The sequence below is a fragment of the Mustela erminea genome, chromosome 3, assembly GCF_009829155.1.
Source record: "Mustela erminea isolate mMusErm1 chromosome 3, mMusErm1.Pri, whole genome shotgun sequence".
Classification (NCBI taxonomy): Eukaryota; Metazoa; Chordata; class Mammalia; order Carnivora; family Mustelidae; genus Mustela; species Mustela erminea.
The window spans coordinates 83,772,100-83,844,188 of NC_045616.1; the positions used below are offsets into that span (position 1 = coordinate 83,772,100).

Below are 72,089 nucleotides of genomic sequence, written 5' to 3' on the forward strand. Positions count from 1 at the left end.
GTTTTAACGCAAGTTAACTCTGACAGTCAAAATGCACCCTAAGGATATGAGAAAGTGCTCAGCCTGTTGATTTCTGAATAGCATTGAGTGGATCAGCATTAAAAACTCGCTTATTCACTTTAACACAAATCCCACAGTATATGTACTATACTGTACTAGACATAACAATGCAAATATAAATTTCAATAACATGATTTAGGTGTTATTACTAACAAATATAATATTTAAATACAAATCTACAAAATAAAAATAAAATTCAGTACAACTACAAAGATAGCATACAGCTATCTCATGTATAGCACACTGCCTGTTCTAAGGGGAGGCGTGTGAGCATCTTAGTGCATAGAAAAAGTGGGATATAACTATATAGTTCTCAGTGCATCCTGATGAAGGCATTTTTTGCTTAGCTTTTAAAAAATTTAAGTTAGATGCTAATCAGAAAATATTTTGTATTTTTTTTAATTTCTTTTGTACATGGTAAAGGCTTATTATTTCCCCTAATAGTGGTTTAAACATCATACAAGGTTAAATTTCAATAAATGAAAGTGTAGCATCACAATCATAAACAGCTGAAGCTAGAGTATCTACATTCAAAATTAGCAAGAAATCTGATGCACGGTTATTTCAAGTCAGTTTAGGTCGCAGGAGACCAACGTGATGAAACAAGGCTTCAAGTAACAATGTTAATGCCATTTACAAAGGAGAAAACAGATACAAAAACCTTCAAAGCCTGAACATCCCTTGGCATGTGAGAGAAAAAAAATCAAATCAGCTGGAAGGCTCATAACTACAAAGTCTTATTACCCTACACAAACTCAGGTGTTAGCCTTGAACATAACTTCAAAATACTTTCAGATATATCCAACTCCGATCCCTTTTGTTGATTTGCTGCAGTCCAACTATGTCAAAGTCTTTTGTCCTTAAGACAAAACAACTCTTCAAGCAGTACTACAAGTATATTGCTAAACACCATGAGCTATATCTGAAGGGATTTCTTTAGGAAGAAGAGAGGTTCCCCCCCCCACCCCAGTTTGTAGTATGATTCTTAAGGAGTGCCTGTGGGATCAATACCTATGGAAGGGAAGAGCTAGAAGCAGGTGCACAGCGGGAGAATTACAACAGCTATGGGGTCTAGTGACAGCCTCAGCCAAGCCTGCAGGAAGCTTGATCACTTCCAGGAGCCTTCAGAGTTGTGCCAAGGTGGCTCATCCGCATATACCTGCATCAGCCAGTCAGTGGATGTGGGCTGGCCCAGGAAGGGGCATGCCCTTGACTGAGGTAATTCTCTGCAGCTGAGACAAACTCAAAGACATTCTCTTTCCTTCTCCAGCCTCTCCATCCCCAACTGCTTTCTGAGTTAGAGGGGAGCAATCACTAAAGCTGGTAGAGCTAGTTTTAGAATTTCTTAGCCTGCCCAGAGAAGGGCTTTAATTATAGCTTTGTTAATTTCTAATTTTCATTTCCTGATTTGGGGCCCTCAGCTAAAAACTGATGCCCTCAGTTTCATTTTACCATCCTGCTTCACTCAATAACTTGTTACACTATATAGATTGAAATATCTAGGTGGTAAATGTCATGATTTATGTTCCTGTAACACCCCCCTGGCTTAACAGTTATGACAACCCAGATGTCAAATGGTTTTTTTCCTGTGATTATATGATATGCCCTAATTTGGGGGTTGAGAAATACCGTCACTGTATGCAAAGAACTTAACATAAGGCTGGGCACCTAGGTGGTACCCCACACCTTTGGTGCTGGTTTTTTGTCTTAGAAGCTATAACTGAGCTAATCAGTCAGTTTGACTTAATGGCTGCTCTCAGTGCCCGTGGCTTCCTAAATGCTTCTGGATGGAGCCTCATCAAGGGTAACTTCAGGTCTCTCTGCTTGCAATGATCATTTATCCTAATCTGTAGGGAAGCCTGTTACCACTTTTCCTGTGTTCTCAGGAAAATTAAATCAAGTTAAACAGTTCACTTTAGTTCTTTCCGTTGACTTCCCCAGGTGAATTCCTATACAACACTGGGGTCATAAAAAGCCATCTTTCAGAATTAGGTTTACCTTGCAATTCTACTATTACCAAGCCAAAAGGAAAAGAAAAGCAAAAGAAAGCAAGAGTAAATAAAAGAAATATACTAGAAAATAGACTGCTGGCCTTTATCAATATCTAGAATTGAAGTCGGGAAGTTTTTGTTTCAGGTTCAGGCTCTGAAATGACCTTAGATAGAGTACTTCTTTCCTTTGGCTGCCTTGGGTCCCTTATCAATAAAAATTATGAGACTGGATGAATTCAGTTCCTATAATTCAAAAGTTCCTGTAATTCTGGAAGGGAGTTTCCTGAGATGTGGTTGCCTAGCCGAGGATGGAACACCAGGGCTGACAGGCAGGCAGAGGAGTAAGGACTGGAACAACGATTGGGTAGGAATGACCAGAAAGGTAGGAGAGAACCCAGGAAAACGTAAGAACCCATGAAAGCAAGAAAAGAGAGGATTTTTAGAAGGAAAGACTGGGGTGCATGGGTGGCTCAATCAGTTGAGTGTCTGATTCTTCATTTCAGCTTTAGACATGATCTCAGGGTCACGAGATTGAACCCCGTGGCGGGCTCTGTGATTAGCAGGGAGTTTGCTTGGGGTTCTGTCTCTCCTTTGCCCTCTGCTCATCCTCATCCCCACTAGCATATGTGTGCTTTCTTTGTCTCTCTCTAAAGAAAAAGATGGGGAAGGTTAGTTAACAGTGTCCAATATTCTTTAGAGGTCAAATAATATAAGGAATGAAAAGAAATGGATATTTAATTTAGTGACCAATAAGCAGGGTGGAGAGTGATTAGATGTGAGGGTAGAGAAAGACACGGAAGGAAACACCCCCACAATAGTATTACCGTTTCTCTTAGGGGAATAGGAGAGAGTTGTAGAGTGTTAATTTTTTTTAAAAACACCCATGTATTATTTGAACCAATATTACTTTTGTAATTTGAAAAAATCAGAACACAAGAAATGAATGAGAAGTGGAAACATGGAGACAGCAGGTATAAGCTGTACTTCCAAAAGGTTGTCTGATACACATAAATGTTTTACATGAGATTTTGTGCCAGATAAAGGAGCCAAAGTGAAAAATAATTTAAAATTTTTTTAATATTTGAGTCAGATTTTACCATTCCACCACCATAGGCTTTCTCCAGGAGTCTTTTCTCCAACAGGAAAAAAGAAGAGCAGGCTGAGAAAATAGGATCTGATAAATGATAAATTTCTCAAGTGACAGAAATCATTCTGGAGGTTGAATGTGTACCAGTAATAGATTTGTCCAGACAGACTTGGAACTTTAAGTAGGGTTTTTGGAACCCTAAGCTAGGTTGGTTTTGCATTATTGTGACAGCCCCCAAATATAATCTCAGCATGCTACACCTCAGAAGAGCATGGTGCAGAGGGAAGTCCACAGCCTCTCCTCAGCCAGTCTTTTTGACTCCCCTGTATAGCTTTGGAAGGCTTTGCAGCTTTCCCTTTGGATGACATGGGATCCCTCACTCAGGCCCAGATGCTGGGCTTAACCCATAAAGCCAGCTGGGGAAAGATGTCAAGATAAGCAGAAAGAAACTACTACCATAAGCCATGATTTTAACAGGGTCTTTTGCATAGACAAAAAAGACTTGGCATTTTCTCAGTCTCCTAGGACAACTTGGAAAAGAACATTTTGCTGTATAAGTGTGTCTGGAGAGGAGAAAAGGAAAAGAAAAAAGAAGCCTTTTGAGATCAGGAGTGAAAGACAGTACTGTAAACTTGGCAGCTGTTGGAGCTTTGGAAAGAATGAGACAAAAAAGCTGGGAGGGGAAGTGGCAGGAGGAAGCCCCTCAGGAGAATTTCCTCATGTTCTTGTAGTGAAATTCTTGAAAATCATTTCTCTAAAACTCTATTCCATGCAATATAAGGTAAAATGTCACTCTGGTCACCACAGTGCCTCACATCATCTGAGATATCTCCTTTCTATAGGAAACATTAATCTCATCACCAACGAGCCCACATACTTTGGGCTGAAATTTATAGTGTTCCAAGTAAGGAAGATGTTTTTTGGACATATTCAAATAATAATCAATACAACAAATGAGAACCAGTATAATGAGGAATAATGAAGAGTGTAGAGTTAGCACAGTGAATGGCTAAAATGAGGCCATCCCTCCTAGCTGCCTACTTCACAGCAACAATAAACGCTGTCAAGGTTGACCACCACCTAAGCTTTCCTGGCTGCTACCTCTCATTTATATAGTACCCAGACTTTGTTCTTCCCGCTCTGTCCCATGGGAGGAAGATGGCCCTGTGGAAAGAGATGTCATCTTTCTACTCAAGGCTAACTCTTCAATCTATCCTTTTCTGCCTTCTTCATGGACGTTGCCCTATCCCTGACTCCTCCACTGTTTTGTATCCTTATTTTTCTCTTTTTCCCTATTCAGTGTCAACATATTCAAGTTACCTCCAATGATTTATATCCAGCCCAACCATGAAATTGTCCAACCATGGTACACCTCCAAGTTGTCTCCCTATCCTTCTTTTTCAGAACCAGACTCTCTTCCTTCCCTTCATTTTTTTTGTCTTTTCTTTTCTTTTCTTTTTGACTTATGTATTTGAGATATAGAGTACAAATGGGGGGGTCATATTATATTACTATGTTTATATTACTATGTTTCTAAACATACTCGGCCATGAAACTCCCTTCAGAGTTTACCTCTTCAAGGATTGTGTTCCACGGAACCCACCCTGGAAAGCATTGGTCAGAGTGTTACCTTCCAGAACTGCTTCTGCAACCTTCTGCCCTCTGCCCCTGGAGTTCCTAGACAACCAGCACCAGCACACACACCAGGCACAAGAGGGTTTTGGTTTTTTTTTTTCAGTCAGCATAGTAATGAATCAAACCAAATGACATTTTTGAAATTTTAATTTTATTTTTAAATTAAATTTAATTAATTTATTTTTAGAGAGATCAAGCACGAGTGCCCATGAGAAAGGAGCAGGCAGAGGGAGTTGGAGAGAATCCCAAGCAGGTTCCATGTCTGGTGTGGGCCTCAGTCTCACGATCCTGTGATCGTGACCCATGCTGAAATCAAGAGTCAAGATGTTTAACCAGCTCAGCCACCCAGGCATCTTGGAAGTTTAATTTTATTAAAAAGCTAGTAATTAGTTCTCTCTGTGTGATGCATGGAGACAGTTTTGGGTACCAGGCATGAATGATCTCTAACATTTAGAGGGATCTAGAAGGATTATTTAATTTTTTATTTTTAAAAAATTATTAATTGTTTAATTTTTTATTAAAAAAAAAAAGACACTATATTTGGAGACCTGAATTAGGTAGGACATTTTTTTGTTTGCGTATTTGTTTTCCATTTTAGGATTTTGATTTTTGGGCCCTGAAATTCACCATTTTATCTGTAACAGCTTTTCCTTTCCCTCTACTAATTTGGAAAACTTATTTTAGGATCATTTCTAGACTTCTGGTTTGTAGTTTTCAAAGTTTGATACATATTAGAATCTTGGATAGGGATAGAGGGGGAAGGTTGGGGAGGGTAATTGGGGAAGGTATTTGACAGTAGTGGTTTAGAAGTTTTGATGCCCAGCCAGACCCCAGAGCAACTACATGAAAACCCAGGAGTTTGGGATTCAATTCTGTCCCTATACACCTAGGTCCTTTTACACTTGATGGTTAATTTTATGTGTGAACTTGTCTAGGCCAGGTAACGTTTTTGTTCCAACACTAGTCTAGATGTTGTAAAGATATTTTTTAGAAGTAATGAACATTTAAATCAGTAGACTTTGAGTTAGATTACCCTTACTAATGCAAGTGGGCCTAATTAGTTGAAGACCTTCAGAGAAAAAACTGAGGTCCTCCAAGGAAGAAGGAACACTGCTGCTGGACTGTCTTCTGAGGTGAGCTGCAAAATCAGTTCTTCCCTGACTCTACAGCCTGCTAGCCTGCCCTGCAAAATTCAGGCTTGCCAGCACCTATAATAGTATGAGCCAGTTCTTTAAAATAAATCCATCTTTCTTTCTCTCTCGCTCCCATTTTCAATCTCTCTCCTTCTCTCTATACACACACACACTCTCTCTCTCTCTCTCTCTCTCTCTCTCTCTCTCCTCCTTTGGTCTTGCTTTTCTGAAGAAACTTGAGTGATGATACAGTCTCATAATCAAGCCTCTTACCTATTTTTACCAGAATGTTGACTTCTCTAACTTTTAGCTGCATCTGTCCTTTCCATTATAAACCATAAATAGGATAACTGTTTTTACAAAGTAACATACTGAATTCACCCAATGGGACCCCTTATATTTGGGCAAGGAGAATAATACATCTTTACTTGACCAAATTAGTTTCTAAATTGGCTTTACTCTTGCAGTTAAATGTATCATGTTGATCTTGAACATTTTTAATAAGTAGATTTATATTAGCGACCAAATGTTAAAATTGTTTAAACTTGAAAGGTCCACTTTGCAATGAAATGAAACGGATTTTGGTGGATGTTAAGGAGTTGCCAATAAGGATTAATTGAAACTCAAATGTTCTTTATTATTTGTTAATTATGTAATTGTTATTCATCCAACCATCTTGATTTTCCATGTTAAATAATCATGCTTGTGTTTCACCCTAGCCTTTCTGTTTAGTTAACTGATTAATTAAGAATGGGGATATTCTGCATTTATTAACATTCTAATGGGCAGATTGATTCCCTGTAGTCCAAACATCTACATATGTTCAGTTTTTGAGCTCAGCTTTATCTCCTTTTAAGTGATTATCATTTTTAATTGCAGATACTAGAAATTAAAAACCATGCTCTTAAACAACTGGTCCAACCAAGCTCATTAAAATGCCCCTTGAAGATCAAGAGTAAATGAGTACAAGCACTAGAAGGAATCACACACGGCCACTGTAGGATATAAATCATCACTAGCTAAGGACTCCTGTGGTCTAGCCATTCTTGTCTTTGAGTTCCCAAGAGCCAGCAACTTTGTAGGAGCATCTACTGGCCTGAGGGTCACACAAATCTAATTCTTTTTTTTTTTTCTTTTTCTAAGGGGTTTGGAATCTAAAACCATCACCATTTATGAAATTGAAGTTCATCAGATACTAAAAATTAGGTCATTGTCTTTGACCCAAACGCGCATCAGCCATATTTTAATGAGTCTCTGGTACATGGGCTATGAGGCTTTCCATTATATTCTATTAACCACTGTAAGTCAAATAGTAGTAAGAAGGTCCATTGTTTCCCTACAGGGAGAAAACCACTTTACTCAGTAGGATAGGTGGGTAGAACAATGGTTAACTGCTGGTGTTGGATTAAAGCCTACTTTCCATTTGAAGAAAGGGCCCAACTGGCAACATAATTTGTGTGGGTCCAGTGCAAAATGAATGCTGAACATTCAAACTGCCCTCATCTCCTTTGCTCAGAAGAACATTCTAGGTTACCTCCGTCTTCAGTCACAAAACACAGATTTGAGATTAAATTGTTAAGAATTTCAAGACAGTGAGAGCAGAGCATTAAACCAAGGGTGGGTCCCTGATGCTGGCCCTGAGCCCAAGACAGAGTAATGTGCACAACTTGTCATGGTAGATTTAGATCTCAAATCTAGATCTTGGATTTGGGCTTTTAATAATTGCTAAGCCAATCCAGTGCTCAGGAGTACTCCCTGCTCCTTTGGTATGACTGGAGGGTATGCATTCACTCCCACCCTCACCCATCACCGAATCCCCTTTCTTCCTTGTCCTTCCTTCCTGTGTAAGTTCAGGGTTGCAGTTTCATACCAGGACACATACCAAAGACTCAGAACAATTAATAAGGTAAGGAAAGAAAAAAGAGAAATAAAACAAAATCAATACTTGAGAATCTTAGTGTATGAGTTAGGAGAAAATTAATAATATGGGATTTTAAAATAAATTTGGGAGTGTGTTAGTTTATTTTAGTAAGTTTATTTGAAGATCATCTACATGTTTAAGTAGGTCAGTAATAAGGATGAAAAGGGAAAGCTGTAAAACTACTGGAGAAAAGAAAATAATTTGATTTCTTTCTTTGGTTTCCAGAGATATAGAACAGGGAGAGAGACCCAGCCCTCAAATCTTGTGTTATTTTTATTTTACACAACATAGCTGCTATGTGAACACAGTTTGCTCCATGATTTAATGCCTTCTGTGCATATGCTAAGCTATTCATTAGATTTAGGATTTCTTTTGGATTTAGGGTATCTTCTCAGAAGACCTTAGACTTATCATTCTAAAAGAAGTGAATTGGGGCACCTGAATGGCTCAGTCAGTTGAGCATCTATCTGCCTTCGGCTCAGGTCATGATCTCAGGGTCTTGGGATCGAGTCCCACTTCAGGCCCTGTTCAGTGGAGAGTCTGCTTCTCCCTCTCCCCTCCTCCCCTGACTCAAGCACACACTCTCTCTCAAATAAATAAAATCATTAAAAAAAATCAAAATAACTAAAAGAAGTAAATCAACATATATAATATTTTTAGCCTGTAACTTTCACTTTTTTTTACTTGATTTTCCCACCATTTATTCATCCTTTCAACTATGCCAGGCTCTATCCTAGGCTCCAGGGATATAAGTCAGGTGGTGAGGTATTTTTTCTTATAGAGTACATTTTCTCCTGCAGGGGGACAAATAGTAATACTCAAATCCCCATGACACAAGAAAACAGTGTCATAAAGAAAACAGAACAAGGCTAGGGCTAGGCGGTGCCTGGTGGTTACTTTCAGCTATGCCAGGGATGCCTGTCTGAGGAAGCAACATTTAAGCAGAGATCTAAAGGATAAGAAAAGGTCAGGGATCTGGGGAAGAGCACTGCCAATAGGGAACAGCATGCACCATGGGCTGAAGGAGGTACACAGATAGTTTCAGAGCTTTTTGTTTTCCTACATACAATTTCTCCCCAGAAACCTCATGATGTCATCAGACCTGGGAGGGCTTCTGAAGTCTTGGTGGCCACGCTTGAGGAAGTATGGATTTACACCTACTCACTTTTTTATTTTATTTTATTTTTATTTTTTTAAGTAGGCTCCATGCCCATTGAGGAGCTCAACACAGGTCTCAAACTCAAAACCCTGAGATTAAGACATGAGCTGAGAGCAGGAGTCAGATGCTTTACCCACTGAGCCACCCAGGTGCCCCTACACCTATTCATAGCTTCCTGTCACTCATTAGGTCTTCAAAGAATCAATGGATTGAAGGTTGAATTATCATAACAGTAAAGAAAGTGTGGTTAACAAATGTTTAAAAGTTATCACAGCACTTCTCTTCCTATTTCTGTAGTTCTCAAGAAAATGTATGTGATTAAAGAAGTTTAGTGTATCTGTAAGGCTTCACTCCCCAAATGTGTATATGAAACCAGCATGTCAGGTGAATGCACACGTGGGTACGTACACATGTATGCAAGATAATAAGGTTTTGATTTGTTCAAACAGAATATAAAGATTGGCTGTTTATCTCTTCTTCCCGCTCACCCCTCATCCCTGTCTCTCTCTCTTGTTCTACTTATCTCTCTTTCTTAGCTCTGTATACATCAGGACTAGGGATGTTGGAAGCTGACGATGATGAGCGAGGATGGCTGAAGAGTAAACAGAAGTGTCATTGGAGAAAAGGGATTAGGTTCAATTATAATGCATTTCATGACTCCTTAACAAGAATGGGGAAGTTGTTATAATTCCATTTGCTTTTTAGATAAAGTCAGTGGAAATATACTCTACAAAGAAAATTTAGGAACCTGGGTACAGAAGGAAAAAAAACCCCATACATATAGAAATTTCATTCACTACAATAACTGACTCACCATTTCCAGTGTCCCTCTGGTCTAGTTCTCTTCAGTCTTACTCAGAAATCCACATGTTTTGGACTTTAGTCACTAGCTGCAGTTGCTGGCGACTTCCCGCAGGAAAGTGTGAATCCTTGAATGAATCGTTGCCGCGATGAACTTCACATAAAGCTGTGAGCAACCAGCCCTAGAATACAGAGCGTATGGGATGGGATGTTTGAGTCTGAAATGTCCTGTAATATCTTTGGACAACACCCTGTTTTACAAGTCCCCCAGAATAACCACTGTCTACTTAGGTAGAATTGAGAACTCGTCAGAGGAGGTCGCACATGGCAGTCAATCAGCACAGTTTCATAAGATGTTTTAAAATCTTCAAGTTCTTCTGCTTCATTGCTTGTACTGATAAACTGAGATATTACTAGGAGTTGAATCACTCTGGTCACCCTAGGAAAACTTTATGACATTATGATATCATCAGAATTCATTTCTCCTCTTTCTTTAAACCATGAGAACAGCCTTACCTATATTCTGGATACTCCCTGCTTGCCCCTCCACACCTGCCCCTCCCCCTTCCCCACACTGCTTTGTGCCCCAGGAAATGGATCCCAGTTCACAGTCATAGCCAGACTTCCCTGCCCTTGCTTTCAGGCCAGATTTGGCTTATATAGTATGTATTAGCTGGAGATAAGAGAGTTGGGAGAGAGAGAAGTGTTGGGATGTTTTCTCCCCTGTTTCCTTTCCTTCCTGCGCCACAACTTCTGGGGAAAGGAACTTCTCTTGTAACTAGCTCGGTCTTTCTCTGTGATGCTATAACTTCTTTATCCTTCCTTGCTGGCAGCAAGTAAGCAAAGCCTTCCCCTGCAAGACTGGGGTACTTGCTATCCCTTGTAGGTTTCCCTCAAACTCTGTCATACATTTAGGAGCAGTCCTTTTGCTAAGTGCTCTTCAATTACCCCCTTCTTTTTCCTATTAGAATTCTGAATGACATGCTATTTTATCTTGGGCTATTAACCTGTATGTTCCTGGCTCATAGTAGGCGTATATTTCAGTGAGGATAGAAACCCTTCTGGGTATTTCAAACTGGAAGGAATTGAACACAATGGAACTGACCACAGTGATTTACAGAATCTTTGGAGAAAGAACTTGGAAAGGAAGGTCAGACAAAAACCTTGTTGGCTTTCCTAAGATCATGAAACTAGACATTTCTCTAATAAATAGCCGTCAAAGCTCCCAGAAGCATCTAAGTGCATGAATCACATTAGAATGCCCCAAACCTCAAATCAGCCAACTTCCTGCATATGTGTCTGCTAATGTTGGAGGAAACAGTAGTTTCAGCTTTTCATCCACCTTCCATGTCTTACACGGTGCCACTCTTTAGCAGGGACTCACCGAAAATCTTCCTTTTGAGGGATTTGGGAGAATATCTTTCGCTGGCTTCTTCTGGGAGAACAGAGAGTACAGACAGGGAAGAGAGTGTCGCTGAGCTGGCAACAAAGATTCTGCACGACAAGCACTCAGTAGATATTGTACTTACCTTGGAAAACTTCCTTAATACCCTGTGCCTCAGTTTCCTCATCTTTTAAGTGATGGAGACTAATAATAACTAATACCCATCTTAAAGTGGTCAAGTACAGATTAAATAAGTAATATAAAATACTTCTAAGTGAGTGAAGAAGAACCTCTTACCTTTTTTCATGCCATGCATCCCTTTTGGCCATCTGGTGAAGCTTATAGATGTCTCTTCTCAGAAGATAATATTTTGTAATTAAAAATAATTAAAAAAGATTCAAAGGAAATCGATCATATTTAAATGCAATAGTCAAAAACATTTTAACTATGATATAGTAACACACACATTAAATAACAAAATCTAGTGGGCAGGTCTTGTAACTACCACAATTTTCAAAGAAGTTTTTGGCATTAATGATATAATACTACAACATCTGACCGGTGGTATGAAAATATCTGAACTCTGTTGGTGACAAAATCATTGGGACTACTTACACCACTCTGATTCATTTCCAACATCTATAATTGTATGGCATACTAAATTTCAGAGAGGCTAGTAAAAACAAAGTGTAATTTTTTCCCATTCATATCCACTAGGTTTCATAATTAGAAAAGTTAATGCTCCCAGTGGAAATTGTGGAACCCCCTTAGAGAGCCGGGAACATGGAATGATCCCCCTTGAAGCTCACCCTTTCCTTTGGGTGCACAAGCCTCTTTGTCCTCCCAAAGACCTGGAGTGGAAATCAGCACCCCCCTTCCTACTTCCACAGGTTTTCTTATCCCACAGGGCACACTTCCCACAGAGGAGAGAACTTCTTGAAAAAACTAATCACCCAACAAACCAGCTGACAAAATTTTGAGCGGCATCAGCAATCATAGGAGAGCATTCGGAGACAAATGGGAACACTGTGATACGATGCTAAACTCTGAAGCCAAACACTGAAACATGCAGAGCAGAAAAAGGATGCAGAAATCCCCACACATAGCTCTAAGATAATGGTGACAATAGGAGCTCACGGGAATAACCCAGCTTGAGTGTTGGACACATTTGGATTGCAACCCTGGCTCTGTAACTGAGGAACTCTGCCTTGGGGCAGATGACTTCATGTCTCCAACCTCAGTCCCCACCTGCAAAATGGAGACAATAGTACTAACCACAGAGGGTTACTGTGAGGATTAAATCATGTGAGCTTTGGGAAAGGACTCAGCACAGTGATTGACACTGAGTAAGCATGCAGGGAACGTTAACTTTTAGAAGTAGCTCTGCTATGTAAATTCTTTCCTGCATTATTTCTCGGGTTGGGTGGGCAAAGCGTCCTATATAGCCTGTCACCTGCCAAAATGTGCTGCTCAGTTAGAATCCTGACTCTGCTGAAGAGAATCAAGCAGTAGGCTCACACTAACTGTCTCAAATTCATGATATGAAAGGAGAGTCAGTGGGTGTCCTTCCCTAAAAGCCAAGTGTCTAACAAAAGTAATGGCCTATTGTAGTACTTCAGTCATGGGGCTGAGGGAGTCCATTTTTGCTGTGTGTTGGACCTGTAAAATGCTGTCATAGCTGTCTGCTTTGCAAATAGAGTTCGGTTCACTGCCAAACTCTGAAATAAGATGCTCGGCAACCTCACCGCAGCTGTTCACTTCAGTTAGCGTGTGTCAATGCAAGTGAGGTCTATTATGGTTCGGTGATTTTCCATCTTTTGTCAGGCAACAGAGCCTTCTCCTGGTTCCCTCTCCCTTGTGGCTCTGGACTTCTTAAAGAATTTGTTAACACTTTGCTCTGTTTCTGTTTCCCTAGTGCCTTTCTTCTCTTTTTCCTTTTGAATGTTTTATAAAAAACTGGTAACAAGTCTGAACACTGTCCAGAAGATGAAAGGCACACACACTTAGGAACAGAAAAATGCACATAGTCCTTCCAAAACACAGAGTTTCAAGCCTAAAATTTTAATCCCTGAGAAACTATTGTTTACTTTCCCAGCATGAATTTAGGCAATAAATTTATCAGCTTCCCAGCTAATAATTTGTCGTTCAAGACACGGTCCAAAACAATTTCCCAGATGAGGAAAGAAATTTGCAAAGTAAGGCCTGGGACCCCTCACCTGGGTGGTATTAAGCAATATCTGAGAGCCTTTGTCTTAGGTACACATTGAAACTTGGAGCCCACTTTAAAATGACACCGGTGACCACTAGGGGAGACAAGGGACCACATGGCAGCAACCCAAAGTTGCAAGAAGCTAAAAAAAAATTCAGGACACATAGGAAGAGAATAGCATCTAGAGGCTCTCAAAGAACCATGCATTTGTATAACATAATTATGTAGATTTTGATTAGATACTTGTTTCCTTAATGATTCAAGCACATTGAAATTATTTGAGTCAGTTTAGAGTTGAGAGAACTGAAGCTTGGAGCTTGGAGAGGTTCTGATGTGTCCAGTCGCATGTTAAAAATGGTGGAGCCATGTCAATTTCTTTATTATTGCCCCAAGGAGAAAGTGAAAATCCTATTGGATTTAATTAGTCTGGGTGGTTGCATAATTCAATTAAGCCAGTTTCCCAGAGCTCCTATGTACAGCACTCTGCTTTTGTGCAACAGAAGGCAATCCATCAGAACAGGAAAGCCTTGGAACTCATCATCACCCACACAGCCACTTCCCAAACAGCAGAGCAGACGTTGTGAATTTGGGTTTATTCTTAGAGTACCTTTACCTTAGTCCCCCAGACAGTTATCATCTATCAATTCACATTGGTCCACATGAGCTAAACCTATTTCCTATTTCAAACTAAGCTAGTGCTCTTTCTGCCATATACCATAGATACATCCAAATGTAAAGGGGGAAAAATCTTTAAAACAGGAACTACTTTAGGCTCTGCATAAAATTTTTCTATCATAATTTTTACAATAACAGTGGTATCTAGGGACATCGATAACTGTCTAAATAACCTATCAGCCATGTATTGGAGGCCATCATATTTATAAAATCTTCACTATAAACTAGATGGCCATCTTCTCTCTTTCTCAAATTATCTTAGGCTCTCTGTGTATGACATCATGTCAGAAGACACTGCATGGGAGAAGGGGTGCATATACACTCAATGTAGGAGTACATACATACTCTTATAGGAGTCGGAAATAAAAGAGTGAACAGGATGAGATCTCTGTTCTCATAAAACTTACATTCTGAAGGAGCCCGACAGCCATTAACCAAACAAAAAAATAAATAAATATACATGATAACTTCAGTTGTTGAAAGATTCTACAGAAAAAAATACCACCAGCTGCTTGTTACTTCTCATGGATCACTCTTAGCTGTTAGCAGTAAACGGCTTCACCTTCAGGCTTTTTAACTTGTGGGTGAAGTACCTGTAGTCAGAGCCGGAACCACCTCAGCCCAAAGGTGATGTCCAGGTTGCTCTTCATTGTTCGCTCTTGGCAAGAAATGGCTTTACTTGGCACTTCAGCTTCTGCTGTTATTTGGTGTATGTTTGGTCATTAGCAAATGAAAGTAAGTTGCCCTTGGGCAAAAAGAAAGAAGGGTGGATGCAATAGACTGTGCTTTCAAGACCACTCCAAGGAGATATTTGAACCAAGACCCTCATGATGAGTAGGGCTCCGTATCTGAAGATCTGGGAGCAAAGGGTTCCAGGCGCACAGCATACAGGGAAGGGGAGCCCCAGTCCAGCACTGAGCATGCTTGGCAAGTTCAAGGACAAGGCAGAGGGCCATGGCATCTGGAGCCAAGTGAGTGAGGGGAGAACAGCATGAGCCGAGGCCAAAGGGGTGGCAGGGCCAGATATTGTAATGCTCTATAGGCTGTGGTGAGGACCTTGCATTGATACTGAGTTCATTTTCAAGTCTTTGGAGGGCTTTCAGTGGAAGAGATACTTAGAGTGATTGAAGTGTTTAGGAAGTCAGAATGAGGGCCAGTTGCTTTCCTCTAGGAGTTGATAAACTACAGTACTAATTACGATTCAAGGCAGTAATTGAAGGGTGAGTTGCAAGTGCTGAGACAGATCATCTACAGGCTCCCGCCCCCTCAGGAATATATGTGCCGGGAGAGTGGTGTTCCAGTCTGTACCACAGTTTGAGTCCAAAAGCAGCAGTTTAGTATTAAAGGGTAAAATTATCTGAAGTTTTTAAATTCAAAGGGAGAAATAGTTATTTTTTTTGTTTTTTTTTTTTAATGCAATCGGTAACTTTCAGAGAGTATGATAAAATCTTTCAATTGCTTTAAAAAGGGCTTGTGTGGTACAAGTCCCAACATCCAGTCTTTTATCTCTTTGATTTATGGAAAAGGGGAAGCATAATACCTGAGCATTTTATACTCAAGGCAATCCTCTTCTTTTGTGTTTGCTGATGGTAGCATTAGGAATGTTTGAAATTTTTAAATGTAGTTAATAGAAAGTAATACTCATTTTTTCTTGCTATCTCTCTCTCCCCCCCCAACTCTCCCTCCCTTTCTTTCTTTTTTCCTTCCTTCCTTCCTTCTTTCACTATTGATGCAATGTCCTTGATCCAGGAGTGTGTAATGTCCATAAGGAAAGTTTCTGGGTCAGGATCTCTGAGTTCCTGCTGTTGCTCTGTGACCTTCAGTAAACATTTTCACTTGGGGACTTGGTGTTGGTTACTCATACCCAAATGAGAAAGTTGACTTAGGCCATCCCTAAGTTCCTCAACACTACTTTTTATTCCCAATGATATGCTAACCCCTTTGCATTTGGGTCCACCTTTAAAGTCTACCGTGTTGACAATTGAAAAACAAAATAGAAGGCAACTAAATTTGGGAACTTGAGATATTCTGGGACTTAGAGAAGGAAGTTTACAATACCCTGGTGGGGCTTAGGGACCCTCATAAAGAGGAAGCAGACCTGCTTGTGCAAACTATTTGTGGTCTCCATGAACATTGTCACTAACTTGCTTTGCACATTGGAATGTGAGAGGCTTATAAAAGAATGTAAGAGCTGCTTTGGAAAACTCACGATCCATCTTAGAAGATGTCTTATGTCTTCATAAACAGATGACAGGTGAAATAATATGGTGCAAGGTGAGTAATGTGATAGGCCACAAGGAATTACATAATAAATTTTTAAATGAAGAAGATATGGAGTAAAATAAATGCAGGATAAACTGAGCTTCTGACTTCTGAGAGATGTATTCATTATATATTCAACTTGTTAAATCATTTAGCAAGTAGTTATTGTGTGCTCACTTTGTGCCAAGAGCTCTGCTAGGTGCTGGAGAGGAGGGAGCCAACGTGGGCATGCTAGATCCCCAAATCAGTAATTGCAGTCTTTTGGAGGGACTCAGAGCTGCACGAGTGTCTGATTTCTCCTCTCTTCCATTCACCATCAGCGTAATGCGTACAGTTTAACCTGTGAACTTAGGTTACCAGTATTTCCCTGTGCCTTCTCCCAAGATGTGCAGAATTAGAGAACTACCAAATAATCAGCTACGTAGACCTTTCTCCTGTTCTCTACAGAGATCACGTAACTTCAGTTCGAATGCCTCTGAGGACAAAGATCTCCTAACTTTATGAGGTGTCCATCTCACTAGGGTGATGGCAACTATCCATACTTTCTTCACACTGAATCACTCTTCTCTTTGCCTCCTTCGTACAATCCTGTGCCTGTTTATTAAAAACTGTGGTCTCACATCGCAAAGGCAGCCTTGCAGACTTTCTTCTCCACTGGGACCAAAAAAGCATTTTTTTAATTGAAGTATAGTTGACACACAATGTTACATTAGTTTCAGGTGTACAATAGTGATTCGACAACTTTAGATTATGCTTTGCTCACCTCCATTTATTACCGTACAAGGCAGTTAAAATACCATTGACCCTATTCCCTTTGCTGTACTTTTTTTTTAAAGATTTTATTTATTTATTTGACAGAGAGAGATCACAAATAGGCAGAGAGGCAGTCAGAGAGAGAGGGGGAGAAGTAGGCTCCCTGCCGAGCAGAGAGCCTGATGTGGGGCTCGATCCCAGGACCCTGGGACCATGACCCAAGCTGAAGGCAGAGGCTTTAAACCACTGAGCCACCCAGGTGCCCCCCTATGCTGTACTTTTCATCCCAGTGACTTACCCATTCCATAACTAGAAACCTATATTTCCACTCCCCTTTGACCATTCTGTTCACCCTTCCAGTGCCTCCCTTCTGGCAATCTCAATTTGTTGACTATATTTATGGGTCTTTTTCAACTTTTTTGTCTGTTCAATTGTTTTGTCTGCTTCTTAGATTCCACATATAAGTGAAATTATAGGGTATTTTTTTTTCTCTCTGGTTTCACTTAGCATAATGTCCTCTGTGTCCATATATGTTGTCACAAATGCCAAGATCTCATTTTTTATGGTTCAGTAGTACTCCATGGTATATATACCACATCATTTTTATCCAGCTGTTGGTAGACACTTAGGCTGCTTTTAGATCTTGGCTATTATAAATAATGCTACAATAAACAGGGATGCATATCTTACTGAATTAGTGTTTTTGTTTCAAAAAAGTATTTTAAACAGCACAATATAAAAGTAATAATAGCATTTTAAAGATACAGTTCAATTAATCTATTTTATTATCTCTCAACATACATGATTATATAGTATGTGGGGTATAGGTGAACTGTTTCAAGCTTAAGTTCTTTTTTATTGTTGTTATTTAGCAAAGACTACTACCTCATTCTTTATTTGTCACATAAGGGGATATTTAATTTAATAAATAAAACATATATTTATATTAAAGTCAAATTTCCAGATTTAAAAGGTAACTTTGAATTTCAGAAGCTATTTCCTAGAAGTTTGTCCTAGATCCTGCCTTTCATTAGCTCAAATAGGATGACTTTGGCAGTCATTAAAAGTGATATTTGCACAGTGATTTTCCAGTAAGCCACATTTCCAAGTTCTTAGTGACTGCTGGAGCCTTGAAATATATCTATAAGAAAATCATTTGCATATTTTCAGAAATTTCTCATCTTGATCCACTTACATATACATCTTGTAATGATTTTCATGACAAAGCACTCTTTCCTTTACTAAGTCACTATCTTTTACGCTGTAGCACTCTGCTACACAATTGTGGTGAGCAATCCCCATTTTTACAAGGGACAGACACCCAAAGCAGTGGGCTCAGAGCCTTGATTGGCTCTCATAGCTTATATGTTCAGGCTGTAGGGACAGTTGCTCATCCAGAGGCTCAGGGGCTCACACCATGTCCTCAGGACTTGGTCTCACTCTCTATCTTTTAAGGCATCTTCCTCTGGGATGACTCCATACTCAGGCGGGTTACCTACCCTTCTTGGAAGCAAGGGGATTCCCTAGCATCCCCAGGCCTACGTTGTCCTTTAAGTAGTACCAGAAGAGATCACCACTACCCCCAACAGTACACAAAAATCCTATGGTTTAATCCCATTGGCCTAAATTGGGCCACTTTCCTATTTCTGGACCAGTTCCAGCTTTTCCAGGGGGGTAAACCATGCTGATTGGCCAGGTCTGAGCCAGAAGGTCACCCTGGAGCAGGGTTTTGTGGGGTGAAGTAAGGTCAGCCACTTGAACCTAGCATTCACTTGGACAGAGAGTGAGTAAGAAGTGTTCTTGAAGAAAATTGGGGAGTGGATGTGTGGCAGGCAAAAATAGTAGATGTCTTGTACTGAAACCTTTTGCTGATACAATGTTCATAGTTTTTGAATTACAAGAGAGGATATTTCAGGTAGAGAGGTAAATGAGGACCTTTGTATTTAGCTAGGTCATGGCAGAACCTGGGATGATACCAAGGTCATATGGACTTGTAGTGTAATTGACCCTTCATAAATGTTTCTTTTTAAAAAGCCAGTCATATAATTTGTGGGGTTCAGGAAAAAATGAACATGTGAGGGCACTTTTTCAAAAGATTCAAGACTGTCATAAGCGGAACATTAAGTGGAGGGCACAGAGCACAGTGCCAGGAAGCCAGCTCTGGTTGACCAGCACCATTCTTTGTAGGTGGGGCACAGTGTTTGTCGTCATACAGGCCTGAAAAAAAACTAGAAGACATTACCTTCAGCTTCCCAGAGCTATCTACCTAGTGTGGAGGTGGAAGAGCCTAGATCTGCTACAAGGTGAATACTATCTTGGGCTAAAGAAATGGGGTTATGGATTCCATAAAGAGAGAACAGATAATCCCACCCCATATTGCTCAGGTCCCATTTCAATATTGGGTTTGATTCTAGTTTCTGTATCCCTTAAAGACATTTTGAAGAGATTTGAAACCATGACACAGGTATGTACTACCAGGGTTTTGTTCTATTTTCTGCTTTCTGTTTTCGTGTAAGCACCTATTAGAGATTGCATTGCCCCAAAACTAATGTTTAAACTCTAATCCCCAGTCTAACTGTATTTGGAGATAGGGTTCTTAAGGAAGTAATTAAGGATAAGTGAGGTCATAATTGTGGAGCCCTGATCCAGTAGGGCTGATGTCCTTTAAGGAAGAGGAAAAGACACCAGGAGTGATGAACACATAAAGAGAGGCCATGTGAGGATATAGCAAAAAGATGGTTGTGTGCAAGTCAAGAAGGAAAGCTTCAGGAGAAACCAACCCTGAGAGCACCTTGATCTTGGACTTCCAGCCTCCAGAACTGTAAGAAAATGAATTTTGTTGTTTTACCCAGTCTGTGGTGTTTTGTTATGGTAGCCTGAGCAGACTAATACAGCATCTGAGAAATATTCGTTTAAGGAATAAGACAACTACTTGGAGAAATACTTAGAGAAACTGGGTAACCCAGAGAAGAGATTTAGAAATAATAGAATTATCTGCAAAAGAAGGGGTGTGTTCTGTATATCCCTAAATGGAGGACTGAAGGCCAATAATCAGCAGTTGTAGAAAAATAGGCATTGGCTCAGCAAGGAAGAATTTAGCAGCTAGACTTTATTAGAATTCCTCCTGGAAGAACATTATCATGGGCTTCTAGAGTTTAATAGCAGCTCAAAGAGAGTCCAGTTACAGGGAAAAGCTCAGTGTGAGGGTCTTTCAGAAAGGAAATGGGTCAAAATTGCCTTCTTGGGATGGTTACTGCAAGATTTCTTGAGAGAGGATCCTTCCTGAAATTCAGAGGTGTGTGTGGAGATGGTGGGGGGGGGGGGCTGAGGTTGTATATTTCTTAATGGAGTAGTGGGTAATAAATCAGTTTGCAAAGGAAGTCATCAGAGCTGAGAGTGGTTTAGTTAAAATTGTGACATCATAAACTAATTATAAGGCAAGTTTTTGAAAAGTATACCTCAAGTACTTGGCAGAATTTACCTATTTGCTCTATATATGGTACAGTATTACTAATAGTTAATAAAGGGAAATCACTATACCACATTGATCTGAGTCCATTTCTGCAAACATACACCTGCTATTGAGGTATTTCCTTGAGGTTACTTAGCCATTAATTCTAAAATCCATATCTAAATTGCTGTGCTGTCAGAGGAAGTAGTATCAGTTCATCTGGTGATGGCAAATAGAGCAGAGTACAGTCCAGAGAGGAAATCAGTTCATCTCTTTAGAACCTTAATGATACTGAAACCTGACACTAATCACTACTGGTGAATAAGGGGAAAAAAATGAACTACAAGAACATGAAGCATAGCCAAACTGGTTCAGGTGAGGCCAGAACTTCCCCACAACTCACTTAAATTAATCTCATTGTTGCTTAATCCAGAAAATACAACTAACAAGGCTTATCTTTTTTCTAGCACTGTCAGACCTTCTGGGGCAGTGCTATGCAGTTGACAGAATGTGAGCCATGTATGTAATCTTAATTATTTTCATAGCCACATTAAAAAAAAGCCTAAAAGAAACAGATAAAACCAATTTTGACAATATATTTCACCCAGTGTATCTTAAAATATTATTATTTCAACACATAATTAATATAAAAATTCAAATAAGGTATTTTACTTTTTTTTCCCTGAGCCTTAGAAATCTTGGGTGTATTTTATTTACAGGACAACTTATTTCGGACTAACTTCATTTCAAGTGCTCAGTAGCCACATGTGGTTAGTGGATACTGAACTAGACAGTGCAGAGTGAGAGTAGTGGGTTCCAAACTTGTTTTATGGTATATGCCTTTTAGGAAAAGTATGAATAAATGCATCGTGTCATAAATTTGATACAGACATTTTATTTTTTTTTTTATTTTTTTTTTTTTAATATTTTATTTATTTATTTGACAGAGAGAGATCACAAGTAGGCAGAGAGGCAGGCAGAGAGAGAGGAAGGGAAGCAGGCTCCCTGCTGAGCAGAGAGCCCGATGCGGGACTCGATCCCAGCAACCTGAGATCATGACCCGAGCCGAAGGCAGCGGCTTAACCCACTGAGCCACCCAGGCGCCCGATACAGACATTTTAAAACACAAATCAAATGAGGTACAAATAAAAATACAAGGATGTGCTTTATGGATTTATAGTAAAATCCATGCATATAATTTCTAAAGAAATAAATATGCCTATGTTGGGATACCTGTTCACTTTTTACCTAATAAGCACATCTTTAAAATTTTTATTGAGTGATAATTCCAAAATTCTATCTTACGGACTAGTATTACTAAATATGATGTGATAAAGAAAGTCTCTTTAAATTTGAAAATCTTGATTTGACATTTATATGACTTGTAACTTAGCAATTCAAAGGTCTATTAACTAGTGCATTTTGACACTTGGTTTTAATGGCTGTCGAAGCTGAAAAACATGGTATCTCCCTGAGATAAATAGATCTTAATTGAAGAAGCACATTATTGGTTGCACTTGAGATCATACTCCTTTTTTCAGTCCCATCTGCCAATTATGCAAGTCTTTGCAGTAATTCAACATGTAAATTTCTACTTCCCTGATATCACTTAGTGGTTGGTTGAGTTGCATGCCTATATTTTCAACATGTAGATTCAAAGCCCACTATAACTCTTTATGGAGTGATTAGAAAATTTTGTGTCTCATAGATTCCCAAGGTAACATTTAATGGTTTCACCCCTCCTAAATTTATGTCTTTGTAATAATCCCCCTCCCTTGAGTATGGGCATAATATATGTCTTACTTCCAGCTCATAGAATATTACAAAGGAGGTAGGATGTCAGTCTCATGATTCTCTTTGGTCATATAAGATTCTGTCTTAGAATACTAGTATGAGGGACTCTCCTTGAGGCCTGGAGGAAACAAGTGGCCATGTTAAAGAAGCCCACATAGCAAGAACCCATGGGCAGCTTCTGGGTCTGCAGGCCTTCTCTAGCCAGCAGCCAGAAAAAGCTTGTATCCTCAGTCATACAAGGAAATTAATTCTGCCAACAACCTGAATGAACTTGGAAGCAGATTCTTACCCAGTTGAGCTCCCAGATGAAAGCGCAGTCCAGCTGAGACATTAAATGCAGCCTTGGGAGACCCAAGGCAGTAGACCTGAAACACTGCCCTAGCTCCAGATCCAGGGAAACTGTGAGAAGAAAAACGTGCAGACTTGGTTTTAAACTGCCTTGTGAAATCTGTTACATAGCAATAGAAAATGAATACATTCTGTTTCTAGTTTTTTTTAAGTATGCAGGTATGAGAGTTTTGATAGGTGGCACATGGTTATGTTGAGCTACAGAGTCAGGAAACAGTGGAAACATTTCCAAGTATCTGTTTTCTAAATTCCCTATTCAAAATGTAATTTTTTTTTAATCAAACAGTCTTCTCTGCATACATTATTAAGATCTCAATGTTATGATTAAGAGATAGATCACAAATTTATATTTTGGAAATGTTTGTTTGTAAAGTAAAACTTGTAGCCCCTTGTCATTATGGAAAGGATTAGCAAATTTTGCACTTTTATATTTTTGTAAGAGAAGAATGTCTTTTATCTTTAAGTTCCACCACTTTTGTAGTGAGGTGGTTAAAAAAAGGTTGTCATGGTCTTGCTGTGTCTCATTACAAAATGATGTATAGTATACTATAATTTAAAAGTCCTCATTTAAAAAATTCTGATTTTTAAAGTTATTCACATCAGTGTAGCCATATGTGCTTCTGTGGATTTGACTTCTTGCCTATATTAGCTTACTAAGAATATGTGATGAATGAATTTCAAGTTTGGCATTATATATGTAATTTTTTTTAAAGATTTTATTTATTTATTTGACAGAGCAAGATCACAAGTAGGCAGAGAGGCAGGCAGAGAGAGAGAGGAGGAAGCAGGCTCCCTGCCAAGCAGAGAGCCCAATGCAGGACTTGATCCCAGGACCCAGAGATCATGACCTGAGCTGAAGGCAGAGGCTTAACCTGCTGAGCCACCCAGGCACCCTTATCTATGTAATGTTATCCCAGAAACTGTAAAAAAAAAAATTCTAATCAGAGATGCCAATATTAAAGTATATTGTACTTTAATTAATATGCTTATTTTCTTCATAAACATTTTTTTAATTATGGAAGTTATTTACTGTCAAAAATACATCTTATTCAGCTATCCTTAATTTAGCAACACTCCAGAAAATGGCAGTTCTTCATTTACTATTGAAACCTAATCTAGCAAATAACATCCATCTAGACATGCCAGAAACATTTGTACTTTTATCTTAGCTATAGAACAAAAGCCCTGTCATAAATCATCTGTTCCAGATGTTGTTTCTTATAACCTTCAGCACTCTAGTCTGTGCATATCCAGAAGTGTTTTACTACTGTGGTGTGATAAAAATATACATACTTGGTCTTTGTCCCCAGTTCCAGGCACAGATTTCCTAAAACCAAGGGAATTTTTTTAGTAATAGGAGTGTATTTTGTTATTCATAGTGATTGCTACACTTGAGTTTAAGCTATTGAAGTGAACAAGGGCAGTTCCCCTAGGTAACTTCCTGACAGAGGTGGTTACCAGAAACCCCAAACGTTTAATGAGAGGATTGAAACTTTCAGTTCCGCCCCTCAACCTCTGGAGAGAGAAGAGGGGGCCCGAGGTTCAATCACCGGTGCCCAGTAACTCAACCTATCATGTGTGTGTCATGAAACTTCAGCAAAAATTCTTAGGCGGTGAGGTTCAGGGAGCTTCTGGATTGGTGAGCACCAAAGGCATGGTAGGAGAAAGCATGCTCTGGGAGGTCTTGGAAGTTCTGTCTCTCTCCCACTGTCATCTCCTCAGATTGCCTGATGCTAAGCTATACCCTCTTGCCTCATACTTTGTTCTGTGTATCTCTTCCATGTGGCTGTTTCTGAGTTGTACCATCCATAATAAGGAGGGAAATGTAAATAAAGCATTTTCATGAGTTCTGTGAATAATTTTATTGAACTATCGAACCTGGGGGGGAATTGTAAGAACTCCAATATTTGAGGTCAGCAAGACAGAAGGGCAGATAGCATAGTCACCCTCTCTGTGGCTGATATCTGAAGCAGTCTTGTGAATTGAGCCCATAACCTGTGGGGTTTGTGCTACCTCTTGAGTAGTTAGTATTTGAGCTTGATTGAATTCCAGGACTACAATATACATGTGTAACTCCCTATAAATAGGTGAACAGATTTCTCAGTATCTCTGCCAACCAATACTGAGAGATAGGTTGGCAGACTTGACATTTTTACTTATGTGAGTTTAGGGGAATAGTTAGGCCTGCTTGTCTAGTGATGACAGTATGCTGGGTGTGAGAAATATGAAAAGAAACTGCTGTTCCTATTGATAACACTGTATGAGTTAGGTTCCTGAAAAGCTTCCTCATTCATTTCAGAAATATATTATTAGGTGATCGCTTTATGGTAGATGTTGACCATATAATGATGGACAAGATGAATATGCTCCCTATTATCTGGGGGTTTCTTTCCCTTCATCATTCACATCAAGGAAGCAAATGTGGGGCTGAACAGAGAAAGAGTGAGACTCATTTTAGGAAGAAAGTGGCCTTGAAAGGCTTCTTTGGGAAAATAACATTTTTCAAAATTTTATTTATTTATTTGAGAAAGAGAGAAAGAGGAGGAGCAGAGAAGAGGGACTAGCAGACTCTGCGCTGAGCACAGAACCCTACACAGAGCTTAAGGTCAGGACCCTGAGATCATGACCCCAGCCAAAACCAAGAGTCAAATGCCTAAATGACTGAGCTACCCGGGTGCCCCTAGAAAAGAAGCATTTAAATTGAGACCTAATGATGTACTACATGCTGGCTAATTGAACATAATAATAAAAAATAAAATAAAATAATTATAAAAAATAAATAAACTGAGACCTAAAACAAAACAAATGGCTAAGTGATGCCTAGGTTCAGGGAATAGCACAGACAAAACTATATGGTTGGAATGAGCTTGGCATGTTTGAAATATATCTACCAGTGTGGCTATGGCATACTAGTAACAAGAGCATTTAGTAAGATGAGGGTGAAAGAATCAAGCAGGGAGGGGTGCCTGGATGGCTCAGTGGGTTAAGGCCTCTGCCTTTGACTCAGGTCATGATCCCAGGGTCCTGGCTTCGAGCCCCGCATCAGGCTCTTTGCTCAGTGGGGAGCCTGCTCCCCACCACCAACCTACCTCTCTGTCTACTTGTGATCTCTGTCTGTGAAAAAAATAAAAAAAGTCTTTAGAAAAAAAAAAAAAGAAGAAGCAGGGAGTGCATTATTCAGGGACTTGCAGTTTATTTTATGTTCAAGGCTGATTTCCTTTTTAAGTGGGAGCACTGGGTGTTATACACAACTAGTGAATCATTGAACACTACAACAAAAACTTATAATGTACTATATGCTAGCTAACTGAACATAATTTAAAAAGGGAGGGTCCTCTTTAGGTGTTACATGGTAAATGGCTGGGAGAAGGGCATGAATAGATGAAGTCATCCAAGTAGAAACAGTGGCTTAGGCCAAGGAGGTGCCAGCCAATGGAGATTGTGACAGTAGACAGATTGGAGGATATTTAGAGATGGAATTGACAGGACTTGCTGCTGAGTTGACATGGGAAGTGAAGGAAAAGTAAGGATGAAAGATGACCATTGAGGTTCTTGCTTAAACAACAGTGTAGATGGTGGTATCATCTACTGATGTGGGGATGACAGACCAAGGGTGCAAACAGAGTGGGGGGTGGAAAAATCAAGAGTTCTATCTTATTTATATTAATTGTGAGATGTCTGTGGGACTTACAGGTAGAGAAGAAGAATAACATCAAATGGAATACGTGAATGAGGTTAGAAGAAAGGTTTGGAATGGAGATAGAATTTTGGAAGTTACTAGCATAAACAAGGGATCTAACTCTTTGGAAATTGATAAAATACCTTCTGTCTAATGCAGGAGGCCAGGACCAAGCCCTGAGGACCATAGGGAATAGAGATCTATTCAGTATGCAGGAACTAGCAGTCATACTGAGAATGAGTAGCTTGTGATATAGAAGGCAAGGCAGGGGACAATATTGCCATGAAAGCTGAAAGGGGAGGATACACGTGAAAGAAGAGACTGTTAGGCTGAAGGCTGTTGCCAGCGTCATGAAGATGAGGGCACTGCTTCAGCAAAATGGAAGTCACTAGAGACCTTGACAAGAGCAGTTTCAGTGGAGCAAATGAGGAGAAGCTGGACTGTTAATAAAGAAGACTGAGGTGAAGGTTAGAAAGTGGGGTCAGCATGTGTAAATAACACGTTTGAAAAGTTTAATATAAAAGAGAACAGAGAAATGGGTTTGTGTTCAAGAGAATATGAGGATCCAAGGAAGGGTTTTGGTTTTATTTGTTGATTTTTATGATGGGAGATGCCAGAGTATATTTGTTGGCTAAGGAAAATGAACCAGGACAGAGGAAAAAGAGAGACTCCTGTAGGAAAAGGGATGAATTATACAGCATGAGGGCAGGGAGCTGGCTTTGAGAGGAAGAGGGACTGACCCCTATGGTGACTGGAGGGAAGTAGGAGTGGATTCCAGATTGTAAGGGTAAGTCAGTTTGGTCCTTTGGTTGTTGAAAGACGAGGAAGTTTTTCCTAGTGATTTCTAACCTCTCAAAGCAACAGGAGGGGTGCTCATCACCAGTGGAAGAAAAATATGTGGGAACTGTGCAAAGATGGGAGAAGGCATGAAGTGGTATTCTCAGAAAATGGGAAATCCAATGTACTCAAGAAACTATAGGATTACTGTTGTGCGTTGAGTGCCTTGTGGGGATATATATGAGTTAAAGTGAAAATAGCTCCATTCATGAGGCTATCTGGTAACATTTATCTGCTCAGTTAAAAACCTGGATATGGCAGATGATGTTCATCTGGGCTGATATTTTTCTAGCGGAAGATGGAGAAGGGAATGATTGGACATTGGAGTTAAGTGGATTTGTCGGGGAGTTGTTATAATGATGGATGATGGAATCAAGATTAAATAAGAAGGCAAATGAAGCCAAGAGTACCTTTTTTGGGGGGTGGGGTGGGAATGCGGGTATTCTGTTCTGTCCTATAAATTTACTGCAATATAAAGGGACTGACCTTGATCAGTTGATAAGCCAAAAATTTAAATAACAATTTCTTGTTATTCTTTTCTTGTTATTCTTCTTCATGGCCTGTCCAGTGCCATGAACCTACCTGGTGTTTTTCTTTTCTCTGTAGTGATTGGCTTGAAGATTTATTTATCCTATTTAATCCTACTGGCACTTGTTAAACTAACTGTTTGCCATCAGTTTTCCTCATTTGCTACAGGTGAAGACTTCACTTCTGTTATTTAAATAATGCCTCTGAATTAAGACTCCCTTCTTTCCTTACAAAGAGCATTTAATTCAAGATCATCTCAAAGTCAGTCATTTTCACCTTTTCCACTTTGTATTTAATGTGAAGAACCAACAGAGCCAGGTGGAGGAAGGCATATTAACCACACTGCTCTTAAACAGCCTTGGTATCAGCAAGGCTATCTTACCTCACTAGTCCATTTATAGTCTCTGTCAGCAAGTAAAATGCTTGAGGCATTCCAGTGAAAACACACACCTAAGACTCGCATCTGAATGAAACCCTTCAATGCCATATGGCTTGTTTCTCAGCATAAATCATGTCTAATCCCTCGTATGCTTTGAAGGTCAACAAGTTTAGACTTTGGTTGTTCCCCAAAGGCAGTTGAAAATATAAACAGCTTGGTGACCAATTATTTTTTAAAAACTTCTGTTTTCACATTCTCCAAGACCTGAGCTTTGACCTCATTTTTAAAAAGAGAAGAAAAGTATAAATATCATTATGAGTCTGGTCCAGCTCAATCATGTGCAGTCAGAAGATCCCCTCTCACATAATACTGCCAGTATCACATTAAAGTCATCCACAAATACCCACATTGACCATGACCTTCATTCTGGCCTGACCTAGCATGTGCTTTGTTCCTTATATATCCTTACCTTTCATTTCTATATTTTGCATGACATCTGACATATTTACCTGGCTTCATCTTTTTGCTTTATTCTTCAGCCTGAATCAGACTCTCCCTCTGGCCATGTTATGTTTTGGACATCCTGACTATAAGCATCCTCTTCTGGTTTGAAGGGGCCTCTAGAAGCTTAGATATTGATGTGGAACCTTCAGGAGGAGACAATCTGTGCCTAGTCAATACTTTCAGTCACCTACTGGAACAATGGGTAGCAAGTCTCGTATGTCTGACAAGAGCCAGTCTTCTATGAACAGACCCGTCTGTCTGTTCATAAGAAGCCCCAAGAATAGTATATGCCACACAGAAACCACTCAACGGTAGTTAAATACATGATAATAGATAATATATAAAGACCATTTCCTGGGGTGTGTGGGTTGCTCAGTTGGTTAAGTGTCTGCTTTTGGCTCAGGTCCTGATCTCAGGGTCCTGGGATCAAGTCCCACATTGGGCTCCCTTACTTGTGTGCGCGCGCTCTCTCTCTCTCTCAAATAAATAAATAAATAAATAAAGTCTTAAAAGAAACATTTATTATATCACAATATTTCCTGTATCTAGTGCTGTTGGGTGATTTATATATTTAACATTCAAAATAACCCCATGAGAGAGGTATTATAGTACCTTCCACCTTATGTTGAAACAGTATAAGATAAGGTTTGACTCAGCCTTTGCCTGCACTCCATTTTTGGTGATCGAGGAGACTGACTTTTCAGATGGCTCTGTCTCATGACTCTAACCATAGCGTCTACTATAGAATTCCCATTCCTACCCCTAAAAAGTGGAACAAGTGCTAAACTCTGAAGTCACATCAGGTATCTGGGAACCTGAGACCCACTATAGATAGCTAATATGTATACAGCATTTTCTGTAAGCCAGGCCCTGTGCAGGCACTTTCCATGCACGTTCTCATTAAATCCTCACTGCATTGTCTAGGTATTGTCCTTTGAATTTTTAAATGAGTCACATAGGCTGCTAGAGGTAAGTGACAGGTCCAAAATTTACAAGTTAGTAAGCTGTAGAGTTTGGACTTAAACTCAGGCCAGTCTGGTTCTGAAGCCAGTTCTCTTAACACTGTACTTTCCCAGAGGTGTGAAACTTTATGTTGCAAAGTCATGTATCAAGATGCCTTCATGTTGAACTTTCACAGACGTTCCGTTGATCATATGTTTACCTAGGATACTGCCTTAAAAGTTCTTACTGTTTGGTCAAAGTTGAAGAATTGATTTAGACATTGCCTCGACAGTTAATTCCCTTTCCTCTCCCAAATGTTGTCAATTCTGAGAAAAAGGAATGGAGTCTTTCACACACATAAGGGAATCCTTCCCTGAGGTGGAAATGAGGCCATTGTTTGATGCTACTCATTGATTGGTGTGAACTTTCCTTCCAGTCTTAATGTGAGTTATGGCTGGGAACTGAGATGTCGGAAACATACTCTGAAAATTTATCGGTAAGAGAGAAGCAAACCTTTCTACTAAAGTTCTGAGTGTCAGATATAAGGGCTTCCTCTAGAGGAATGGGCTGCCTGGCCCTCCTATCTCAGTGGATCAGGTTCTTCTGCCTGGTTTTCATGACCATCAAAACTTGCCTCTTGCCAATCTGTCCAATTCTAGTCCAAGTCCAAAAAGTCCAATTTTTTGATGATCCAGCTGGCCAGTCCACTTCTCTGCATCTACTCATGTTGTTTCCTTCTTGTCTCCCTCCCACCCACTTACACAAATCTGCCTATAATTTCTCTAGCTCCAGCCATGATCTCACCTTCCCCATAAACTGTAACCTGATTTGTGTACTGACTAGGGACAATAAACTTTGGGATGCAGATGATCTGAGTTCAAATTTCAGAGACTCCACATACTATGTGCCATTGAGTACACTGCTTAATTTTTGAGCATCATTTTCTTTACCTAAAATACAGTGAATAATTAGACCTACCTAAAGAGTTCTAAGAATGAAACGAAATACTGCATGTAGAACACTTAGCTCAGGGTCTGGCATTTTGCAAGTGATTTTTTAAAAGATTGTATTTATTTGATAGTGCACAAGCAGGGGGGGTGGCAGGGAGAGGAAGAACCAGGCTCCCCACTGGAGCCCGACTTGGAACTTGATCTTAGGCCCCTGTGATCATGTTCTGAGCCAAAGGTAGAGGCTTAACCAACTGAGCCACTCAGGCACCTGAGCAAGCGATTTTTTAAAAATTAACTTACAATGTATTATTTGCCCCAGGGCACAGGTCTGTGAATCATCAGGCTTACACAATTCGCAGTACTCACCATAGCACATACCCTCCCCAGTGTCCAAAACCCAGCCAACCTATCCCTACCCCCTCACTCCCCAGCAACCATGAGTTTGTTTTGCCAAAGATTAAGAGTCTTTTATGGTTTGCCTCCCTCCTGATCCCATCTTGTTTCATTTTTTCCCTCCCTACCCACCACCCTGCCCTACCTCTCAAATTCCTCATATCAGAGATATCATATGATAATTGTCTTTCTCTGATTGACTTATTTCACTCAGCATAATACCCTCTAGTTCCATCCACGTCGTGGCAAATGGCAAAATTTCATTTCTTTTGATAGCTGCATAGTATTCCATTGTGTGTGTGTGTGTGTGTGTGTGTATATATATATATATATATATGAAGATGTGGTATATATATACCACATCTTCTTTTCCATTCATCTTTTGATGGACATGTGGGTTCTTTCCATAGTTTGGCTACTGTGGACTTTGCTAGTAAGCAATTTTTAAATATTACTTTCGTTTATGCTTTCCTCTAGCCTTTATTCTAAGCTGTACTTGAAAGAAAAGTGAAAGATTTGTAATACTCATTTGGGTATGTTCCAATGAGATGGGAATAATTTTAGGAGACAGTCTATTATGATTTGTCTCCAAGAGGGCCATCAGTTAGCCCTTCATTCCTATACTCAACTGCCATTCCACCAGCTAAAGGTGAAATTCATTCCTCCCCCAATTCTTTGAGCTGAGTTCGCTTTAAGAGCATTTGACCAACAAAAGGAAGTAGAAGTGACATTCTGGAACTAACATGGATAGGTTCTTGGAAGTCTTTCAGCTTCTTCCCAGGTCTCTTTGAACACCTGTTTTTGCAACCATTACTCCAGGAAGAGTTGATACCATGTAAGAAGTCCATGTAAAAAATGGTAAGAAAACCATTGTTTTGTATGAGTCCCTAGACAAGAAGCAGCTCAGGACACCAAAAAAACACAATGAGACTCATGAAGAGAGGCAGATACTAAGGAGCAGGGAGACTCTAGTCATATTGACAAAGACACCATTTTGGAAATGGCTTCTCCAGAGCAAGCTACCATAACTGAGACTCTGTAAGACAGGAAACTATAAGACACTAAGAAAAAAAAAAAAAAAAGGAAAAGCTCATTGACACTGGTCTTAGCAATGATATTTTAGATATGTTATCAAAAGTATAGACAATAAAGGCAAAACTAGACAAGTGAGACTACATCAAAGTAAACATTTTCTATACAGAAAAACAGCAACACAATGAAAAGACCACCTATGGAATAGGAGAAATATTTACAAACCCTATATCTGATAAGGGATAATATCCAAAGTATGTAAGGTATTCATACAACTCAGTTGCAGAAGCAACCTAATTTTTTAAAGGGACAAAGGATCTAAATAGATATTTTTCATAAGAAGGTAGACCAGTGACCAACTAGTATATGATAAGGTACTCAGAATCACCAATCTTCAGGAAAGTGCAAATCAAAAATACAATGAAATATCACTTCACACCTCTTGGAATGGCTTTTATCAAAAAAGCAAGTGATAAATGTTGGGGGTCATGTGGAGAAAACCTTGTACACTGTTGGTAGGAACATAAATTGGTATAGTCATGACAGAAAAGAGTATGGAGGTTCCTTAAAAATGGAACTTTCATATGATCCACAATACCATTTCTGAGTATACATCCAGAGGCAACAAAATGAGTATTTTGAGGAGAAATCTGCACTCTTATGTTCATTGTAGCATTATACATAATAGCCAAGATACAGAAACAACCTAAGTGTCCATCAGTAGATGAAGGATAAAGAACCACTCCCCCACAGGAATATTATTCAGCCAAAAAGAGGAAGTACTGCAATTTGTGACATGAATGAAATTGAAAGTCTTCATGCTCAGTAAAATAAGCCATACATAAATAGTATATGATACCACTTATATGTGGTCTCTAAAAAAGTCAGAAGAGGGGCACTTGGATGGCTCAGTCAGTTAAGCATCTGACTCTTGATTTCAGCTCAGGTCATGATCTCAGGGTCGTGGAATCGAGCCTCACCTCAGGGTCCATGCTCAGTAGGGGGTCTGCTTGAGATACTTCCTCTTCCCCTCTCTCTCTCTCTGCCCCTCCTTTCACCCTGTTCACACTCTCTCTCTAAAATAAATAAATCTGTAAAAAATTAATAAGTCAGAAGAAGAGTATAGATTGATTGCTAGGGATTAGGGGAAATAGGGAGAGGTTGGTTAAAGGCTGCAAATTTTTAATTTTAAGATGAATAAATTTAATACATTAAATACCTACTGGTATCTAATATATGGCACAGTGACTCTGGTTAGTAATAGTCTATTGTATATTTGTAAGTGGCTAAGAAAATAGATCTAAAATGGTTTTTACCACACACACAACTATGTGAGGTGATAGATGATGGTAATCATTTTACAGTGTATACATATCAAATCATGTTTTACACTTTAAATATATACAGTTTTTATTTGTCAATTATACCTCATTCAAATGGAAAAAAATGAAGAAAATACAATTTTTTTTTAAATTTTAAAGAAGAAACAAACCCCTCAACCAACCTCTTCCCAAATTCCTGATAACAAATTCCTAATATCAAAGTTATTAGCAAAATAAAATGGTTGCATTATGCCACTGAGGGGGAAGTTTTTATGCAGCAATAGGTATTAGCTTTTTGAGATTGGCACAATGGAGGCAGTGTTGTCAGGACCTCTCCCTTGGTGTCTGGTGTGGGTAACAAAATAGGCGTAGGTACTGACTTGAGACAGTCTAGCTTTTCTCCTGTTCTTAGGACTGGCCTGGGAGCTATCTCTTTGTTATATAAATAGATTTTAATATACTGGGTAGTAGAATGTAAAATAGATAAGAACAAGGCTGTAGTATCCTAAAAATGTAGCTTTACAATTTGTTTTAGCCACTTATTAGCTGTGTGACCTTGAAAAAACTGCCTTCATTTGAGAGCTTCTATTCCCTTGTTTGTAAAATGGGATAATACTCACCTCACAGCACGTAAATGAGTCAGAAAATGTATAAATAAAGAGTAGATCTTCTTCCACCTGTGGGCTAGGCCCTGTGCAGGAGCTCTTCACCTGCAGACAGCAATGACTTAGAAGTCTGGAAATACATCAGTGAGACCTCCTGAAAGTCTATTCAGAATTGTGTCTGAGGCTCCATGAGTGTGCACAGTTTTGCAAAGTGGCTCAAAGTTTCCCTCAGCCTCATAAAGAAAGCCATTATGTCCTGAACATTAACAACCAGTGGAGCAATTAGAGGTTCAGGTGACTCTGGGATCTCTTTTAACTCAGAGCCACTATGAATCCCAGACAGACCCTGTTCATGAAACTGGCTAGCTCTGAATAAAGAGGAAATATTTGAACATTGATTGAAATTCAAATATTGTGTTCTTTATGATCACATATGGATTCTAAACATTTCAGAAAAGCCATGTCAGTCCAATGGAGAATGTATTTGTCTTTCCTCTAAAGCACTACATTTCTTAGCAGCTAAGAAGGGCTGTCACCAGTATTTTACTACTTTTCCCACTGCTTAAAAGGAAACCATTATGGGAAGGAGAAGTGGGGGGGGGCACATGAAAAATAGTGGTAGAATCTAAAATCACGGCATCTATTTCACTTAAGAAAATAACTTATCTTTTTGGTATAAAAACTTTTTAAAAATTATATTTGGAGTTTCTTTTGCTGATAATGTTTACCTCCAATACTGTCATTCTTTGACTAAGAAGGGCTGCTTTGGAGTTGTTCCCACTTTTGTCTAAGAGAGTGGCTGTGAGGGTTATCTGACTGCGACATCTGTCACCCCATTGATCACCACCAGAGTTAATGACTCTGATCTGGTTGGTGAGGCAGGTGTTCCATTCCTCCCTTACTGCTCCCTGTACATCCCTTCCCAAGCTGTGTGCTTATGCTCAGTGGACAAGGATGAGCTCCTGCAACAGAGGAGGCCCATTATTTGCTCAAGGGTTTATGTATATCTTTGCTTCCCTGCTAGAACCTCCAAATAAGCTCTCAGGGTCCATTTGTAGAAGAACATACCGTAATCAAGCTTCTGAGAGTCCAGACACATCGAAATGAGGGATGGCATGTGGCAGTCTGCCTTTCTTAAAAAAGTAGAATAGAATAGAATAGAACAGAACAAGTTAAAATAACGTAGAGTAATTTTGTAAAATTAAGGGATTATGAGATGGCTTCAAAGAGACCAAGTGGCTTTGGAGTTTTAGAATTGAATTATTCTACATAGATGCTAATACAGTACAGTTATATCTAAGAATAGTAGAGGGGGGGTTTGCTATGTTTATATATTACAAGAAAGAATGATGTCATTACAACTGACAGTAGTTTTTCCAGATGCCCAAAGAGAAGCATTCTCATAACTACCTTTTAGTCTGTCCACTGCTATTATTTATGAAGCAGGCTATCAAGATAGAGTTAATATTTATTGAGTGTTTATTATGTGCCAACCCTCTACTAAGACTTTTACACATGTTAGGTCCCTATTTCATCAATGAAGAAAGCCAAGTTTAAAGATGTTTGGTAACCTAGATGGTAAAGGGCAGAGTGGGTATTTGAACTCAGATCTAATTGACTCCAGAGTCATTGCTCTCAGCCTCCATGGGGATATACCAAAGACAGAGGCCCCTCTTTTAAAAAGGCAGAATCATGCAAAGAACAGTATGCAAGCATAAACTCATACAGTGCTCAGTGTACATGAGCACTCAAGAGACAGGAAATGGGTTGATTATTACCAGATGGGGCTCCTAAGAGAAAGTATCATGTGTAATCCTACAAGGGGTGGATGCCAGAGTTTCTGCCTGAATGCACACCCTCACTTCTTACTGCTTTGCCCTGCATTGAGTCTCCTTTGGGAAGCATTTTCCCAAAGCAGTTTTCAGGTAGGGATGAGGTTAGTATTTCTCTTCTGCTTAGGCAAAACAGGAAGTGATGGCTTCCTGTATTGTCTTGAATTTCCTATGATTTCCAGATGGGCCTAACTGACAGATGACCAGTCTTAAGATGAACTGGGAAATACCAGGTTGCAAGAATCCTATTGTGATAACCTATAACAACCTTTCACTTCAGGAGTCTAAAAAGAAAAGCATCTAATGACTGCAGTCATAATGATGACCGCCATTTGTTGACTTGGATGCCAAGCTGTCTTGTGTGCCTTATACGCATCTTCTTGGGAAATCGGCACAGTAATCATAAGAGGTGGGTACTGGTATCCCCATTTGACAGATGAGGACACTGAAGCACAGGAGCTTGAGTGACTACTAACCCCAGGTCACATGCTAGAAAGTGGGCAGAGTGGAGACTGGAAACCAACTCACTTTAATTTGCAGAGCCAGGGGCTTGAGCACAAGCTGCCTTATAATGTCTACGTGGTACATGTTGTGGAACTAGTAATTTCTCTTTCCTGGTGAAATTACAAGGCAGGGTGACCACTTTGGAAAATGGAAGCACTAAATTTCACCAGTTCTTTTTTTAGCATTGCCCCCAATATACAGACAAATAAGTCCCTAAAATATGTGTTGCTTTCTCATAGAGGATGATGTGTGAAGGAATTATTTAGTGGAATTGGGGAAGTCCTAGGTATTAACATGGGCCAGTAGGTCTTGGTTTATATACACATGTATGTATAAATATGTAAATGTATATATATACATATATATGTATATATATACATATTTATAGCATGAAGGGGTGTCATTGACGCTAAAGCAACAGGCTGACACCAGCATTCTATGTCATCCTTCAAAGAAAAAAGGAAGAACAAGAGAAGTGAAGGTCTCCCCAACTTCATCTCTGCTCCCATCCTTTGCATGTCTTCCCAATGGCATTCCTGTAGGACATTTGCAAAAGTAAACTCATGCTAGAATTTTGGTATATTCCATTTATGAGCCACTCACTGAAGAAGTATTTCTGTGGCTTGCACTAGGCTAGGTACTCTGGGGACACATGAAAAAGTATTTACATGTCTTTTTTTAAACTTTGTTTTATTTTTTCAGTGTTCAAGTTTCGTTGTTTATGCAACACATCCAGTGCCCCATGCAATACGTGCCCTCCTTAATACCCACCACTAGGCTTACCCAACCCCCCCCAAAACCCTCAGTTTGTTTATCAGAGTCCACAGTCTCTCACAGTTTGTCTCCCCCTCCAATTTCCCCCAGTTCACTTCTCCTCTCCATCTCCCAATGTCCTCTGTGTTGTTTCGTATGTTCCACAAGTAAGCGAAACCATATGATAATTGACTCTCTCTACTTGACTTCTTTCAGTCAGCATAATCTCCTCCAGTCCCATCCATGTTGATACAAAAGTTGGGTATTCATCCTTTCTGGTGGAAGCATAATACTCCGTTGTATATATGGACCATATCTTCTTTATTCATTCATTTGTTGAAGGGCATCTTGGCTCTTTCCACAGTTTGGCAACTGTGGCCATTGCTGCTATGAACATTGGGTATTTATGGCCCTTCTTTTCACTGCATCTGTATCTTTGGGGTAAATACCCAGTAGTGCAATTGCAGAGTTGTCATAGGGTATCTCTATTTTTAATTTCTTAAGGAATGTCCACACTATTTTCCAATGTGGCTGCACCAACTTGCATTCCCACCAACAGTGTAAGAGGGTTCCCCTTTCTCCACATCCTCTCCAACACCTGTTGTTTACTGTCTTGTTGATTTTGGCCATTCTAACTGGTATAAGGTGGTATCTCAATGTGGTTTTGATTTACATGCTTTTAATGAATTTTCCACTTAATAGAATTCATTCCTCACATCAGCCTTTGGAATAGTTACTATTGTGCAATCCCTTTTACCAACAAGGAAATGAGGTGCACAGAGAAGCTAAATAGTCAGATCAGGGTGACAACCTAGTAAGTGACAGACCTGAGAATAGAAACTGAGTCTGTGTGACTTCATCACTCCTGCCATTTACATCTGTGTCTCAACATTCACATACCTGAATGTATTTAGGTATCACTGCTCCATAAGAATGTGCCTCCAAGATAAGGACAATGAGACTCAGGTCACCCAGCGAGAGTGTCCTCAACTCAGGTGAGTTTCACATAAAAGCCCTTTCATCCCAAATGTTCACTGTCTTGGACACTAGTGGGTATCTCTGAGCTCTGTGCAGATTTTGCCCTTTGCTATCCCCAGTCAAACTAGGGCTTGCTTTCTCCAGAGGATGTGGAGGGTGGTCAGTCTGCAGGGTTTCTCTCTGCCTGAGGAGCGGCTGAAGAGGAGTCATTCACATTATAATTTGACTTTAAATCTGACAATTATAAATATGTTTGTTCATTCCTACTGAAAGTCTGAGAAGTACCAAGCTGGGTCATAGGGGCTTCCCCTCAGTTTTTGACATGGCAAAAATATCAATACTGTTCAAGGCTCCAAGTAAATGACTGAAGGCAAACAAATTTACTTGAGTTTTTGCAATACAGAATCAAAAAAGCATTTGGAAAACTCTAGGGTTGATAGCATATCATCAATCTTAACCTCTTTGAGACAAAACTCATAACATTTAATTAGATGCTACCAGTCAGAAACAGTTCCTGGTTTCCATCATGTACAGGATCCAAGATAGCACTTGTAACCAAACATTATTTATTATCCTCACTCTTTTGTGTTCCTATCAACATCAATATAATTATGTTCATTTTTCAGAGCTAGGCCTCCAACATCAACCAGAGCTGACTACAAGGAGATTTGACAAAACACTATAAAGATACTCTTCAGTAGAGCTCAGTGAAGGCAATTTCTGGGACTTAAGTCCCAGAACCAGAATTTCCCACCTAACACTTTGACAGTAAGAACTGAATAATGTGCTATACAAAGAGACATTGCATAAAGGCTAATGCGAAGTGTTGCATCTGAATGCCCTCTAAAATTTCTTCCGACTCCTAGAGCCTCTACTTTTTTTCCCATTTCACCTAAAATGTCTTCTGTTTGGTTTTCCCCACCCTGACAGTGCTATGTCAGAATGTCCTTAGCTTTAAATCTTAGCTTTAAAAATTGAGAACTTAGCTTTAAAAAATTGGATTTAAATGGGTCACTTGCTTATAGCAAATACTGTCATTTTACATAATTGGGGTTAATGGGAATGACTTGGTGTGACATTGTTATTAGCACAACAGAGTCTTTGATTCCTAGAAAACACATTATTTGAAAACTTTCCCAATATTCTTGACTCTGGCAAATTCTTACACTCTGCCCTAAGTAGATCCCACATGTTTCTCATTAATATTTCCTAAATATTCTCTCTTAGGTGACATTTGTTTGCATCCTTTTTGTCTGGCAATTATAAGCTCCCATTTCTTCTGTAAGCTGGACATTGGAGACCAATGAAGAAATATTTAAAAAGCAAAATAAAAGGAAATACTACCTGTTTGAAATAATCAGGGCTCATGAGGGAAACATTTGCTTCGAAGACATGGCCATGATATGTGTATGTCTGGTACCTCCAGTACCATTTTGTATAATGTGCCTGAAGAGCAGGTGTTCTATTTCACTGGTCCCAGCCAGTATTTGTTGTATTAACCATTCCACATTGCACATTCAAGGGCAATTAACCAGAGTCTTACTACATCTCCCTATTAATCTAGAAAGAAGGAAAGAAGCAAGAACAGTATTAGGCCTTGAGTAAACATCCAACAAAACTACCAATTGATTGCTTAATTGGACTGGAAACTGCTTTCATTCTTTCTGGAAATGAATGTACGGGCTAGCATAACAGGCCAGTGAATGACTAAACATTACTAACACTGAAATTCACTTTATGTGGGCTTTCATGAGGACTCCCATACCTGCTAGAGATGAGCTTAGGCAAAACACCATTTGGCTGAGTCAGTACTAAATTGTCAAACCCTCAGGTACAGATTTGGGTGTGTTACTGTTTCTTTGTGTGAGTGCACATGTATATGCACGTGTGTTCTCATCACCAAGTCTTTAATTTTGTTATTTGGAACCCAGGACATCCAGAATGATTGTGAAGTGCCAAGAACGAGGAAGGGGAAGGGTACATACTAGGTCGAATTAGAGAATGTCTGCTTATTTCTAATTCTGAATCCCTGCACATATTTCCCACCCCTCCCCGCCCCATGCCTTTTCTGTGCCAGTCTGTACACACGAAAATCACTAAGGCCCATCTGAAAACCTTTTCCCTCACAAGAGCTAATAACATCTGCTGAGTGCTTATTGTGTGCCAGACTTTACCTGTATTACCCCATTTGATCTTCAGAGTAGCCCTTGATGGGTGCACCCACATCTGTATTATAGATGAGGATGTGAGACATGAAGAGGTGGCAGAGTCACATTGGAACCCTGTTTCTGAAGCCTGTGCCCCTCATTGATGCAGAGCTTTGCAGGACCTGCCCCATCCCACTTGACCACACCTATACCGCATCCCTTTACTACTGTGTTAAAAACCACAAACCACAGTTATGCAGACATGACTTTGAAAATGCCTTTTACTTATTTTGTGTTAGTAAATATTGGCTTCCCAGATAAATATTAAGGTCTTTGAGCACAGGAACTTGGCTTTCTGTCTTCTCTGTAATAGTTAGATTGTGTGGTGGACAGAAGAGCCACACAACCCACAACTCACTATTAGTATGACCTTGGGCACCATACTATGCCATATTTCCTCATCTGAAAAATGGATGTGAAGAACAGACCTACCTTATAGGTGGGTATTTTCCTGGGGGATTAATGCACTGATACATGTAAAGACTATAGAAAGAGATACGGTAAGCACATAATGGTCATTAGCTACCCTTTTTCCTTTACCTAGACACAAATACAGTGCTGAGCACACAACACGTGGTCAGTTGTTGTCTGCCAAATAACTAGGTGACCATAGAAGCTGATTTTATCCCAAGGTATAGGGTCATTTTCTTTTAGGATCAGCTTAGGCTATCCATCACACACCAGCACCTGGCTCAGTGCATGGCATATGGTGCTCAATAAGTAAGTGTTGAATGAATCATTTAATGAATGCAAGTTTTCTCACTGACCAGTCATATCATTCAGCAGAGGTTGTATTTTGTTTTTAGAGATTTTATTTATTTATTTGACACAGAGAGAGAGAGAGAGAGAGAGAGATCATAAGCAGGCAGAGAGGCAGGCAGAGAGAGGAGGGGAAGCAGGCTCCCTGCTGAGCAGATAGCTGGATGCGGGACTCGATCCCAGGACCTTGAGACCATGACCTGAGCTGAAGGCGCCACCCAGGCGCCCCTCCAGAGGTTGTTTTTAACAAAGACTTCATCCTTATATAGTAACTCTTCAGTGCCTACCAGTTCACTTATTTTTCAGCATTGTGACCATGCCCTGACTAATAGAAATTTCCTCTCACTGAAGCAGATATTTCCTGTCATCTATAGCCAATGGACAGTTGCCCTTCTTATACCCATGAATGAAAATAGGAGTTGTGACCAATACACTTTGAAAATTAAAGATTAGCTAGCTGAAAATATGGCTGAGTGTGAGGGATGTTGAATACATAATTTCTGTGTAAGTACTATTTATTATTTAAAGATAGGTTATTTTCTGGGGCAAAATAAAGAAGACAGATATCTACAAAACTGGTGGTATTACTCTGTAGAACTTTATTAAATATTAGCACATATTTAAGGAAGTTGCTGTGCTTGTCTGTAAAAACTTCCAACACTACGTGATTTATGTTCAAATTATGCAAATTATGTGAAGTGTAAGATCCAGGATAGTGACAGAACCTTACTGGATATGTTAATCCTGGATCTGATGAGATGGAATGAATGTTTCTACTTGGTGCGCAGGAATGATGTAGATATTCAATTCGCCATGTTTCTTGTGAGCTTATAAGATCAGAGGAACATTGTACTGGGAAGATATCACTGTAAACCAGAATTAGATATATCTGAGAAGCAAACATTCAGAAAAAGCAGTTTGTCTTATTAGTCTTTGTAGGAAATTGGTTTCAAAGAGCATGGTTGCCTATGTGTAATGAGTTGGCTTTGCTGGGAAACTTTATTTTCAACAACTAACATAGTTTCTTCACTGTTTTACTGTTAATTGGCTAAGGATGTAGTTTAACTGAGATCAAAGTATTCAAGATGCAAGATATAGTTACAGGAGGAAAATGTCTAATTAACTTCTCTAGTGCATAACTCCATTTCTTCTAGCCAATGGAGATAACAAAGGCAGAAACCAGAAATGTTTACTTGATGCCTGATTTGATCAGAAGGAGGAGACCAAAGAACCTCTTTGGGTTATTAGATGAGCATTACACCAGAGGCTAACAAATGTGTACATGAACACAATGGTGCAGGTATGGGAAGTTTGTATGATGCAGAATGAAAAAAGGTTTTTGAATAAGGGGACCTCCATAAACGGCTAAATATTCACTGAATACTTTGCCCCCCCATTTTTCTTAGAGAGTTGAAGACATATTAAGAGTCAAAGTCATTAATTACATTAGGGATTGTGTGTGTGTGTGTGTGTGTGTGTGTGTGTGTGTGTGTGTGTATTGCTGGATTATCTTGCATATGTGAGTGGGTAAAGAAACAGTAATCACATCCTGAAGCTAGAAGAGCTCTGAAGTCACCTGCACCCATTTCTGCTTCGTCCCCTCAATAACCCTTCCAGAATTAGCTCTTTCCTCTTTCATATTTCTGACATTACTTGGAAATCACAAACCAATTACAGTAACTATGAAAAGTAACACAGAGCTACTTTGTCGGTTTCTGGATAGGGTTTCTTTAAAAGTTTTGCTTCTAAGTCAAATGTATAACCTATATGAGTCAAGGTCTTCACAGTGAAATTAGGTTTGAACATGTGAAGTAAATTGGTTGGATTGTTAATTCAAATAATGTAGGGCAGGATCATATCTTCAGCTCCTAGCAAAACACCTAGATTATAGTTCAAAGGCTATACATTCTGTCAAAGAATAAATATTTTATGAATGAATAAATGAATAAAATAATTTGGTAGTTAAGTAAAATATTCAAATCTGATTTTTTAAATGATTCTAAATAGTAGCTAAGGCTAACATTTGCAGAATGTATATTGTGTTCTATGCTCTGTCTTTAAAGCTTTACCTGCATCATCTCCCAGGTGGGCATGTTAAGCTCTTGGACACCTGTGACCTGGAACTCCTTAATAGTAAGGTCACAAATGCCATAGGACAGAAAGAAAAGACACAGGGGGAAAAGGGACTGAAGTAAGAGAGTTGGAGGATGGGAAGAAGTAGCAAAGTAAACCCACCATAACTCACAGATAGCAACCTTACCTCTCCTGAGAGACATCCATGTTTACTCAGCTCTGTACTGGAAATTCCCAGTGGCTTGGCAGACCCATGGAAGCAGAATCACTGGTTGAGATGTGTTGTTCTGTCAGTCAGCCACTAAGGTTCATTTCTTTAACTCACTTGACAAGAGAAATTTATTCAGTGTTTGCCCTGTCCCAGACATGGTCTGGATTCACTAATAAATAAGAAGGACTAGACTTCTGCCTGTATGCCTGTCCTTCCAGAATTCATAATTTGTAGGGGAGATTCACCCAACAAAATAAAGTTTATAAATTGTTCAGTAACTGTGAAGCCACCATAGTAATTAAGACAGTATGGGATTGGTGCGGGGATAGGCACATAGATCAGTGGAACAGAATGGAGAGTCTATAAATAGATCCACACAAATATGGCCAATTTATTTTTTTTTTAAGATTATTTATTTATTTATTTGACAGAGAGATCACAAGTAGGCAGAGAGGAGGCAGAGAGAGAGGAGGAAGCAGGCTCCCTGCTGAGGAGAGAGCCTGATGCGGGGCCCAATCCCAGGACCTGAGATCCCAAGACCTGACTGGGATCATGACCTGAGCCGAAGGTGGAGGCTTTAACACACTGAGCCACCCAGGTGCCCTGGCCAATTTATTTTTTAAAATAAGATGTTTATTTGGGAATAACTTAAGATTTACAGTAAAGTTCCAAAGATAATACAGAATTCCTATATACCCCTCTTCCAGTTTCCCTTTTGTTAACACCTTACATTTCCATGGTACATTTTGTAAAAATAAGAAATTAACAATGGCCCCTGCTATTAACTGACTTCTAGACTTCATTAGATTTTATCACAGTTTTTCCACTCATATCCTTTTTGTGTCCCAGGATACCACATTAAAATTGGTCAGTTCTTTTTTTACCAATGATACAAAGACAATTAAATGGAAAAACATAGTCTGTTCAACAACAGTTGTTCAAATAAGCCATTAGAAGTTTATATAGAAAAGAAAGCTCAACTTCAGCCTTACACTGTATATGAAACACTTAAAATGGATCATAGATCCATCTACATAGATACAAAAAAAAATGTAGAACTACGAGACTTTCAGAAGAAAGCATTGGAGAAAATCCTCATGACATCTTGGGTTAGGCAAAGAGATCATAGACAAAACACCAGAAGCAGTATCCTTAAAAAAAACATTTTTGGAGTTCATCAAAGTTATAAAATTTTACTTGCAGATGACACTGTTAAAAAAATTAAAAGAGGGCTCCTGGGTGGCTCAGTGGGTTAAAGCCTCTGCCTTCGGCTCAGGTCATGGTCCTGGGGTCCTGGGATCGAGCCCCGCATCAGGCTTTCTGCTCGGCAAGGAGCCTGCTTCCTCCTGCCTCTCTGCCTGCATGTGATCTCTCTCTCTCTGTCGAATAAATAAATAAAAATCTTTAAAAAGAAAAAAAATTAAAAGATAAGACACAAATTGAGAGGAAATAGTTGCAAATAATATATTTAAAAGCGAACTTAGTTCAGAATATATAAAGACATCTCAAAATTGCACAGTAAGAAAACTACCTACCCAATTAAAAAACAAGCACAAGACTGGATCACACACTTCAGGAAAGAGAATATAAAGATGGCCAATATTCATATGAAAAGATGTTGAACATTATTAGCCATTAGGAAAATGCAAATCAATGCCACTATGAAATGTCACTGCACACCTATTAGAAGGCTAAGATGAGAGACACTGACAGTACTAAGTGTTGGTGAGGATGTGGAACAACCTGGAACCTTAACGCCTTGCTGATGGTAATGCAAAATAAGATAGCCTCTCTGAAAAACATTTTGATGTCTTACTACAAAGTTAAAAATATGTCTATCATATGACCCAGCAATCTGAGTCCTGGGTATTTATAACATTGAATTGTTATAATTCAACGAGATTGGTGAACTGTGGCCAGCAGACCAAATCCTGCACGCTGCTTATTTTTGTAAATAAAGTTTTATTGGAACACAGCCACACTACTTCTTTACATATTGTCTGTGCCTGCTTTTGCACTAGTGGCAACTAGATGTCACAGAGATTACGTGGCCCATAAAGCTAAAACATTTACTATCTGGCCCTAGCACAGAAAAAAGGTAATCATCTCTAGAGAAATGAAAATGTGGGTCCACTGAAAAACCTACACACTCCTGGTTTGATAGCAGCTCTATTCATAATTTCCAAACAACTTGAAACTACCCGAATGCCCTTCAACAGATAAATGGATAAACAGATTGCGGTATGTCCATAAAATGGAAGTATTTAAAAGGAACAGTATTTAAAAGGAGCAAGCTATTAACATAGGCAACAACTTAGAGACTCTTGAAGGTATTGTGCTGAGTGAAATAAACTAGTTTCAAAAGGTTACTATGGGGGCGCCTGGGTGGCTCAGTGGGTTAAGCCTCTGCCTTCAGCTCAGGTCATGATCTCGGGGTCCTGGGATCGAGCCCCGCATCAGGCTCTCTGCTCAGCAGGGAGCCTGCTTCCCCCTCTCTCTCTGCCTCCCTCTCTGCCTACTTGTGATCTCTCTCTCTGTCAAATAAATAAATAAAAATCTTTAAAAAAAAAGGTTACTATGATATGATTCCGACCATATGACATTTTTGAAGGCAAAATTCTGGTAATGGAGCACAGCTCCCTGGTCACCATGGATTATGAGTGGCAGGAGGATGTGAGTACAAAGGGAAAGCATGTAGAGGTTTTATGGTGGGGGGAGGGTATGATAGAACTATTCTATGTCCTAATGGTAGTGGTAGCTTCATGAATCTATGTATGTGTCCAAATTCATGGAACTGTATACAAAAATCCATTTCATTATCTGTTAATTTAAAAAATAAAAAAAAAATTAAAAATTAAATGTTAAGTTACCTGCTCAAGGCTACCCAACTAATTGGGGGTAGACTTGAGATTCTGACCCAAGCTTCTGTCACTCCATTACCTTTTAACTCAGTGCACTCAGAAGGGCTGCCATGTGACTGGTGTTATATTCTGGATAATCTGTGGTGTTGTGTTGAAACATGGATGAATCTTGTTCCCTTGGACTTGGTACCTACTAAAAATTATACCTGTGGCTGAAGCTGCTTGCCTGTTCTCCAGGGTCATGAGATATCTGGCTCCCTCAAACCATTCCTTTTAGTGGCTTTGGGCAGAGACCTGAGTAACCATATCTTTGGATCCCCAGACAGTGGCCATCACCAATGACACCATCATCACCCTAGCCCTCAGCATAGCTTACATTTTTTTTTAAATCCTCTATCATTTTCCAACAGCTTTTGTTTTACATGAACCACCCAGGTAGAGAGGTGGGTCAGCCAGGAATTTTTTTATCCACATTTTATCACCAAGAAAACGGAGGCTTAGCAAGATGAAAGAATTCCCCCCAGAGTTACAAGGTAATATGCCAGAGAGGCAAATTTAGAGGCTAAGAAGTCAGACTCCTCATACACACACACACACACACACACACACACACACACACACTACTTAGCCTCTTATACAGATCATTCTTGACCTTTGCTGAAAACTTAATCTGTTCACATTGTTAAACTGTATGATGAAAGCATTTGCAAAGCTGTTGTGTGAAATGTAGCTTGGAAAGAAACCTCTTTGATAAATAGGTATTTTTCAGAGTGTATCAGTCCTGCTGCTTGTTCTCTGAACTTTACTGAGGCCAGAGTTTGTGAGCTTTACCCTTCAACTGAAGTCACTTTAGAGCTTTGTCATCTGAAGCTGAATCCCATCTTACTTCAGAGAACCTCCCCTTCAGCAAACATAGACCACAGCAGATAAACTTTCGGTGACTCATCATTCTTGAAGAGGAAAGTTAGGTCATCTGAATAAATGTCATGCGGGATGTGTCTTGATAAAAACCTCTTTTCAAATTCTCACTTAGATACAGGCAGCATGTCAGGCCATGCAATTAACCTTGACTTTCCATCATTGTTAGCCACCCCATCCCAAATGTGTCTTTGAAACGGGGTTTCCTAAAACATTCAAATCTTGAATTAGAATGTAGATCTTTCCACAGTTTGGCAACCGTGGCCAAACTGTGGAGAGAACCAAGATGCCCTTCAATGGACGAATGGATAAGGAAGATGTGGTCCATATACACTACGGAGTATTATGCCTCCATCAGAAAGGACGAATACCCAACTTTTGTAGCAACATGGACGGGACTGGAAGAGATTATGCTGAGTGAAATAAGTCAAGCAGAGAGAGTCAATTATCATATGGTTTCATTTATTTGTGGAGCATAACAAATAGCACGGAGGACATCAGGAGTTAGAGAGGAGAAGGGAGTTGAGGGAAATTGGAAGGGGAGGTGAACCATGAGAGACTATGGACTCTGAAAAACGGTTTGGGGGTTTTGAAGGGGCAGGGGGTGGAAGGTTGGGGTACCAGGTGGTGGGTATTATAAAGGGCACGGATTGCATGGAGCACTGGGTGTGGTGAAAAAATAATGAATACTGTTATGCTGAAAGTAAAAAATAAATTAAAAAAAAAAAAGAAAGTAGATCTTTCTCGCCTATTGAGCAGCAGACGTTCAAATGAAAGGTTAAAAAAACAGGAAGGCAAAAAAAAGTATTTGTTATCTAAACCAACATAAATGCATTTTTACTCTGAAGAGGAGTAAGACCCCAGAGATGGAATCCAAGCTTAACTAATCCCTGGTTAACTAGGTAGTAGAGATGACAGATCTAGGAGAATGTCCTTCCTCCCCATTCCTTCCCTTCTCAACTTACCTTCTTTCCATGGGGCATGCCACCAAGAAGTAGGAAAAGATAGAAGGAAAATGGTGCAGGGAGAGTAAATTGTGTGCATTTGTGAAAGCAGATATGCTCTAAAAAGAGCTTGGCACAATCAGCTGTTAAGTGCTTAGTGGGCTAGACTAATTCTGCTGGTTTTCTTCTGCCTTTGAAAGTGCTAAATGTTAGCAGCTTCCCCCAGGCAGGTGATTCAGCACCTTCTACACCATGGGCCAGGCTGGACTGAAATTTCACTCTTGTGTAACCAGATTACTGTTGCTGAGTCACAAGGAGACATGATGCTGTGTGTACATATTATGATGGGCCTGAGTAGTTCTTTACCGAGATGTTTATTTTTTCACATGTGCACAATTTTCCTACTCAGCCCCCTTTCTGTGGTGGCTGTGTTTCTGAAAGATGTTGGTTCATTATTTCTGACTCCTGTGACATTCATTCCTATTACTCACCCTTAAGGACCTGTTTCCCTTCATTGCTGGAGGTGGAACCAGAGAAGAGTAACACACACAAAATGATTTCTGGTTTTAATTTTAACGGCAACTGCAGTCTCTTTCCCTATTCAATTATTTTTCTTGGAAATAATTCCTGAATGCCTAGTTTCAGGGAGGCACCCTCACCAAATAAACATACCAAGTTTGTATTAATGTAATGGGATGGCATTTAGTACTATCAAATCTTGTTACTGTGACTTACAACGATGAATAAGAGGAGGAATACAAATCCATTAACTAATGTGGAAGATATGTGATTTTGTATAAATACACAAAATTAGGTCTGTGCATGTATAAACACCTACACAGGGCATGCTATGGGGAAAATGAGATCTCTTACACGTGCTCATTCACTCAGTCAGCTGACATAAGAGCCCAGTCTGATTAAGACGATTCCATGTGGTTGGACCCGGCAGGGAAGCAGCTGCAAGTTGTGGAAAGTGAGCCAGTGCCCTAGATGAAAAGTGCTGTTCCTCCTCACAATAAGCACTTTTTGGAGAATCCATTATGTATGAGACATTCAGAATATAGCAGTGGGAAGGCAAGTGCTCTGCTCTCCTGGAAGTTATTGCCAATGCAGAACATTCATTAAACAAAGAAAGAAGATAATTGCAAATAATGATCGCTGCTATGAAGGAAATTAGGAGAGAGACATGACCAAGAATAATGAGGGAAGAAGAAGAATGGGGAGAGAGGCGGTGTTAGGTAGGGTGGTCGCTGCAGGCCTAGGCGGTGACATCTAGGCTGAGATGAAGGAAGGAAGGGGAAGAGCCAGCCGTGAGAGGAGTACAGGGAAGAGTATTCCAGGCACAGGGTCCAGAAAGGACAAAGGCGAAGGTCACCTTGGAGGCCCCTAAGAGGGATCAGGTTGTAGGGAATATGGGGAACCGAGGGAGTCCCACGGAGACACCGTAGATCTTGGTGAAGGGTTGGTTCATTGTATGTGCAATAAGAAGGGTTTCAAGCAGGACTGATCTGTGATCCGACTCCTGCTCCTGCCAGCTGATGGGAGGAGAGAAAAGCAGAAAGCCATTAGAGGACAGGTGTTGTGTGGTCCAGGCTACAGATAGTGGATGGTGGTGTGTAGAACCAGACAACGTGGAGAACAGCAGACAGGTACATGATGTGGAAAACCAAAGGGTCTGCTTATGTATTGGATGTGAAGATGAGGGAAAGGGAAGAAATGAAGATGGCTCTTGAGTCTACTGTGCCCCTTTAGATTAATTTCAGTTGAGATAATGCTGACAGCTTCCCCAAGGAAGTTACATAAGTTACAGTAGGGTGACTTGGTGACAAGGAAAAAGTACCTTGACTTCTTCCTTACAAGGGAAAGTGAGCTGGCAGGTGGCCATCATAAAGGACTTAAGAGGTCAAATTTATAGTTGAGCTGTGTGATCTTAGGCTGGACAATGCTCTTCTGAGAGTCTCTGAACCACCTCAGCTGAGCTCCAAGATCTTATAACCTCTGAGTTTTTCAGTGGGGCATGTTGTACCACCTGATCACCATTCCCTGCACGGAGGTGGGCACATGGCAATGAGAGGAATGAGGGAGAACTGAACAATGGGTGCAATACACCCCTCACACTATCTGTAATCCCAGGGAATCTCCTGATTGGTGTCTCTCTACAGTTTATCTGTACCTTAAAGTCAGCATCGCGCTGAGAAAGTCCAAGGTAGGGAAGGGGTAGCCCAAAATCCCACCGCCAGAGGGCAGCATGGGGCTGTGCACACCCAGGTCAGCACCCCTGAGGGAGCATGCAGACCTACTTGGTTTTAAGAAAAAGTAGCACTGGGATCAGGAATCACTGCTGCTGAAGCAAACCGGGAAAGGAAATGTTCCTTGAGCAATGGTACCAAGGAGACAGCGTCACTGATGAAAACGACGGCAAACTCTAAATGCAACTGCAGCTTCCACAGCCCCAACAGCAGATAAAAAATGTTTCTTTTTAGCTACCATGTATGAGGTGCTGTGTGCATGGCTCTGATAAGGGTTTTATACATTATCTCCTTTAGGTTGGACATCAACCCTACAAACAAACCATATACTGATCTATCTATCTATCTTTCTTTCTTTCTTTCTTTCTTTTAAAGTAAGCTCTACTCCCAGCAGGGAGCCCAAGGCTGGGCTTGATCTCATGACCAACCCTGAGATCAAGACCTGAGCAGAAATCAAGAGTGGGAGGCTTAACTGAGGGAAACACCCAGGGGCCCCTTTGCTGGTTTTTGTTCTTATTTTGCAGACGAAAAAACTGAGTAAGATACCAGAATCCCTGGGAGAGGCACTTCTGTGTGACTACAAAAGTCTAACTACAAACTTCCCTTCAAGGCTGCTAACCATCTACTTACTATTCTCCCGGCATTATGTTAGAAGCAGTGGGAATAGGAATGAAGTATTACATAGGACTTGGCACTTGCCCTTGAAGTATAGACACTTTCAGAGTGGAGAGAACAAATTAAACAACTAAAGAAAAATACAAGCAATTGTATATAATCCAGGGTTTGACAGCTTGCTAAAACTCTTGTCGTCACAGCTATGTCTTGCCAATGTCCAGGATTCTACATCCATTCTATATCCATTCTACACAACTGCTAGAAGTAGAGTCCTTTCAAATTGGAAAGGGTAGCTGAGATACAGTGGGGTGCAGACATGTGTTCTTTCATTCGATCATTCATTTCTTCTCCAAATATTTAGGGAGTATCTCCGATTATGACAGACACTAAGTATGACACTGAAACATACCTGGCCCCTGCCCCAGGAGGTGATGATCTAGTTTGTGGTGATGAAAAATAAACAGCAGCAAGTAAACAACAACAACAAAATATGGGATCACAATGATACCTACATAATACATACAGTGGTGAGCTGTTATCCCTGTGATTTCAGCTCTGTTGAAATCACTAGCTCTGTTGTCTGTCCGATAATTTCTCAACCTTGATCCCTATGACCTCCTTCTCCACTCTAACCATGTAGGTGGCCCTGCCTCAAGCATGTCTTCTCTTCTGTGATTCTGACCTTCCTAAATCCCTCTGCACTCACAATCTCACGAGCATGTGTCTCTCACCCTTCCTGGGATCCTGATCAGCCTTCACTGTGCTTTCAGTCTGTATCCCCCTGCTGACCCCTCTTGTCCAATATAAACTCCATGGAAGGTCAGATCAGTGATGCCCTTGTTCCTGTCCTAAAATCCTCCTGATCTTTCTCAGGATCTTTCTCCCTCTGTGCCCATCCATCTTCTCTCCAGGAAGAATAGGGAGTCTCTTACCCCTACAGGCATTTCACAAGGGTTCATCATACTTGAGATGACTCAGTTCATGTCCCTAGAGATGCAGTCCCTACTTTCTTCTGCATCTACATATTGACCACTTGCTATTTTTCCAGCATTTCAGCTGTCACAGAGACACTGCAGAACAGTCTAGGATCAGGAAAGAGCAGTTTGGGTGGACTGAAGCATTACAGAAGAGATAGGATGTCCTTGTGCAAGATGAGACCAGAGAGGTGGGGCCCCTATCATGCGTGGCCTTGAGGTCATGTTAACATTTTGAACTTTACAAGAGAAAGAAACGAAAGATTCTGGGCAGAAATGTGATATGATTTGATTTGCGGTCTCCAAAATATCACTCTTGCTGCTGTGTGATGGAGGGCTAAGAGAGAGGTCAGAGCAGGAGTGGAAAGAGAAGTAAAAACTGGTGCCCTAACCTGGGTGAGAGAGGATGGCTTGAAATGGTGGATGAAAGATTTGCTGGTGGACAGCTGAGTTCCCTCCAACCTCTGCAGCCAGTGGCCTCAGTGATTCCTCACAAGTGCCTCCAGGTTCTGGCCCCAGCGTCCTTCCCTTAATTTATCTCAAGCAGAGAGCTTTGCCCCCCCTCCCACCCACCACTATACAATATGCTGTAGATGAAATGAATCACTCGGTTCCCTGAACACTCTGGCACATTCTACGCTCCAGGTCTTGGCTCAAGCTGTTTTCACAACCTGAATATCCCGCCCCCTACTCTATTCTGTTCCCGTGTTCACCTCTTCTGTGTCTGATGACCACAGATTGAATTCAGTCTTCTCCACAGTTTATGTTTGTAATTTTATTATATCACTGTTACAGTGTGACTTGCATTTCACCTAGCTCAGTCTTGCCATCTCCTCAATTGTGAATCTTGTAGGAGAGGGATCATGTTTTATTAGTGTTTTATTTTCCTTTTCAAACCCACACTACCTTGCTCAGTGAGGTATTTCAGTGGATGTTAAATGTTTGTTATATCAAATGAAAAGCATCCAATTCAGTCTAAACCAATCTAACCCAACTTGATCCAGTTCAGTTCATTTCACTTCAATCCAATGCTTTGTGTATCAATTATTGCCTTTATAGGTAGAAACATCTTAAACTCAGGCATTTGAATTATACTTCTTTGTAGGTCCTTCCTAGTCAAAATAGTTAGCACTCAATAAATGTTTATTAACCAGTTCCTTTAAAATTAAAGACATTTCTCTCTTTTTAAAATTTTTTATTTACTCAGAGGCACCTGGGTGGCTCAGTTGGTTAAGCATCTGACTTTGGCTCAGGTCATGATCCCAGGGCCCTGAGATGGAGTCCCGCATCAAGCTCCCTGCTCAGTGGGGAAGCCTACTTCTCCTTTTGCTACTCCCTCTGCTTATGTTCTTTCAATCTCTGTCAAATAAATAAATAAGTAAAATCTTTTAAAAATATTTTAAAGAATTTTTTTATTTATTCATTTGAGAGAGACAGAGAGAGCACAAACAAGAGCAAAAGCAAAGGGCGGGGGGTTTAGAGGGAGAGGGAGAAGCAGACTCCCCACTGAGCAGGGGGCCAGACAAGGGGACTCCATCCCAGGACCCCAGAATCACGATCTGAGCCTAAAGGAGACGCTTAACTAACTGAGCTGCCCAGATGTCCCTAAAGACACTCTTTGATGGTATAATTGCAAATTTGCCTTGGACCCTTATTTCTTTCTATGTTACAATATTGGTAACTGTTTCTTGTGTCAAATATAGCATGTGTAAGCTTGAAAGTTACAGTTTCATACACTTAAATGGTTGGAAAATGGACTATGGACTCAAGGAATTCTGGCACAGGACTAATTAGGTAAATGTTTAGGCAGCTTTATTCACAGGCATTAACATACTACATTATTCTCATCAGGGTCAGCTTAAAGGGAAAAAGTCATTACCAAAGTGGGAGGTGTGGTCACGGTGATATGACTTAAGAAATACGATGAAGAACCTCCCCTAAATGTCTACTTTACCGAAGGGAACCTTCCTGTGATGCTCACAGCTGTGAGTGATCTTTGTCTTATCCTAATTGCTGCAGGACGTCATCCATGGCTCTGGGCAACCTATCCCTTCTCATTCATTGAGCTACATCCAGGGAAGCTTACAAACATGTTCACAGTCCCTTACCGTCCTCATTTTTAAGGCCTCCACTGCCTACTTCTTCTGTAGCGGAGATGCCTTTGAAAAGAACAGTGTATTATTTTTAACATAGTAAGATACACTTAACCTATAATTGGCCATTTCAGCCATTTTTAACTGTACAGTTCCCTGGCACAAGCACATTACATTGTCATGCAACCATCAGGACAGTCAGTCTCCAGAACTTTTTAATCATTCCAGACTCAAATTCTATACCTAATCATGTTTATTTTTAATTATAAATAATGTCCTTTAATGGTCAGAAATCCAAACAGTATCAGAGGAAATGAAGTAAAATGTGAGGGGTTTTTTTGCCATCCATTGCAGACCCACTTTAAAAAAAAATTATTTATTTATTTGAGAGAGAATGAGAGAATGAGAGAGAAAGATCATGAGCAGGTTAGAAGGGCAGAAGGAGAAGCTGACTCCTCATGGAGCAGGGAGCCTGACTCGGGACTCAATCCCAGGACTCTGAGATCAAACCGTGAGCTGAAGGCAGATAGATGCTTAACCGACTGAGCCACCCAGGTGCCCACAGACCCACGTTTGCTGTTAATGGTTTTTTTGAATGTCCTTTATGGATGTGTGTGTGTCTGATATTAGTCTATAGAAATATATTTTCTTGCCAAAATTAAATCATAGTGTACGTACTGTTTTTGCTTTTTTCATTTATGAAAAGTATCGTGGGCATTTCCCCATGTTCTAACATATGGCTGTACTCCATTCCTTCAGCTGACCACTTCTTATCCTGTCATACAGATGTACTATGATTTCTGTAGCTATTGTCCTAATAATGGACCCCTTACTTTGTTCTTAAGGGTTTTTTTTCTTTCTTTTGAAAACAGTGTCCGAGTAAAAACTCTGAGCAAACATTCTAAAGTTAAATTCCTAAAGATAAAGTTTTGCTCATTATGGAAAAAGAGTTGATGTGTACTGACTACCATATTACCATATTACTCTGCACAAACCTCATCTCCCAGTAGTATGTTGGGAAGAAAGGCTGTGTGCTCAGCAGCCATTATTAACTCCCATCTTAGTGTGGAGTTGCTTGGTATCATTTCTCTCTTTGTTAGGACTCTAGATGCTCTCCCAGGAGGAGCTAATGGAAAAGAAAGGAAGCAGTTAATTCAGAGAGCATGCTGGCTTGATCCAGTTTGGAAAAATGAGACACACACAGCCTCACATGTGGACTTTTCACTCCACTATGCAAAGCAAGGGCAAAGAGCGTGTATCCTGCCTTCGTTGAACTGTTCTTCACATCTAGCTCTTCATCCTCACACCTGCCCCTGAAAATTCTGGGTTTTGAGCTTGACCTCAACAGCATCAGTATTTCTATGTGGGGAAAGATCTTTGCCTTAGATACACATACTTTTCAATTTCAACCAATTCATATTTTTTTCAAACCTGCAGAGAGCCTATGGATAAGAATGGCCTAACTAAGAACTGAACTTAAAACTTCTGAGCAGTATTTTCTGCTTGTAATTAGTAAAACTCCAATGTAGAGCTGCCACAGTTTGGGATAAAATGACTTAAGTCATTTTGTTTTGTTTTGTTTTGTTTTGTTTTGTTTTACTGGTGATAAGCCAAGGAAGGACTTCGATTTTTGCATAGCATAAGCTTACACCTGTTAGAAAAACATGTGGCTCATTTAATTTTCTACTAAAATGAGTGCTTTTAATTATAGAGAAAATTAATGAAATCTAAAACTTGAGGAGGTGATTGGTTTTGCCAGTAAAGGCCCATGATATATTCTGCAATCAATTTTATTTTCTATAATTAACTCAGTTAACTCATTCATTAGCATGCAGTCATGTATGTAAGCAGAAAACCAGACTGCTGCACTATAGAGTTTCTAATAACTGGACTTAGAGAATAACTATTGAATAACAGAAAAACATTAAGCAAATATTTTTCTCAATGTAGTACCTTCCATGGCAGCTTTTCATAGCAACTCCATGAAAGGGACCTCTTATTTTATATTTTTTAAAGATTTTATTTATTTATTTGACAGAGAGAACAGAAGAGGGCCGAGTGGCAGGTGGAGGGACAGGAAGAAGCAGGCTCTCCACGGAGCAGGGAGCCCGATGCAGGACTCGATTCCAGGACCCTGGGATTGTGACCTGAGCTGAAGGCAGATGCTTAACTGACTGAGCCACCCAGGCGCCCCCAGGGACCTCTCATTTTAGAGCCTAGTCCTACACTGAAACGAGATGATTCTCCTGAGAATTTTTTCCATAAGGCCAGGTTTTAAGGGCAAGAATATCTGATCCCACTCTTCTCATGACTAAGTCAAGGAAACAGACCTGAGAAAATGTGTTCTGTGTCCATGGCTCTGGGTATTTAAAAAGAAAAAGAAATCAACAAGGACTATTTAGAAATAGACAAAATCTACATCTTCAAGGTACCACCACTGATACAGAGAATATCACCATTGTGGCAAGACCTTTCTAAGCTGTATGTTTAGCTGGAAGTCTTTTCAAATAGGGAAGAGGATTCTTCTCACGTATCTATCGACAGCTTACTAGTACATTGTAGTAGATTTTTAGGGGTCTTTGCCAAATGTATAATCCCATAACTGTTCATTTCACTTTGAGTGGTGGGTCCCTGGCAGGCATTTTATATGATACAACTCTACTGGCCCACCCTACCACTAGCCAACAAAATTCTCCTTCCCAGGAATTTGGGTTTGAGACTAGGATAATATAATTGGGTCTAGGCTGGTAAATAGAATACATCTGTCAGGAATTACAGAATTTCCATCTTCTGTTATCATATTCATAAAGAAGCCGAAGAGGGAAGGGAGGAGCAGATGTAGAAACAAGTAGAGAAGAGAGATGAAAAAGAATGGTGTTTGTTTTTTGAAGTATAGTTGACACACAGTGTTCCAGATGTACAAGAAAAATGTACAAGTTTCAGATGTACAAGAAAAAAAGAGGTGTTTCTGATTATGGTCTCTAATTCAGGTGGTTTTCTGAAGCCTGACTGAGTTACTGACTTTGTGGTCTTCATGATACTCCTCTATCCTTATCACAGATACCTCCCTTTACTTTGTTAACCTGAATAGAGTTCTGTTCTATATACAACAAAAGTTCTGATTAATATACATGTTGGAGTATATTTTTAAGGAGAAATCAGCTCAGTATAAAGGGCAGAGAGAGAGAGGAAAAGAAAAAAGGAACAATTATTGAGTATCCTCTATGCATCAAGCAATTTGCTAAACACTTTAAAAGTATCTTTTTAGGGGCGTCTGGGTGGCTCAGTGGGTTAAAGCCTCTGCCTTTGGCTCAGGTCATGATCCCGGGGTCTTGGGATCGAGCCCCGCATCGGGCTCTCTGTTCAGCAGGGAGCCTGCTTCCTCCTCTCTCTGCCTGCCTCTATGCCTACTTGTGATCTCTGTCTGTCAAATAAATAGATAAAATCTTAAAAAAAAAAAAGTATCTTATTAATCCTCAAAGTACCTCTAAAAAATATATGTTGTTTTCCTCCATGTTTCCACGTAAGGGATCTGAATTTCAGAGGATCGCCCTTAAGTTACATGGCTAATTGGAGACATATATGGGATTTGTATACACATGCTTCACCCCCAGAAGATTCTCATAAGCTGCTGAGGATGGGAAAGTCATAGGTAACAGAGTTAGAATTTGAACCCAGCACTGGCTTATTTCATTATGCATTTTTAAAACTATACTTGTCAGAACATAAAACAAGCTCGATATTTTATTTTCAACTGAATTACATTAACATTGATCATAAGTTACTAATATGTCTGATTTTGAATGCTTTAGATGTTTTAGAATCAACCTGCCAATTTCTAATAAATGTCTTTCTTGTATTTTTATTGGAATTGCATTAAATCATAGATCAGTTTAGGGATATTGCTATTTAACAATATTGGGTCTTACAATCCATGAACATAGTATAGTTCTCCATTTTTTCAAAGGTCTTTAATTTTTCTTCAGTAGTGTTTTATAGTTCAGTGTTGGGTTTTGCATGCCCTTTGCTAATTTATTTCTAGGTATTTGATGTTTTTATATGCTATTGCAAATGGTATTAAAATCATTTTTCTTTTTTTTTTTAAGATTTCATTTATTTATTTGACAGAGAGAGATCACAAGTAGGCAGAGAGGCAGGCAGAGAGAGGGGAGAAGCAGGCTCCCTGCTGAGCAGAGAGCCGATGCAGGGCTCCATCCCAGGACCCCGAGATCATGACCTGAGCCGAAGGCAGAGGCCAAACTCACTGAGCCACCCAGGCTCCCCTTAAATTCATTTTTGAATTGTGTCTTACTAGTACATAGAAATACAATTGATTTTTATATATTAACTTTATTTCCTATAACCTAATTTTACTAGAAATTTGTTAATTAATGACATGAGAGATTTTTGGACATGAAAAATCCTGCTTTGGATTTCAAGTGATAAGAGTATACTTGGTAGGCAGAATAATGCTTCTTCCCCCAAAGATGTCCATGTGATAATCCTCACAAACTCTGACTGTGTCAGGTTACATGGCAAAGCAGAATTGCAGTTGCAGATAGAGTTAAGATTGTTAATTAACTGACCATAAGATAGGGAAGTTATCTTGGATTATCTGGGGGTGGGAGGGGCTAAGGTAATCAGGTGTTCTTTTAAAACCAAAAGAGGAACATGAGAGGAATCCGTGATTGTAGAAGGAGGTTTAGAGAGAAGTAATACTGTCTGCTTTAAAGATGAAGTGCTTTTGGAGTGCCTGGTTGGTTCTGTTGGTTAAGCATCTGACCCTTGATCGCAGCTCAGGTCAGGATCTCAGGGTTGTGGGATCAAGCCCTGATTCTTTCTCCCTCTTCCTCTGCCCCTTCCCCCTCACCATCCCTCCGTGAGTGCTCTCTCTCTAAAATAAAATTAAAAAATAAATAAAGATGAAGTGCTTTTAAATATAATTAGGGAAGATGGAAATTTACCCCTATAATGTGATGATCCTTGCATATTTGTGCTCTAGTATCTTGAATGTGAGAAGAGGCGGTAGAATTTAAGGGATGGTGTTGACAATTGTACACAGCCCTCAGAACGGCCTCCCTTTGCTGTCTGAACCCAGGTGAACTCCCACCTTAGATAAGCCATGGACCGATGTAATGGTTGTAGATTATTGTCATATGTCTAAGTTGTGATTTCAGTACATTCACTGCCATTTCTGGTTGAATTTTTCTGCATCTCTATTTCTAATGATCAGTGAAGATAGGTGAAGAAAATATAGTGTGTTTTCATCTTCAGTACATGTCACTGAAAATGGTGTCACCTATGAAGTCTCAGTTCATAATGGAAGGGGAACTGCAATGACCAAGTCAGAAAAAAAAAATGAATTTGCCATAATGTTACTTACAGTAATGTGTAAAAATATGTCAATAACAAGTGCCGTGTAATATTTACCCCCCAAACTGGTTATATCTGTGCTCATTCTTCAATAGTGTAATTGGTCACCTCATTTCTATTGCCTGTGGAACAAAAATCTGAAATAAAAGTGTTCAAAGTAAAAAAAAAGTACATACATGTATGTAACATATTCATGCCTATACATGTATATGCACACAGTTAACTGTTTTCCTCACAGAATGACAAGTTGGAAATAAGAAAAGATCAGTTTTATAACTGAAGTCCTTATAAGATACTTTTATTTGTTAGTCTCCTGGAAGAAATCCATATGCTACTTACTTTAATCTTCCAACAGAAAAATATATAGATGTACTCATGGAAATGACAACATCTTCATTTATCTGAGTTTGAGTTAAAGAAACATGATCAGAAACAGTGGAATGACAATGGCCCCCGTAAATGACCTTGCCACTTTGTACTTTTCACCTTAGTTAATATTGATTAACTGCTTCCACTGTGCCAGGTACTGTGGTAGGTGCCAAGTGTATGATTAAATGACTAAAACACAATTCCTCTCCTCAAGAAACCCATACTATGATGGAGGGCTTCAGACCAAAATGTAAGACTATGAGGGCACCAAGGAGAGAATGTTACTTTGCCTGGAGAGAAAGAAAGCCTTCATAGAAGGAGGGACATTTCAAAGAGTATTGCAGGGAAAGGAAAAAGTCAATAGTTGTACATTTTAAACAGTTAAAAATTCTAAAAGCAAGTTCTGTTAGTATTCTGTAAGCTGTGTGTGGAGCTGAGCATTCATTCGGAGGAGGGGGTAGCGGTGTGGGGGGATGGGATGGGAGGTTGGAAGTTGGAAGAACGAAGTCCCATCTTCCCAGGGCAAGCGCCCTCCATCTGTGGGAAGAGAGAAAGCACCAGAACCCTTCAGAGCATGCCCCTACCTCTTGCAAAGTCTGTGAGCATTCCATGTTTCCTTAAACAAGCAAACAAACAAACCAAAAGGATAACAGGACTTTTCTGCCACTTCCTGGCCCTGAGATGGTGTTATGCGTGTTACTTAAGCCTGGTTTCTTTATCTGCAGACCTGGGGAAGTCATACCTCCTTCCATCAAAAGTTTTTCTGAGGATGGAAGGGAGAAATCTGTGTAAAGCCCCCAGCCCATTGCCTGGCCCAGAGGAATGGTAGCATGATGACAGTGAGGACTGAAGATGACAATGATGAGGATGATAAAGAATAGATCTGTTGTCTGGGCTGCCTCGGGAAGACTCGCTATCCCAAGAGGTGGGCAAGAACGTTGTGATCTGGGCTAATCTGGCTCTGACCCAGAGGGACTTCCTGCCCATCTGTACTTCCCTTGTCGTTGTTCCTGTGGCACAGGTGGTGCGGGCAGCTGCTCCAACTGCTGCTGCTGGTGCCCGCCAGCTGCGGTGAGCCAGACGCTGGTCTCTCAACCCACCCCTCAACTGGAAACCATCCTCCCTAAATAATCCCAGCAATGAGGTGCTGGTCCTCTCCTGCACTCTCGCCCTGCTCTCCTCCCTTTGTTCACCTGCGATCATTTTCTTCTCATCCCACCATCATTGGCTTTCATTTGCTTTAAACCTCAGCCACCCCATTTCCCTCTCTTTTTTCTCCCTCTTCCTCACTCTTCCCTTTTGTGTGCCTTTTCTTCCCTGCGTGCACGGACCTCCTCTGGTTCTGGTTTTCCAGTGTGGTGGGTAGAAGCTGTCCTGGATGGGATACCAGGAGGCTCTGAGGCTGGGGCAGAGGCTCAGTTGCTGAGAGTGGCAAGCCAGCTCACTCTCCTGGGATGGGGGTTTCCTCATCTGCACAAATGAAGAGTTCAGGCCCGAATGACCTCAGAGTGTTCTTTCCGTTCCAAGCTTCACTTCTGTTGCCTTTGGTTACATCTGCCTCTGTGCCTGCTTTTCCTGTTCCAGCTGACTCATCTGCCCACCTGCCTCTCTGCTCCGCATCCCTGCCGCCTTGGTCCAAGCCACTATCATCTCTCCCAAGGCCCACTACAGTAGCCTCTGCCTGCTAGGGGAGCTGCTGCTTCTCTTTTCCCTGCCCAGGACGTTATCCATGCAGAAGCCAAAGTGGCCTTTTAAAAATATGCAAGAGATTGCTCACTCCTCAACTACAGTTCCTCTAAACCCCTTTACAGTCCTTGTCTGTCGCCCTACCCTGCTTATTCTCTTCGGAGCAGTTGTTACTGCCTGGAATGATCTTTATTTATTCACTAATTGCTGAGTGTTTATGTACTTGTGTATTGTTTATCCTCCCCGCAAGGGTACAGGCTCCGGGAGGGAGGGAGCTTGCCAGTCTCCTTCACTCTGTATCCTCATTGTGGTGGTCTCTCAGTAAATGCTGAATAAAGGAACCTCCTTTTGCTGTAGAACCCCCTCTCCTTTTCCTGAGGTGGTTATCTCTTAACTATGCAATTATTTTTTGCTTAGAAATATCTCTGCCTGCCAGAAATCCTACCTATCCTTCTATGTAAAAGCTCTGAGACAATTTCCCTAATTCCTTTTCTCAGCCACCCAGGTCCTATGTTCTTGTAAGATATGGTAGCCGGCACTGGTAATTTTGAAGCTAGTTCTTTTCTCATGTTAATTTCAGTCTGTACTGTTGGGTGACTTAGGATAAGAACTACAGAATTATTCTTAAGACTCTAATCTCGGTAGCTCTTTTTTATAATTCCAAGAAAGAAATTTCTTTCTTTTTTTTTTTTTTTAAGAAATATCTTTAAGAATGCTTTTGGTTCTTGGGGAGATGTTAGGAGTGGCCGACTTCTTTAAAACAACCATTTAAGACTGGTAATCTTTTAAAAAATTTTTTTTAACTTTTTAATTAACATATAATGTATTATTAGCCCCAGGGGTACAGGTCTGTGAATCACCAGGTTTACACACTTCACAGCACTCACCATAGCACATATCCTCCCCAATGTCCATAACCCAACCACCCTGTCCCTACCCCACTCCCCACGGCAACCCTGTTTGTTTTGTGAGATTAAGAGTCTATTATGGTGTGTGAGACTGGTAATCTTAATATGCCCAGTTTACAGATGACAAAAACTGGGACTTAGAGGAATCAGGTGTTTGGATCAAGGTCAGGAAGCCAGTGGGGCTTGGAGGCAGGATTTGAACTGAAGGAGTACAATGCCAGAACCAAATGCCTAGTTGCCATATTACCCCTTCTCACTCTTCAGGTTAGAATATTGCCCTGCTTCCTTTCTCGGCATAACACTTACAGTATCTGATATTGTCCAGTGTATTTATTTCTTACCATTTTTGTGGGTGATTTCTTCTATCACAACATGGGCTCTGTCAGGGAAGTTACCATGTGTGTATCCTGCTCCTGCTCCTGGCAGTCTGTTCTGTGTTCATCATAGTGCCGGGTGCATAATGGGCCCTCAATAAATATTTGCTAAACAAATGATTATTTGCATGTTAGAAGATGAGGAATAATATATGGCCTGATAATTCTATATATAAAACTGGATCTTTGTTAATAAACTTTCTCAAAATTATTCTCAATGGTGACATATCTTCAAAAGTATATTTGATCTTTGCAATTAGCCAAAACTGTTTTAATTTTTTTTTTTTTCCTAAAAGAGCATATGGTCTTAAAGTATTATGGTGATTTTCTTGCCCCAGAGTTAGATGTGCTTGCAGGCAGGCCTGACTTTCTGTGCTGGGGGACTCAGTGCCTGTGGCACTGAGGTGAAACCTCTGGCCTCCATCCCAGAATGTTTTTAAGAGCATAAAACAGAATTTATAGGATTACAAAGAAACCAATTATATTGAATACAGTTATCAAAATATAAAAATTGTAATATAGTAATATATTTGCTTCCTTATTAACACATTAAATAACAAGATCTAAAATGAGGTCTAATATCTATTTTATTGGCAGTAAAATCATAGGTCTTACTAGTGCTTTCATAAGTAAAGGAAACATTAAATTTTATAAACACATTAGTAAAAGTAAAGATTTAATTTTTCATCATACAAGGGTATGTGCCTACAGGATTTTTCCCCAGACCCCCAGAATCTTCTGTGGACAGTCACCCCCCCAATTAAAAAACCCTGTATTAAAGCAATCTAAAATGGACTCAGCCATAGCAGCTACATTTCAGCAAGTGTATTATTTCCAAGGGTAACCATGAAAGGAATGAGTCTTCATTTGGTGTGTAAGTACTGATATATATGGTTGTTTTCTGTACTCAGACCCACATGTGGCATTTTCATCCCCACTGCAACTTTGTAGCAACTGATAAGGGATATATGTAATCAGCATTTTCATACATTTACTTGGTATCTATCTATACATGTATGAAGTGGTATTTTGAAAATGTAATCCTTGGCTATTACAAGTCGTAATTTTATGTGTTATTTTAAGTATTAATTTAAAATAATTAATGTATCCACATGAATCAGGAAGTCAAAAGATACACACACAAAAACCCCAGGAAATCTCCCCCAACTTTGTCTACCAGTCACTGGGTCTCAATATTATCAATTTCAGATAAATTCTTTAAGAGATGTTTGATACCTTTAAGCACATATATTCATATATTGTTTTTAGCCCTAACACAAATTGTAGCATATTGTTCCTACTATATTCCATGTTGTGTTTTCACTTAAAAATATATAGAGAGGGCACCTGGGTGGCTCAGTGGGTTAAGCCTCTGTCTTCAGGTCAGTTCATGATCTCAGGGTCCCGGGATCGAGCCCTGCTTTGGGCTCTCCTCACAGTGGGGAGCCTGCTTCCCCCGTCTCTCTGCCCACCTCTCTGCCTACTGTGATCTCTCTCTCTCAAATAAATTTAAAAAAATCTAGAAGATAATTTTGTATTGGAACATTTGGAACTTCCTTGTTTCTTTTTGTGGCTACGTGAAGTCTTTTGTAAGCATGTACCATAATAATTAACAGTCCCTTTATTGATGAACATTTTGGTCATTTCTATATGATTTACAATTATGAGAAAGAAAGAGGGGCATTTCGTCATGGACACCTACATAGGTGAAACTTAGAATCACAAAACCAAAATAGAAGTAGGCAGTAAAACATTGACACAAATAGAGGCAAATATACTGAGAACTACAATATAATGGGCAATTCACCAGCAGGACTGAGAGGAAAGATCGAGATGTCTCAACTCCTTTATAGCAGTCTAACACAAGTCTGGTGTTTTTTAACAACTAAAGAGGTGATCATTGAGGGGAGAGAGAGACTGTCCCAAGTTTGAGGATCTGCTGTGGAGAAAGCTTGGCAGCATCAGCTAAGCACGTTTGGTTTTGTTTACTGCGGCTTTCATAAACAGGCTCAAGTCAATAATACTCTTTAATTTGTGACACACTTTTATCATCAGTCCATGAAAGGCTCTTTTGTTATTGTACTTAATTATGCTCATTCATCTCCATTTCCCACTTCGATAACACTAAATTGTTCTAGCCGAATGCATTTAGTGTGTATATTTTTCTTTATATGCAAAATGGATATAATGATTTTCTTTGTGTGTGCACTTTAGCTGTATATAAATAGTACTGGGTTATAACTCATTGCATTTCTTCTTTCACCGTCACTGTGTTTCATGGTCCCTCGTGTTGTTCCAGGCACACTCAGTCCTTTGCCTCTAACTGTCATTTGTGCTCATCCATCTTGTTGTATTCATCTGCTTTCCCAGCTGATGGGCAGCCGGGCTTCCTCCAGCTACTTCCCACCCCTGGATCTGTGGGAGAGTTTTCTTGGTATATACACACCTGGAACAGAATCGCTGGGTCAAAGAATTCCATTACTTAGTTTGACAAAGTAGCACCAGATTACTCTCCCATGTGGCTTGCCAGTCAGCAGCACCAGAACACCTGTCAGCTCTTGAAATTATCCTTTTACCTAATCTTTTCTGGTCAAGTGATCTATCGTTATTATGTCTTCTTGCATTTATTTATTTATAGATGATTTGGGACATCTCGGTGTTTGGGAGCCTTTTTGGTGTACTCTTCTGGAGATTGCCTGTTCATGTCTATTGTCCATTTTCCGGCTGGGGTTTTTGTCTTTTGCTTTATGGTGAGAGTTTCTTATAGAATATCGGTAAAAATCCCTTTTCAGTTTCAGGTGTGACAAACATCCTTTCCAGTTCTGTCATTAGCCTATTAGCTTTGCCCTTCACTGAGCCTAAGTTCTTTCGTTTGAACTAATCATATTCATCGATATTTTTACTTTATGGCTATGCTTTTAATCTTTTGGTATTTTGCTTAATAATCTCTGTCCCATCCTAGGTAACAGAGATAGTCTCTTACATTTTCATCTGTTACATTTATCATTTTATCTTTCACATTTAAATACCTCTGAAGTCTACGTCTATATATGGTTTAGAAAGAGATCCAGTTTTATTTTTCTCCAGCTAGTGAGAGCTTTGGACCAATGCACTTGAAAGAAGCAGGAGATGCAAGCCAGGAAAAATGGAAGAGAGGAGGGAGACTGGACACCTGAGACTGATAGAGTAAGGACAGAGAAGTGAAATTCAAAGGTTCTGTTGGACCGACCCTCGGAGGTAGCCCTCTACCTGTGGTCTGTAAGCAAGTACTGAAAATGCCAGCATTACTTTACCATGCTTCTCTTACAAATAAAGCTGTTTGCAGGAGGAATTCCCCAGCAGTACTGAAGTTCCGGAACATGGCTTTAAAAATATACTCTGTACACAACAGAAGGACTTTCCCAAATGGGAGGGGGATTTGGGTAACCAGGGAGAGAGGAAGCTACCAGAGGGAGAGAAGATAGGGTGTACAGAAGTGGTTGGGTCCACATTGATTGTGCTAGAGATGGATACAATGTCGGAAAAGTTGAACAAGTACTTCTTGCTCTAAAAATGAAAATTCACCCATTTAGGAAAGGTATTTGCTTCCTGTCCAGTGTCTGAGTCTTGAGCATCCTCCCATTTCCAGTTTATTATCAATTGCATATGGTTAATCCACGTGCTTAGCCTACAAAGAAAAACCTGTGGAAAACAATCTAGCCTTATTATAGGCAGATGGTTGATATTTTCAGGCTTATGATCTGCATATATTATAAGAAACACAATGTGTTATTTTTTTAAATTTTCTTCTTTGTAAATGGACCCAGTGGTCAGCCTTTCTTTCTTCCTTGACTTGACCCCTACTGATGATTCCCGTCATAGCTGCAGGGAGACTGTGAGACTCCTGAAACCATTGTACAACAATAATAAGGAAAGAGAAAAACTTAGAGGAAGAAAAGGAGGATAATTTTTTTTTTCTCTTTTTGGATCTATAAAAAGTGGCTTTTAAAGAGCTGCATTTTCTTGTCCAGCAAAAAGTAATGATTACGCTGTGGGAGGAAAAAGCAGAAGGGAAGTAAAAGGTCAAAGGGAACATTTTTGCTTGTTTGCTTTTCTTTTCCTTTTTTTTTTTTTTTTTAACTCTGAATCCTTTTTTTTCATGCAAGAGAAAATTCATGTCACTGCCTTTCATCTATCTACATGGCCCTCTCTTACTGCCTCTCCCAAAGAAACAATATTTCTGATAAAAGGTGTCCCCCAGCTTCTTCACAGAACTCATGGTTGTATGAAATATCCCACCTTTGCAAAACATCAACAAGGTGTATTAAAGCATTATGTTTTGTGACGAGGTCATATGAAAAGACACATCTTATTGAATGTATTACCTCTGCACCACAACATGGAAAGTTTCCAAGGCTCTGGGCTTAGACAGCCTGAGTCCAAATCTTATCTTGGACCCTTAATAAAGGTGAAGCCTGCCAGGATTTACTTATTCTTTTTGAGCCTGGTTTCTTCATAGACTGAAGATGATGATAGCACCTACTTTACAGTGTTATTAGATTTCATACAACATATTCATTGAAGGACCAAAGTTAAAAATACTGACAATGCCAAGTGTTGATGGAGATGTAGAGCAACTACAACTCTCATACATGGCTGGTGGGGATGTAAATGGTACAGGTGCTCTGGAAAATTGCTTGGTAGTGTCTTATCAGTATAGTTACTGTAGGACTCAACAGTCTTACTTTTGGAACTATTTACTCATATCAGTTGGATGCTTAGGTTCACATAAAAAGATGCAGACATTTAGAGAAGTTTTATTTATAATCACCAAAAACCTAGAAACAACCCAACAGAATGGGCAAATGAAAAAATAAGCTGTGGCATATCCACACAATAGGACACTACTTCGCAGTAGAAAGGAATGAACTACTGGTACATGCAACAATTTGAATGAATCTCAAAGACATTATGCTGGGTGGGAAAAAAGGTCTCAAAGTCATGTTTTGTATGATTCCCTTTATGTGAAATCCTCAAAAAGATAAAGCTGTGGTGACAGAGAGCACATGTGTGATTACCATGGATCTGTGTGGAGTTGAGGCTAGGGGAAGTGGGAGACTCTAAGGAGACAGTGGGGAGTTGAGTGGAGTGATAAAACTGTTTTGTTTGTTGATTGTGGTGGTGTTTCATGAATTTAGACCCATATTAAAATTCTTAGAACTGTCTACCAAAAAAAAAAAATCAACTTCATGATTTTTAAAAACAAAACTTTAAGCCAGATTATTTATTATAGTCTCTGGCACACATTAGATTTTAGCTATTAGTTGTTTCAAAGACTGTGGCAGAGAAGACATCTCGATGCACCTGATTTAATAAAGTCAACTAATACAGTTCACATGATGCATCCAGGCCAAAAAGGAGAGTAGAGACAATACTATAAATCATGTAAATAGTGCAGGTGATTCTGCCTGACCTCTTCCCTAAATTAGGGTATGCTTGCAGTGCATGAGAGATGGGAAGAATGATCCTCTTTTATTTGGTGCCAGTTCCCACATGTGCCTCTCTCTACACTGAATGTGCTACTAGGATTTAAGATAGAGTTGTTTCCTAAAATACAGCCCTAACACACAAGCTATTTTATCCGTAGTTATCCAAAGAAATAGGAGTGGGCTTGGACAATGGAGGAAAATGGGCTGTCCTGGCCTTTTTATTGGTATCCAGTTTTGGTATCTTCCTAAGGGACCATCAAGGGCAATTTGCATTATATGTATATTTCAGCATGCACACTGATAAAGATTTGATATCAGCTTGTTGCTCAAAGATCAGAAAAGCAGTTGTTAATCCAGACTGTCACGTACAGCTATTGGATTAAAGGTTTGGAATTGCTTGTATTCTTTACACAGTGATCCAGTAACATGTACCAGTCATTATAATTGTTCAATATCTGGACAGTAGCAATACTTAGATCCAATACCAAATACACGGCCTACTCACATGGCCTCTTTATCTCCCACAACTTCAAGTGCGTGGAGAACACTTAAGTCAAATGTGTTACCTTTCTCCAAACCTGAAAAGGACTCCCTCTGCGGAATAGACTTAGAAAACAAGGAAGGGAGTATAGTATGTTCTAGGTTCTAAGAGTCCACAGAGTCTTTATCTTTTAAATTTGGATTTGATCTCTAGAAAAGCAAATGTCCTTTTGAGCCGAATCTTGTGTGTAAGTGAAATAATTCTGTTGGAGACACCATTTTCAGTGTCTTAAAAAGGAGAAGAGGTGGGTAGAAAGCAATGAGCTAGTTTGAGGGGGGGCTCCCCAGCTTTGACCAACTTGCTAATGGTCAAACAGATGAGAAGGTACAAATTGAGGCCCTCTGGCAAGGACAAACTGACACTGAGTGCCTCTTTCCCAACCACTGTGCTAACCTGCCTTCCTGGAGAAGCCTGGGAAAAATCAGAATGATGATATGACAGCCTAAGAAAAGAAATGAGAACAAACAGAATTACAGGACATGATTGAGGATTCAAATGGTAAGTTAGGGAGAAGAGGCGTGAAGAAACTAAAGACACCTTGTTTTGACCTCTCAAACATTTGAAATGTTGCCTAGAGTAAATGCATCATTTATAATTTTGCCAAAATGTTGACTGTATTAATTCATATAACAGTTACTTTTTGTCCCCTATGATGTGCTAAACTTTGAATTAGCTAGGCACGTGGAGTTGAATCTAACAAGGTCTCTGATTTCGAGGAATTTTGTCTATTACATGGTCTATAATTTATTTTAAATAAATACTTAAATTAATAATTAAATGCTTTATCACTCCAGTCCCATCTCACGAGTGCTGCCGTAAGGGCTTTAGCTCTCTTCATTCTGATCAGCAATAGCTTCTGCTTATTAGCATTATGGATGATAGAAAGGCATTTTCATTAATGAACTTAGGGTGTTCAGATGTAGATTAGCTAAAAATAGTCTCCAGACATACTGTCTACCAAAAAACTTCTGAACATCCTTGCAGTATGTTCAGTATGGGTATGACAGTCTTCTGATGTCAGTGGTCTTTGCATTTTGATTGAGTGCTGGATGTTGTGTATGGAAATTTATGGAGGTCTGGATAATGTTGCCTTTCACCAGAGGGTCAAACCTCTGATGCACGGAGAGGGTGGGGCTGAGGCAGGCAAGCTTGCTGCCTGGTCTGGGTCTCTCTTAAGTTTGTTCCTGTTCCCCGGATGAGACCTGATGTGTTGACTAGGACTCCACCCCCCACAGCCCGAGTTGATCCTTGGCCTGTCAGCGCTAACAAACTATAATAAATTCCACCCTGCTTTTCAGAAATTTTTGATTTTTAGTCTCCCGTTCCGTTCCATGAAGCTTTAAAATTCTGAACATTTCTTGAGGAGAAATAAGCTGTGTGTTTGAGGCCCCCCCAGGTCTGCAATTTTGTCATTCCAGCCTCATGAATGCCAATGGTTCTGGTTTTCTGCCTCCCAGCAGTGACTCCCTGCTGGGCCTAGCAGGAGTCTCAGCTCAGGCCATCCCCAGAACCGGCAGGTGTTACTAAGGTGAAGGCTGCTGCGGGCAGGCCAGCTCAGGGCTGCCCCCTGGGGCTCTGTGAACCAGAGCTCCTCCCTGAGTAGGTCAAAGTCTTCTCAGAACTACAAACTTAAGGAAAATTCTGTTCTGCTTTTCAGAGACTTAAAAAAACTATCTTCTAAACCTTATAATCTGCCCAGCTTCACCATCTTGAAGAGGAAACTAGCTGTTTGTTCAGGCCAGTTACATCACCAGTGGGTCGCCTCCAGGAGGTGCGGCTTCCAGAGTCTCTGCCACTTTCTCCATCTCAGCAGGCGCCCTTGGCAAGAACCCACTTAAGCTTCTCAGCCTCTTGGCCACACCGGGAACTGACAATTGTCCCTGGGAAGGGGCTGCTGTAGTCTTGGCCTCACTGCTTTTGCAGACCTCTGATGGCTTAAAACAGATTTTTAAAATATTTTATTTAGTTTTTTTAGTTGTGCTCAGGTGGGATTGCTAAACTGCCATAAACTGTTCCATTCTAAGTGGACATCTCTATGTGCACCTTTCGAGATGGGAGCCAAAGCTGGGTCGCCTAGGTCACTGAGTGGGAGGACCGTGTTTGCCTGTTGTCAGCTGTAGGGTTAACTGCATCTTACTCTAGAATTTTAACAGCTTATGTCTAGTGAGACTTCTTACAAAGTGTGCCATAAAAGGACTGGATTGGCATTCAAGATTATCGAGTGGGTTCTAGACTGTTTGGTACCTGCTTTCTTATCAATTCTGTAGGTACAGAAGGTTTTGGGTTAATCCTTACTTTCATTTGAACCTGGTAGCAAAGTTGTAGGGGAGGAAATCTTTAACTACGAACTACCTATAAATTTTTTAAGGCTATACTTTCTAAAAAGAATCTGGTAACTGTGAATGATCAAATTGTTTGGGTCCATTCTCAACATGGCTCATCTATAGACCAGTTTGTATCTGTTCAACTTATATCACTTCTTGAATAGTAAATGCTATAAATCAAGACAGCATTATACACAGCACGATTCCCTGTTTATTTTTTTTCTCCTAAAAATTACTGTCTCTCCTAAATTTTCTTAAAAATTCAATGTACCTCGTTATAGAGGTTGACAAATTTCACCATTGGACCCCTTTGATTATTTTTTAAAAACATCATTATAGGTCTTCCCAGTCTTGCTTTCCTTATTAAGTGCTTATTTTCTCATCTATGGATTTACCAAAATCCCTAATTCTAGATTATTTTAACTTGTCCTTTCCAGAGACTTTTCTTTTCCAGCTCTGTATTTCTTTCTTCATTCATTCAACACAGATTTACTAAATATTGCTTTGTTACATCGACAGGTGCATATTATCTATAGCCACATCATGTTTTTAGAGCAGAGAACAATGATATTTGATTCCACATAACCAAAGGTAATTGGTATTTGATTGTACAATTACCCTCTTCTCTAAAACAGTCTGATGCCATGTATACCTTATCACTTCATTGCCAAGTCTTAGCATACTGTCTTGCACATAGTAGGCATTTAATAAATGTGTTACATTAATAGTCAATGAATAATGTCTTAAATTTATCCAGCAAGTAAATAAAAGAGCACATATACTCTGTAATATCTTCCATGCTCTACTCCTGAATTTTGGCTAAATAAAAACCATGTTACCATCTCTGGTCAAAGCCAGCAAAAAGGCATCAGAAAAATTTTTTCTAAAAAAAAAAAAAAATCAGCCTTTGCATATGAAAGAACAGAATAGTAGGGATCAAAAGAGAGGCTTTCAAGCCACTCTTTTTTTTTTTTTTAAGATTTTATTTATTTATTTGACAGAGAGAAATCACAAGTAGTCGGAGAGGCAGGCAGAGAGAGAGAGAGAGGGAAGCAGGCTCCCTGCTGAGCAGAGAGCCCGATGCGGGACTCGATCCCAGGACCCTGAGATCATGACCTGAGCTGAAGGCAGCGGCTTAACCCACTGAGCCACCCAGGCGCCCTCAAGCCACTCTTAAAAAGACAAATACAGCGGTAGAGGTGAAGGTTTATTCAGTTCTATCATTCAAGCCAGGAATGATG

At 39.9% G+C, this 72,089-nt stretch overlaps 1 long non-coding RNA gene across 1 annotated transcript; it reads left to right on the forward strand.

The window, feature by feature from the left end:
• Positions 1-11,354: 11,354 nt before the first annotated feature.
• LOC116585616 lies at positions 11,355-17,755 on the forward strand. The gene is made up of 3 exons (XR_004283726.1): positions 11,355-11,365; positions 12,729-12,731; positions 17,692-17,755. It is a non-coding gene; the product is annotated as an uncharacterized LOC116585616 (long non-coding RNA).
• The last annotated feature ends 54,334 nt before the right edge of the window (positions 17,756-72,089 follow it).